This window comes from Myotis lucifugus, unplaced genomic scaffold (assembly GCF_000147115.1).
Source record: "Myotis lucifugus unplaced genomic scaffold, Myoluc2.0 scaffold_606, whole genome shotgun sequence".
Taxonomy (NCBI): Eukaryota; Metazoa; Chordata; class Mammalia; order Chiroptera; family Vespertilionidae; genus Myotis; species Myotis lucifugus.
Window position 1 is genome coordinate 92,424 of NW_005871654.1, and position 72,089 is coordinate 164,512.

The 72,089-nt window shown below is 40.9% G+C and overlaps 1 pseudogene; it reads right to left on the minus strand.

The window, feature by feature from the left end:
- Nucleotides 1–27,504: 27,504 nt before the first annotated feature.
- Nucleotides 27,505–29,121, minus strand: LOC106694747 (annotated as a pseudogene).
- Between the last annotated feature and the right edge of the window lie 42,968 nt (nucleotides 29,122–72,089).

Below are 72,089 nucleotides of genomic sequence, written 5' to 3' on the forward strand. Positions count from 1 at the left end.
ATGAGATATTTCAGAGACGTAAATGGTTAAGAGGGACAGTAATAGGAAATATCAGATGGAGAGATTAACCAAAGAACTTATGTGCATGTATGCATAACCCATGGACACAGACAATAGTGTGGTAAAGGCCTGGTGGGGTGGTGCAGGGTGAAGGGGGTCATGGGGGACCTATGTAATATTTTCCACATGAAAGATCAAGAAGAAAGAAAACATCAGATGACTTGTACTCAGCTTCATGAAACAGAATAACTAAAAAAAAATAGTGGTTTAAATAAGGAGAAAGTATATTTCTTTCATGTGATGAAAAGTTTGGAGATATTTAGGAAATACAACCCTGGTGAGGGGATCCAGAAAAACTGAGGGACCTGGGCTCCTTTTGTCTTTGTTCTTCACCAAGAATTCTTTGCAGATATCTTTGTAAAAATGGGCACAGGATGGCTTTTCTATGTCCAGGCATTGTGTGCTCTTTCTACTAGGGAGAAATGGAAGGGCAAGAATTGTGGAGTTTATTTCATTTTTGGAAGGATAATAATAGCTTTTGCAGAAGGCCTACCCAGTAGACGTCTACTTACATCTCATTGGCTAGACCTGGGTCACCTGCTCATTTCTAACTGCAAGGGAGTCTGGGAAAGATATTTGTCAGCCACCCTGGATAAAATATGGGTTCTGTTGGTAAAGAATAGTTGTTGTCTGTAAAGAGGAGCATAGCACACATTCCTAATGACCACAACTGAAGGGAACAAGGCCCTTGTTGTGGAACTGTCCTGCCTGGTCCTTCTAGTGAATTTGAATCAATGCGGAGGCCTCATTCCAGTCTGCATGACTTAGCTTGAAAGCAGGATGCAGAGAAGCATGGGGCTTCAGTAAAACATCATCTGCTGATCACCACCTGGGCACTGGGCTTTGGTCTCTGCTGAAGGTCACATGCTGGGAGCCTGTAAGTCTTCAGGAATCTGGGAGACATTAATGCCAAGTAAGAAAAAATCAATAGAGCTGTGACTGGGGCTGCTTTTTGTCACTGTGAGCCCAGTACTTGCTGTAGACATCACATATGGCCACAGGAAAATAAACCTGAGCACCATGCTGAGCCCAATGGAGCAATTCCAGACATGACTGAATTTTTTTACGTTCTAGAATGTAGCCGACCAAGTGAGAGAAATGGTTCGCATACACTAAGCGTTCAGTAATGGATAACTGTGGTTATTATTATTTAATGGGTATTATTGACCAAGAAGGAAATCGGATGCATTGTAGGATGGAATTGCATTAGGGGAACTAAGCAGGATATAAAATATGCATGGATAGGCAGTTGACTAAAGTATAATTATAAATTTGCATGCACGTGGAGAGACTAGAAGGAAAGAATGGGATTTGGAGATGATTTAGAATTCTTTTTCTAAGTGGGCAAGAAAACCATTGTGCCAAGGAGAGAAAGGGGTTGAGCAGGGGAGTCACATGATCAGATTTATATTTTAAAAATATCACTATGTCGTGTTGAGAATACACATTAGGGAGTAAGGGTGACAGCAGGGAGACAGGTTATGTTAGTAGTGCTGGTGAGAAATGATGGTGGATTGGATCACAGTACTTGTAGTGAAAGTAGTGAGGAGCAGTTACATTGGGGATACATTTTGAAGGTAGAACAGACAGGAATAGCTGATGTATTTTATGTGAGACTTGAGGGAAAGAGAAGAAAAATGACTCTTGAACAGCTAGAATGACAGGGTTGCCATGTAGTGAAGGGGGGCAACTGTAGGAGGAATAGGTTTGGGAGTAAGTGGCGAGATCAATAGTTTTTGGCTGTGTTAAAGTTGAGGTGCCTATTAGACACCCAAATAGAGACTGAGCTAGGTAATTGGGAATTTGATCCTGAAGTTCAGGATTGAAGTTAGGGCTGGAGGATCACATTTTAAAGACCTGATTGTGGACATGGGATTTAAAGCCTTGTTGCCAAATGGACTTGTTGTGGGAATAAGTATAAATAGAGAAAAGAAGAGATTCAAGGACTGGATCCTGGGATAGTGAGAAGGAGCATCCAGTGAGGAAGGGGGAAACCAGGTGTGGTTTCTAAGAATCAAAGTGGAGAAGAAATCAACAGGGAGAGCACCCACTGTGTAAAATGATCTTGAAACTTTGAGTCATGAGAACCGAGAGCTGATCTGGCACTGGCATGTGAATCACTGAAGAGTTAACAAGAGCAGTTCCATTGGTGTGCAGGAGATGAGAGCCTGATGGAAGAGAGTTCCAGTGACTTCTCTGAGGTTCTCTGGGAAATTTCATGACAAGACTTGTTTGCTGTGTAAAGGAGTTTGAACTTCATCATGAAGGCAATAGCATTTTAGCCAGAGAGTGACATGGCCAGATTTGCATCATAGAAAGATCTCCCTGGCTGAAGTATGGGAGCGGGGGCGTCAACTTGAAAACCGTTGTTATGAGGGTGGCCAGGGCCAGTCTAGTGGCAATGGAAATGGAGAGAATAACTTGATTTGAAAGAAATTAAGCAGATGGAACCCACAGAACGTGAGGATGGGTTGGAGATAGGAGGCGGGAGAGAAGGAGATGCGCTTCCACTTGGCAGCTCTGTGACTGAGGAAGTCTCTTAATGTCTCTGTGCCTCAGTTTTTTCACTGTAAAATGAGACTATTAACAGTACCTACTTCATAAGGCTGTTGTAGAATGAAATGAGATAATGTGTGGTGAGTGTTTAACACAGTGTTTGGCATAGGGTAGCTATTGAGAACCATGAACAGAACCTTCAAATATTTTAGATGTCAAGCACCCTCTTCTTGGGGACTGACACCTCCTTCTTCAGCAGTAAGAGCTGACCGATTCCCTCGGAGGGAGGCAGCATTAATCATTTGAAGAATCCATAGCTCACTAGTCTCTCACTTTTGCTAGGAAGATGACATGATTCTTATTTAATACTAGGTTCCATATAAACAATACAATCTTGCCCAGCCAGCATGGCTCAATGGTTGAACGTTGCCCTATGAACCAGGAGGTTACGGTTCTATTCTGGTCGAGGCACATGCCTGGGTTGCGGGCTCGATCCCCAGTGTGGGGTGTGCAGGAGACAGCCGGTCAAAGTCAATGATTCTCTCTCATCATCGATGCTTCTATCTCTCTCTTCCTCTCACTTCCTCTGTCTGAAATCAATAAAAATACATTTTTTTAAAAGAAAGAACAATACAATATTATTTTATATCATTAGTGAGACTCAAACATCAAGAATCACTTTAGCTAAAAGGATTCACTCAAAAAGAGGCAGATATGATTGACTGCCTCTGTGATTGGCATGCAGTGACAGTTAGCTTTAATGGGACAAAAATTGTGCGTGCAGGTTAATTTGCATATATCATACCTTCAATTTGCCCACACAAATTGGGCACTTAGGTACACAATTAGCCAATTAGTGGGAGTCATTTCCTAATTGCGAGGGCAAACGTGATAATTGAGCCTTCAAATGGCTAAACACAATTTGCCTTCTCTTCGGAAAGGTTGCACTTTTGAGTTTATTGGTGGAATTAAAAACCTCTGACAGTTAGGGTTAGTGGTGTCATTTCAGCACAGGCTGAGCATGGTGGTTAAGAAAATTAAGGTGGTATTAGATGTAGCATTTCCACATGGAGATGGCGACATTTTACTAGACATCATGTTGGAATTCCTTGTTCTAGGATGTACCCACTGGGCCATCAGGGACTTTTGTCTGTAGATGCTGAAGTCTCTGCCTATTTTGGAGTCACCTGTGCCATGGTGGGGTAATAACACATCCCTCCTGGCTGTGCTTCTTTATTAAGTGGGATGCTCTTGCCTCAAAGGGAGGGGTGTTTTCTTTATGCACCTGGCATGCCCTTGTGTATCACTCCACTGTTTCTGGCATTCAGGTAGACTTAAGTTCAGATAGAGAGGTTTTTAGTTCCATCCAGCATAATAAAAGGAGCTCCTTCATGGGACCAGGATATAATATTGCACCTGGAAGTTTGAATCTGGCCCATATCTCAGTTTATTTGGAAGCCATTAGAGATTCTTGTGGAGTTGCTTGATGAAATAATTAATTTCCCTCCTCCCCCTCCCTTCCCTTCCCATCCCATCTCCTCCCTCCCTCCCTTTCTTCCTCCCTCTATTCCTTCCTTCCTTCCTTCCTTCCTTCCTTCCTTTCCTTCCTCTTCTCTGTTGTGTGAAATAAACCCAACAAAATTGAGCACAACACTCAATAGATACTCCACAAAGGAAAGATACACAAATGGCCAACAAGCATAAGAAAAAAATCTGGTTAATCATTATGTAAATGCAAATCAAAACCATGATGAGATACCACTGTACCCTCTAGAACAGCGGTTCTCAACCTGTGGGTCGCGACCCCTTTGGTGGTCGAACGACCCTTTCACAGGGGTCGCCTAAGACCATCCTGCATATCAGATATTTACATTACGATTCATAACAATAGCAACATTACAGTTATGAAGTAGCAATGAAAATAATTTTAGGGTTGGGTCACAACATGAGGAACTGTATTTAAAGGGCCAGAAGGTTGAGAACCACTGCTCTAGAATGATCAACAACCCCAAATATTGGTGAGAATGTGACTCAACTGGAATTCTATTATATTGCTGGTATGGGTGTAATAAGGTACATCCACTTTAACAAATGGTTGGCTTTGGCAATTTCTTAAAAAGTTAACTATATACCTAACCAATAATCTGGCAGTTTCAGCTTTAGGTTTTAGCTAAGAGAAATGAAAACATATGTCAACAAAAAGGCATGTACAGAAATGTTTATAGAAGTTTTCTTAATAGACCCAAAATGGAAACAACCCAGATGTCCATTAAAGGTGAATAGATACCATGAAAGGTATATTTATCTGATGGAATACCACTCAGCAACACAAAGACTGATTCACACACAATAGAAAAATGCTGAATGAGTCTATTTCTATGAAGTTTTAAAACAGGGACAAAGAGCCACATATGAAAAATTGCTTCTAAGTGTGGGGATGGGATTGAAAGTGAGGGTGCACCAGGAAGCTTCATGAGGTGATAATGAAAATTCTGTATCTTGCTGGAGATATGGGTTACATGGGTGTATGCATTTGTTAAACTGATTAAAATGTTAAGACCTTTGCGTTTCATTGTATGAAAATTATACCCCAAGAAAAGCAAATACACAAAATAGTTTTATGGATCCTAAAAATGATAAATATGAATTGTTGAGAAATCAAACAGTATCAAGACTAGATTAAAAATATTTCTGCACATAGTCAGACACAAAGAGAGATCTTGACTCAGACAGATTTTGGTTCAAATTTCAATTCCACTAACTATAAACTGTGTGTCTTTAGGTATTGCATTTAAGTTTTCAGGATCTCAGTTTCTTTGTATATAAAGTGGGGGTGTTAATACTTACCTTTCAGGGTTTGAGGAGAGATTAAATGAGAAAATGCAAAGTACTTGGGATATAGTAAGCATTTCATCATTTTTAGTATGACTTATCCACTTGCTAGTATTTACTGAGTGCTAAATATACGTCAGACATTAGTAATAAAATGGTGAGCCAAACCTAGACACAGCTCTGCCTTATTTCAAGTCTAATTGGGGAGATGAGAATTAATCAAATAATCATACACATAAAAATAAAATTGTTTTTGTGATAAGTGCTAGCTAGGAAGACCCAGGTTATGAAAGATAATAATGATGGAATCTGACTTTTTCTGGGTGGTCAGGAAAGGGTTCCTGAAAGAAGTGATATTGAACTGAGAGCTAGAGGATAATTAGGATAACAATGTAGGTGAAGGATCACATAGTTCAGCTGGGATTTAGAAGGCACTAATGAAGATAGCAGATGATGAGGTGACAAGGACATGATTAGCTATAAAAAGAATATGTTAGAAATGATGAAACAGCTCCTGAGAACAGAAGGGTAAAGAAGATGGTGATTTGAAAAGTGAAAAAAAACACACAAAACATGCAGGTTTGTCCTGAATTACTATGGCCTAAGCAGGATCATTATCATGCTTTCCAGTTTTCACCTCCTTTCTACCGAAGTGCTTTGATTTGTGTGCTTTGATTAACTGCTATAATCAAAATTTCCTGACACCTCAATGAGTTTACCCACTAGAAATGTATTCCTTGCTCACGAAAAGACCTTTGTAAATGGACAGCATTCTGTGAAGCCACTCAAAGACCCAGGCTCCTTCTATCTTGTAGCTCTGCCTTCTTCTTTGGCCTCAGAGTCCTCTCTCTTCTGTTGGCTGATGGGACAAAAGAGGGTGGATAAGGCACACCTGCTTCTTATTTACTTTGTATTGGTGAAGATGCACATCACTTTTACTCACATTCAATTGGTGAGAAAAAGTCACATGACCCCACCCAGATGCAAGGGATGCTGGGATATGTAATCTTTGGATGGGTGGATACTTCCCAGCAGTAAATCTACACTGTGCAAGGGGAAAAAAAATCTTTGATGGTCAGCTAGACATTTGTGGCACAATTCACATCTTTCAGGGAGCATTACCCTTTCTGCCCTATTTTCCATCCAATTGGAGACCACTTCAATGTGCTTTATCCAGAGGCTTGCATGCCTTGAAGAAGTTTTGCCAATTGAAACAGAAGTGCTGAGTTCTCCAGCCAGCCAGGCTCGCCGTGGGAACTCTGAGGTTCATAAATCACAATGCAGAGTGAGTTCGTCATCTGAAAAATGAGGAGGAAGGGCTGGCAAAGCCTAACTCATAAAACAGATGTTCTTTTGGTGGAGAAGAGCGAAGGAAGCAAGACTCAGGAATGAAAACCCAGGCAACTAGCCATCCTATCTTAAATAGAAAAGCACATTATCTCTAAAATAATTCATTTCCCCCCCCCCTACCAGACCCTGCCCTCTAGCATAAATAAATAAATAAATAAATAAAATAAAAGTTACTTTTTTCCTGTTTAATTATGTTCAATTTTCAGCTGGGACAATAGCTGTTTTTCCTGTGTGTCAAAACCCAGAAAGTATGGGCACTAATTTTTCCCAGTGCATGGCAAATACAGTACTGCACTAACAACCGCAGGTGTAATATGTTTCACGACACTCACTGCTCGGCCGTCCTCATCATTAAATCCTACTCAGGATAAACAAGCCTCATTTGAGCTGTAGCCATTTGTTCTTGTTAGGGAGCTGCCAGGATGGCATGAAATATTAAACGGCAAGGGTTAATTCTATTCTCGGAGAAGAGCTCCTCTTTTCCCCTAAGATTGCACAGTAGGTGAGTGTGTGGGGCTTGGAATTATGGCCTCTGCTGGCTTCCCCAGGAAGGTTTTGCACCATGGCTGTGTAGATGATTCTAGATCTTTCCATGTGAAAATAAAGATGATTCCTGCTGCCACAGGAGGATATGGGGCGTGGTTGTCCCCGGGCTTTGAAAATTTGCCTCTCGGGACATCATCATTTTCTGCTGGCTCCCCTGTGACTAATGGGGATTTCCGAGGTCTCTGTATTTTGGACATATCATGCTTACTTCTTCCTGTTTCTTACCCAGAGATTGTTTGTGTAAAATGAAAGGGTTGTTGCTTTAAATAGTATTGATGCTTTATTAACATGGTGAACGATTATACTCAAGCTATATTCAATTATTACAGTGCATTATGCAATGCATTAGTAATGAATGGAAGCACTTAAAGATCTGCCTATAAATCATTTGAACATGGGGGAAAAGAGTCATTGTTTATTTATGAGGCCTGGGAAAGAAATTATAGAGAGCAAACCTTATATATCCTCCTATTCTGAAAACATTATGAAACATTGATTATATGTTTACCATTAAGTTTATGCTCCTGTTGCCTTTATGTTCCTGATATATTATTAATCTTTCTGAAGAAGTAAACCCCTGAAATCTGCTTCAGATATGAGAATAGAAAGCTTCTGAGTGAGGCAGTAAGGTTGGCTTGGGAAGAAACTGAGTGTGCTTTCTTTCATTGTGTTGGAGGTACATGGGAAGAGTCTTCAAAATGTTCTGTCCTCATGAGAGTGTTTTACCCCTGCCCAGGGCCCACTCAAGATCTGCTTCCTAATAAATGCAAATTAATAGACATTCACTTGTTTCCAGTCTTAGAACCAATGATGGGCCAAGATGCTGTTAGAACATATAAAATAAGAGGCATTATGGGGGGTAAGGGAAGAGATCAACTAAAAGACTTGTATGCATGCATATAAGCCACACCAATGGACACGGAAAACAGGGGGATGAGAGCATGAGTGAGGGGGGGAAGTTGGGGGTTAATGGGGGGATGAGGACACATTTGTAATATCTTAACCAATAAAGAAATTAAAGATTTAAAAAAAAAGAAAAACAAGAGGCATTATGGCTAGGCATTCTGGGAAACCCTTCCTCACACCAGGGACGCAGGATTTCTGGGGTGAAAGACTGTCATAAAATCAGAGCAAAGCGGGAACAAAGGCACCATTTCATTGTTTGGCTAAGATTCTGCTGAGAGATATTATTTTAAAATTTGCATATGTCACCTTATGTAAGAATCTGTTGGGACCTCTATTAATTTCTAAACCCCAAATCTCACTGTAGCAATCAGAGGAGGTAATGAGCATGCCCTAGGATGTGTCTGAGGATAAAAGGAGATAAGATGCTTTGGAGGAACTGAGACAGAAGGTGGAGGCCAGTCAAGTCAACAAGGGTGTGCACTAAGTAGCAGTGGTAATTTAGAGGCCGGAAGTCCAGGATCAAGGTGCCAGCAGAACTTGTGTCTGGTGAGAGCCCACTCCCTTAGTCATAGAAAACGTTCTCGCCGTGACCTCACAAGGTGGAAAAGCTCTGGGGTCTTCCTCTTCTTATAAGGCTGCAGATCCCAGCATGGGGGCTCTACCCTCATGACCTTATCTAAACCTCATCACTTCCCAAAGGCCTCCCCTCCTGATACCATGGCATTGAGGATTAGGCTTCATCATATGAATTTGGGGGGGACACAGCATTTAATCCATAGCAGATGGCTTCTTTGCCCTGTGTTTGTCATCTCTTTCACTGAACCTTCTACTGGAACAAGTACAAATTCTGATCTTGTACGCAGTGAACACATTCGACATGTGTTTTTATGTCACCTTTAGACAGGAGCTTTCACATGGGATAGTTCTTAGTCAGCTGCAAGATGGAGAGATTAGGGTGCAGCCCAAGAGGCCAGGACAAGAGCAGAATCACCGTAGCTCTGGTGCAAGAAGCGCTTGGGAAGAGAGAAAAACAGCATTGTTGTAACCTCAGGTGCTCCCAGTGATTATCTTGGCGAAGCACTTGCAAGATGTGTAATGAAATGAGTGCTGCAGATACTGTCAGATTCCCCAGGAGGAGGAGAGAGGACTATTCGAGCACAGAGATTTTCATTTATTTCCAGGTAAGGGGGAATGATATACGTTCACCTTGTGATTTTTTCCCCCTGACCTCATAGAGGGCAGTGCTTGGAATACAAATCGGGAAATCTGAACGATTCCAATTCTTTATGTAATTCCATGGGGAAGATGTTATAGCGACCTTCCATAAATGCTCTGAAAATTGAATGATAAACGACAGAGATGTGGAACCATGGTCTTCCTTTGGGCATCCTGTGGGTTGTGAGAAGCTGAACTGTTGAAACTGGAATGATAAATCCATGAGATAGTTCTTTTTAGTTGTGTTCTTTGACTGTAATGCTTATAATACTAATTCACCCCAGGAATTAAGGTTATCTTTTATTTTTAGTGGTGATAAAGGTCATTGTTTCTTCTCTATAGGTTTTCCATCGATTTCTACGTAATAGAACTCCCTGTTGGCTCCTGTTGTAACCCAAGGGGTTTAGGAAGGGGAAAAACAGTTTATTTCAAACATTTCTAACTTACTTGGGCTTTGGAGTCAGGCCAACTGGGTTCATATCTCAGCTTTATCACTTATTGGCCATGTAATCTTTGTAAATAAACTTATCTGAGCCCTAGTCTTCCTGCCTATAAAGTGGGGATAATATCTATCTCACAAAGACTACATAGGATAATGTAAATTGCTTAGTACAGTACTTGGCATATGGTGCATACTCAGTAAATGGTAGCCATTATTAATTTGACTTTGACACCAGGCTCTTTTAAAAGGAAAATAGGCATATGCGTTGGATAGAAGGTGAAAGAAGACGTAGGCAAAGAAGGATGCAGTGGCACCTACTTTACATTTCCACCTCAACCCTCACCCATGGTCCCAGGTCAAGGTACTGCAACGATCTGAGTATACTTCCTTGAGATGGATGAGGACTACTTTGGATCATGGCTTTGACTTCTACTAGTTTCCCATCTTCAGGTGTCTTCCTAAAAAGGGAAAACCAAGGCCTCAAGAGCCATTTGGGATCTCAGGGGGTTATCTGAACAAATAAGAGCATCTAAGACTGTGGTTCCGTCAAAGGCATCCCGCCCAGACTCTTCTCATCAGAATCTGTTTTTCATGATTCTTTTCATCAGAATCATGCCCCCCAAGGCCATTACAGAAGAGCTGGGGTTTATTTTGTAACAAGCCTCATCACTCTTAAGACCACTAATTGCAAGCTCAATGTCCAAATTTTCATTGACTCCATTTTTTTTCTTGTTTAAGGATAAATTTTATTAGCATCTGGAGCTAAAGGCATCCTGACCATGGCCAGTAGGACATTGCTACTTTTCCTTTTCTTTTATTGCCAGGGGGATGGTAATTAATAACAAGACTTGACTTTTGCTCTTCTAGCTCCATCTTCCATGGCAAAATAATTACCAACAGAACTTGTAGAAATTCCTTCTTTAGGAGATGTTCACACTTGACTTGTCCTTCTCTTAAATTCTCCTCCCATTTCCCTACAATTGTAATCCATAATGGCTGAACATTGGGGGGTTCAGGGGTGGGAGGTGGACTTTGAACATGAATGAAAATACAACTGCATTTGTTATTTTAAAATTTGATTTTAACTATTCACTAAACTATCATGCCATACCTATTTAAACAGTATTTGCCATCATGAGAATTCAATCCAGCAAATATTTATTGAGAACTACTCTGTGTGCGGCCCCGTAGAAGACACAACTGAGAAGAGAAAGCGGAGAGAGGCAGAGCCCCTCACCTCAAGTGTATTAGGATGTACTGGGAGGAGAGGTGTAATTAAGAAAGAGGCCCAAGACTAGGCTTTACGGAAATGAAATCCCAGGGACAGTGGGCACCTGACTCTAGTAGGCAGTGGAATCCTAAGGAAGCTTGTCCACTTGCTCTGAGTTCTAATGGGAAGCATGTTTCTGTTTCACCTACAGGAACGATCTGACAGATATTTTTGTATGGAGCCACAGACTTTCCACCCAGTTCTTTGTTTTCCAAGATGTGCAGTATGGCAGTACTTGACATTTTAAGAAACAACATGATAACATACTGAATTACACAGTGAAAATTTATTTCTATTCCAATTTTCTTTATATTAAATGAAGAGTCTCAGTGTGATGGTAGTCTGATTTAATGCCACTCCAGCACTTGCTAAGCTTCCTTTTTAGTAAAGAGAGAACAGGACACAGGCTCTTAGTCTTTAGCAGTCAACAGTATAGAGAGAGAAGTCAAAGTTGTTTTGTCTTCGTTATTTTTTCATTTTCATTGTTAGTAGGATTGATGGCAAGTGATACTAGCAGTATTTATAGCAGAGATTTAATAATTTAAGAAATTATTTCAATCGAAAAGTTTAGTTGTCTGCAAGAAAACAATTTTATAGGAGGAACTCGGTTGTGGCAAAAATAATGAAGACACATTATTTATTTTTTGTTGCTGTTGTTTTTATATGATGTAGGTTTAGAAAAAACTCCACTTCACCCATAGGAAAGATCTGACAGATGTTTTAAGCCCTACTTTACAAATGATAGAACTAAGTAAGGCACTTGTAGAGTGTGAATTGAACACTTACATATTCATTTTTTTATTTTTCAATTACGGACATACAATATTATATTGGTTGCAGGTGTACAACATAGTGAATAGACATTTATATAACTTATGAAGTAATGCCCCTGATAAGTCTTGCACCCATCTGACACCATACATAGTTATTATAACATTATTAACTATATTCCCTGTGCTGTACATTACATCCCTATGTTTTGTAAATGGCAATTTGTACTTCTTAACCTGTTCCTTTTTGCACCCATTCTCCCTCCTCCCTCCCATCTGGCAACCATTAATTTGTTCTCTGTATCTATGAGTTTTGAGCACTTACATATTAAGATCTGATACTGACATCTCTCTAAGTCAGTGATGGCGAACCTTTTGAGCTCGGCGTGTCAGCATTTTGAAAAACCCTAACTTAACTCTGGTGCCGTGTCACATATAGAAATTTTTTGATATCTGTAACCATAGTAAAACAAAGACTTATATTTTTGATATTTATTTTATATATTTAAATTCCATTTAACAAAGAAAAATCAACCAAAAAAAATGACTTCATAGGTTCACCATCAGTGCTCTAAGTTAATGAAGCAAGTCATACACTTAATTCAGAGATAGGATCAGTACTAGATTTCAGCCTTCTGACTTGTATTCTTTTCAAGATGTAATCCTGAAGATGACTGGATATCCTTCTCTTCCCTAATCACATACCCAATCTACGTGAATTGGTGAAACACACGCACACACATGCTGATAAAGAAAGAGAAAAGCATTCATCCCAAACCCACCACCAAGATTATGCTTGCTTGCATTTTGGCGTGTTCATTCATCCATATATCTGCACATCCATATATCCATTCATCCTTTCACTAATTTACTCCCTAAGAAATTATTCATTTCTTTAAAAAGTACTTATTAGCCATCTGATGTGTACCAGGCACTGTTTTAGGTGCTGGGGACACAGGTGTGCAAAACAGAAAAACATCCTTGCCCTTGAAGTGCTTTCATATTCTTCTTTTTCTAGGCATATATGTATGAAGTGACTTAAAAAATAATATTGCTACAACACAATATAATCGCATTACATACTTTTATAAGTAATATAAAGGTCTTTCTGGGTCAACATGCAGACTTACATCATTCATTTTAATATCCATAGACCATTTTACTGAAGTATAATTGCATAGAAGGAGGATTATTGACCAGTTTGCCATCTTTGGACTTCGGGTTATTTTTGTCTTTTCCAATGTGATGACCAATGCTGAGCAAATGTAAAGCTTTATGTCTCTCTGATGGCCCTGCGCCCAATTCCAGTTCCACCATTGACAGCGTGTGTGGCTCTGGTCAGGCTATTTTAACCACTTGGAGCCTTTGTGTCCTCATCTTTTAAATGGGGCCAATAAAATCATTTCTCTCATAGGGTTTCTGCAGGGAGTAAAGTTTGTTCTATCAAGAAGAGTATGTTAAACAGTTAGTTCTATTGACAAGAATAGGTATTATTTGGTGATATTAACTATGATGATGACGGCAGTAATTTTTTCTCCCTTGCATTTTTATTATTTATATCTTAATGGATAGACTTAATGGCTTCTGTTTGAGCTTTGTACTTACATCTATCACAGCTCCTATTGCATTGTGCATAGAAGTCAGCTAAACTAGTTGGTAAGCTTTTGAAGATGGTGACTGTGTCCCGCTGACCTCTAAATCTGGTGTACCCAGCACAATATAGGTGCTGATAAATACCAGTCAAGGGATACCCTGTGGCTTTATTAATTTTCTTAGTAGAATGTAAGGTCTTTGAAGGCAGGACCATGTCTGCTTGTTCAGTGTTGAATCTCTAGTGGTTCAGGTTGAATGAGTGAATGAATGAATGAGTGAATGAATGAAACAGTGAAACAGGGAGGAAGAGATGCTTTCACTATTCAGTGTTTGAGAACAGGCCATGAGCAAAGGAGGCGCTAGTCACTGGCCAGATCTGTTAGCAGCTTGTCTGATCTGCTCTTTTTTGGCAAACACACTGCAACAGGTCCCACTTGAGTACTTCTGCCTTGATTGATCATCTTCTTTGTGATAAAAGGAAGGAAAATCATTATGGCACAAGTGTCTTGTCATTCCACATGCCTGTGCTCGTGATAAATGTTTCCCACTCATGGAGCCGTAGGAGGAAGCCTGGAGGAAATGATTGCTATCCTGGCTTAACCCGGAGCAAGTTCATCAATAGACAACTCCCACAATTTCCACCGCTCAGCATTAATCTTTTTCTTGCAGGCTGAGGAAGAAAGGGCTTTTGACTTCAAGACAAAGAAAGCTTCTACCAAATTGCTTTTTCTGTCATTTGTACATTGTTGTGAAGAGATGGACAGGAGGGAACTCCATCAATGGAAAGGCGCTTGGTACTATGGGAACTTTCAAGTGCTTTTTGGTGGGAGTATTTGGCATGCCGCAGCCAAGTTCATAGCATACATTTCCAATAACCCAGCAATTAGATTCCTAAGTATTTACCTAGACAGGTGCATGCATTTGTGCACCAGGAAGGTTCAGGAAAGCATTGTTTATAATAGGCCAAACTATGAGCAAGATTAAATATTCTTGCCCTGGCTGGTGTGGCTCAGTTGGGCATTGTACTGAAAAGTTGCCAATTCGATTCCCAGTCAAGGCACAGGCCCAGTTGCAAGTTTGATCCTCTGAAGGGGGCTTGCAGGAGGCAGCAGATCTATGCTATGCTCTTACATCGATGTTTTCCTCTCTCTTTTCCTCTCTAAAAATTAATAAACTATTCTTTAAAAAATAAATAAAAATAAAAAGATTAAATATCCATCAACATAATGACATGCTTTTGCAATGTGGTATATTTATATTTTAGAATATTGTACAGAAATGAAAATGATTGAATCACAGCATGGGTGATTCTTGCATAATGTTGAGTAAAGTAACAATACTCAAGAGAGAGCACATAGAATGATGCCATTCATATAACATAAAAAAAAACAGGCAAATTGAATGTATTGTTTAGGTATGCATACAAAGGAAGAAAGTTTACAAAGGCAAGAAAATAGATGATCATTATGAAAGTTCAAATAGTGTCTACGTCTGAGCAAAGGAAGAGATGCTGTGGTAGAAGAGGGACCAGAGGTGGCTTTGGGAATATTGTCCATATTCTACTTCTTCACCTGGGTGGTTATTACAAGGAAATTCACTTTATAAGTATTTGCTAAACTGTACCTTTGTGCCATTGTTTTTGTATGCATGTTATATTTTACAATAAAATATATTTTAGCCCTGACCGGTTTGGCTCAGTGGAGAGCACATCGGCCTGTGGACTGAAGGTCCCAGGTTCGATTCCGGCCAAGGGCATGCACCTTGGTTGCGGGCACATCCCCAGTAGGTGTGCAGGAGGCAGCTGATTACTGTTTCTCTCTCATCGATGTTTCTAATTCTCTTTCCCTCTCCCTTCCGCTCTGTAAAAAATCAATAAAATATATATTTTTAAAAAGAACTAGTGCTTAAAAAAAAAAAGAAAAAATATACTTTAAAAATTCAGCTTCCTAAAGACCACCCATAGATTCTGAGCTATAATTTATCCTAGTGTTTAGGCCAGTGCTTCTCAAACTTGTGAAATCTTAAAAATAACCCAAGGCTTTTGTTACATATGCAGGTTCTTGATTCCCTGGTGATTCTGATATTGTAGGCGTGGAGCTGATGTGATTCTTTTGATAAAAAATATTTTTGAAAAATTGGTTAAGAGCAATTTGGGTGTGTGTGCCTGTGTGTGTGTGTTAGAATCTCCTGGGGAGCTTTAAAAATGACTAATGTCTAGTTTCTACCCCAGAGCATCTGTTTTAATGGGTCTGGGGTGTAGCCTGGGCATCCAGACATTTTAAAGCTTTCCTGGTAATTCAAATGTTAAGCCCAGTTGAGGTTAATGCTTCATAAACTGTGATGCATCCGGGTTCCCTGAGGATCCCATTAAAATGCAGATTCTGACCCAGTGGATTGGGGTGGGCTGAGAGTCTGCATTTCTCACAGGTTCCCAGGTGATGCAGCTGCTGCTGGCACATGGACCACACGTGGAGGAGCAAAGGGTTATAGCCTTTGAAGTCAGATTAGACACGGCACTGACATTAAATTGCTGTGTATGTAGGTACAAGACTGATCTGTGGTGAGTCTCAGTTTACTCGTCTATAAGATGGGGGTGATAACAATCCCCACCTTCTGGGGTGGCCGTGAGGATCAAGGGGATTAAGCCAGGCAATGCTCCAGCAGAGTGTCAGGCAGAGGAAACCAGGAAAGGCCTCCTGCTGCAGGAGAACACTTGGCATAGGCAGGGCATAGCAAATGGGGTGGCCGAGAGAGAAAGCAGTAGAGAGGGGAGCAGGAGATGAAGTCAGAGAGGTGCTGAGCAGCTGGCTTTTCTTCCAGTGAGATGGGGAGAGGTTGGAGGGTCTGAGCAGAAGTGTGGCGGGATCTGACATATGTTTTTCAACAGAATCCATCTGGTATGTTGAGAAATGGCTATGGGGCGGGGAAGGGCAGAATCAGGGAGACCAGTTAGGAAGGTACAGCAACCACTGCCGCTGGAAAAGGTGGTGGCTTGGCCCAGGATAGGAGCAGTGCGGTGACTCAGGGCCGCTGTGTACGGTTGAGTGAGTTGGGCTGTGCACATCTGGGGACCCTTGCCCATGGCTGTGATGGGAAAGGCACCCTTAGGGTTTTTAGTGCACAGCTGCAGGCAGTAGTTCTGTACGAAGACGGTGGATGGCATGGAGGCAGAGATTTTACTTTGCTCCAGGTTCTATCCCTAGTGCTTAGGCAGTGTCTGGCACAGGGCAGCTACTCAATAAAAGTGTGTTGCATGAATCTGTTTGCTTCCATCTCTGGTATTCTTGGCCACACAGTGGCTGCAGGTGATTCAGTGCAAACTGAGTCACCTGCACTGTTTGGGCAAATCTTGTCATCTTGTTCTTTGATGACCACTTTGAGTGCCTTGGTATGAAAGCTCCTTTGCACTTCAAAACGCTATTATTTTATGTCATTAGGGCACACCAGCTTTTAACAGCCTGTGTGCAGAGAAGAAGGAAAAAAGAAACTTCATTATACTTTGTCATCCCCCCTCCCGAAGCATCAGCCTGAGTCACCTCTCACTCGCTGATCTGTTCCGGCTGCAATTAAAGTTAAATGGCCGCTGGGACCAGAACAGTCTCATCTTTATTTACAGCACCTGCAAATCAAGCAGCGCCTCCTAATTTTAACTGTTCCTTCAGTGGCAAAAATCTCTTTCCCAAAGGAGCAAGTGGAGAAGTGGTGAAGAATGGTTACAGAACATTTTCCTCCCGGGAGAGGAGGGAGGCTGGGCCAGGAGAGGGGAGTCCGTTTGTGCTGTGGCCGCAGGTGCAGTTTGGGTTCAAGTGCGGCTGCTGCCTTTTTTTCAGCTGAATGACCTTAAACAAGTCATAGTAGCTTGCTGAGTCTCAGTCACCTTATCAACAAGGTGATGGGGGAGAACTGTGCTTGGTCATCCATTCCAATGGATGTAGGAACGTAAGGAGATCACATGTGAGAAAATTCATCTATGTTTAGTAGCAGTGAGAGGGAGTGAAGCCTCTGAAATCTATAATAAATCTATTATTTTAATGAAAACGTCGCATGTTTTGTTTGGAACCCTTCTCATTATATATTATATCTATGTGCTAAAATGCCTTTACTTCCACATCTGTCTCCCTATGCCTTTTTCTCCTCCCCCATTTCCGTCAAATTCATCCAGCAAGTGTTTATTAAATACCTGCCATGTGCTAGGCACTGAGTCTCCAGCAGGAAACAAGACAGATGTGGTTTCTACGTGTAAGTGACTTACCAGTTAATGGGAAAGATGCCTGGGGGGGAAATGCATGGCTACGTAATGTCCTCTGAGCTACAGTCTAGGAAGGGAAAGTGCTGAGAGTTGTGAGAACATATAATAGGGGGGAAGTGGTATTTATGCAGAGACAAGAAGAATGGCTGGGAGTTAGCCAGATGGGAGGAGGGAACAGTGTTCTAGGTGGGTGGAACAGTATGTGCAAAGATCTAGAGATGGGATGAAACAGAAGGCTAGTGTGGCTGGACTAAAGCAAGTGACAGGAGAGGTAAGTCATGAGCGTGGCAAGGTAGGCAAGGAAGAGATCCAGTGGGCAAATTCACATGTTAGATCAGTGGTGCATTAATTTAGCATTAATAAAACATAACATAACATAACATAACATAACATAACACAACATACCACATAGCACTAATATACAAAGGGAGGCTGATGTATGTAGTGTCCTTAATTACACAGAATCAAGCCAAATCAACAGAAAACAAGCAAGCAAACAAAAGAATAATAAACAACCCTGCTTCTGCTTCACCTCTATCATTTGCAACATTTTCTCTAAAAGGTGTAGGCTGATGCGTTTCTTAAATCATGAACTTAGAACTTAATGTACATCCAAGTAGTTCCTTCTTCGAGGTTAGAGAATGAAGCCTTTCCTTGCCATTCTGACTCCAGAAGGAAGGTTGGGGAAATGAAGGCAAAGACAGTTTCCAATTCAGTGCTGTGTTAAGCTCTTCTTGGCGGGTGGTGGGGGGGTGTAAATAGAACTCACAGACACAGAACACTGGTGCGATACTTCACCCTTTTAATAATAGGCTTTGGATGACAGTCCTCTTTGGAAGTTCCTATCAATCACTCCGTGACATGGTGACATTATGGTCTCCAGCAGACAGACAGCTTTGCCCCCAGTAGGCTGGTGGCCTCCCCATGTGACCATGAAAAGGTCATGATCAAGCCCAGGCAATCACATTTACATTGCTAATTGAAGAAGAAAGCCGCAGTAAGCACTACAGTGAGAATTATTGGGCAATATTAAGGACAAACTTCCTGAGCTCCCCTGGGGGTGTCAGTGTGAGCAACCACCACAGGCCACTGTGTCTGATGCTAATAAAAGAGAAGCTTAAAATGGGACTGAGGAAAGTCAGCAGACTCCAGAGCTTCTCAGTGGTTGCCTCTGATGTGGAATTTTGAGATATTTCAGTGCAAGGAGACTTAATTGATGTGAAGCAGGGTGGCAAACAGGACTGGTTTCTTGTGTGGGTTCTCCTAGGACCAACAGGCTTATGTAACCTGAACTGCTCTATTGTTATTCAAATGGATGTCTTGGCTCAGAAAAATACCCCTGTTTCCCAGTAGTAGCTCCTACACCTTCACCTTGGCCATTACTTGACCTGTGACCATACCATAAAGTCAAATTGTTGTTTTACTTCCTCATGAAGGATAACAGAGCAGAGGAACAATAGGTCCTCCCCTCCCCCATGAAAGGCACAAAAAGAGAAAAACCATCCCCAGCTCCCAAAATACTATGACAACAACCTCTAACTCCTATGTTGGATGTAGGAAATGCACATGTTTTTAAATTATTTTATATTTTTTATTTTTTATTACAGTTTTCATTCAATACTATTTTGTATTAGTTTCAGATGGGATGCATGTGTTTTGACAAATGCTCCTTGTACTCAAGGAAGGACCTGTTGCAAAGTCTCTATGTGGGTGTTTGAAAATATTGGTTGATGGTCAACAAGGAAATTTGGTCAAACAAAACCAGTCTTGCTGTCAGAATCAGGCTCTCGTGTTTTGAGCATGATAGGTTTTGATGACCTTTTCCTTGACTATTTAAATCAGGGGTCTTCAAACTTTTTAAACAGGGGGCCAGTTCATTGTCCCTCAGACCGTTGGAGGGCCGGACTATAGTTTAAAAAAAAACTATGAACAAATTCCTATGCACACTGCACAAATCTTATTTTGAAGTAAAAAACCAAAACGGGAACAAATACAATATTTGTATTTGCATGTGGCCCGCGGGCTGTAGTTTGAGGACCCCTGATTTAAATGAAGGTGTACCACAGAGGGCTAGAGGCCAGTTGGAGTTAGCTCAGATGGGACTACTGGAGAGAGGGGAACACGTGAGTACCCCTGTGCTTCTCAGCCCCATTTTAATTCAAGGAATTCCTTCTCATTCTCTTAAGAAAATGTTTTTAATTATGGAAAATGTTAAACACAAACAAAAAAAATTTCAAGAAAGTGTAATGAAAGAAAAGTATAATCTTTTACAAGATGGTGGAATCGGAGTTCTCTACAGTCATTCCCATCACGGGATATGGATTTTGACAATAACCTAATGATAAGAATACCTTTGTGGGAATTTTGGAGTCTATGAAGAAGTTCCAGCGCATCACTGGAAAGAAACAAAACAAAAAAACAAATCCAAGAATAGACACATTGAAGAGGATAAGCAGTTTCACTTCCTCCATGTCACCCTTGTTTCATGGCCACACACCTCAGTGCCAACAGAGATCCTTCAGTCCATGATTTCTCCAGTGGGGCAAATTGAGAGCTGTGAGCGAGGGCCTGGCTTCCCCAGACATGTGGGGTGGTGCCCAGAGGCCCACTTCTATCTCTGTCTTCCCTCTTCCATCCAGAATGCTGAGGGGAGCTGCATAACTGATTGATGGGCAAGGAATGGCAGGGAGAGCAGCAACCAGGACTCAAACCCATCAAAAGGGGCAGAGCCTACTAACTTCTTCTTGGGTGCCATGGGGACACCTAGCATGAATTGCTGGGGATGCCTCTGCTGTGAACTCCCAACTGGCCCATAGGCACCTGCAATGTTCCCCATGCCCCCTCTCCCTCTTACCTTGTGGCCAGTCCCTGCATGTGCTGCCAGGGGTGGAGGTGGGAGCCTTGGCAGACACATGCAGAGAGCCTGCCAACTGTGGGGTTGGGAAAAAGCACACAAACTTGACCATTTTGGGGCAGGACCCTGGGAAACAGAAAAGAGACACTGGATCTTAAGAATTCTCTCCGAGATTTCCAGAATGCTTTCTGACTCCCATGGCTACTTTCTCCCCTCTGGCTCTTCTGATTAGAAATCCAGTCCAGAGCTTTCATTGTCCCCTCCTCTATGTACTTCCCATGACTGTGTCTGACTGGAGGGCCAGGAGGTAGGAGAGCCCTAGTAAAAACAAAAACACAAAACAATGGAGGTGCTCTTTCCCTCTCTTGCCCAGTTGCTCTTGCCATCATCATTGCTACTGCTGTGGTGGGATTGCTTGTGGGCTGAGGCACGGAGGGTGGGAAAAGCATAAGTATGGGAAATTACCGCCCTCCCCGGACCCTTAGGGGCACCTTTTTTCATGAGATTAGAATGAAGGTTCCTTTGGAGCTTGTACTGTCTGCACTCAGTGGTTAAGTCTGGGTTTTGACATGCTGGGGAACTGGTGGAAAAACAAAATCCCAGAAATTCACCGCTGGATTGGTCTCGCTTTGAGTTCTGGTTTTTCTTTATTTTCCAATCTGCCCGCTGTAGTTTCCTTTTCAGGATTTTTCTATGCTTCCCATGCATTCTTTGAAGGGTTTTCAGTTGTGTTCCATGGGAGCAATAAGATGAGCTATGCTTCTTCCATCTTACCCAGAATTGGGACCCAAATGATTCATGTTTTAAAAATCTATTATATTTATTGGGTTTAAGTTCTGTGATTTAAAAAGTCAGTTTTACATACTATCAATGACACACATTTTCAGTATACTAGTACAGTCAATGGATTTTGACTAATCCATATACCTATGTAAACATCACCCCAATGAAGATATAGAGCATTCTCATCACCGTATAAAATTCCCTCATCCCTGATATGTAAAAAAAAGTTTGGAAACTTCTGGAGTTGAAGAGAGCAGTTGTTCTTGATTATTGAAGGATAGTAAAATCTCTTCCCATTTCCTAATTCCTCAACCCCACACAAGGGGCAAAGGGCCCAGTGGACTCCCACAGGAGGCAGTCGCAAGGATGATTCTGGATGTGGGCAGAGAAGATGAGAGGCCGAGAGAGTGGCCCATTGTGGGAGGAAATGTATTTCTCTTGGCTTGGGCAGGCAGGCCTCCCCGCAGGACCCTGCTGGCCAGTCATCCAGTCTGTAGCTCCCCAGCAGCCTTGGCATCCTGTGAGCCTGCCGACAACACCAGCGCAGTCAGAGACAGCAAGCATATTTCTTAAAAGTCAACTTGATCTACCACCTGGAGGGGAGTCTGCATGTCTGCGTGCCAGGCACATTAGAGGAGTCAATTTCCTGCCAGCAGCCAGTGGAGAATGAGACTCACGTGGACATCCTCCCCGCCAAAGTGACAAGGGAAAGGCACGCTGCCCTGTCTAAATGCACAGAGCGTGAATCTTCCTTGAAAACAACCCCTCTCTCACGTGCCCAGGATAATTGTGACTTTAGAAGAACATGCTGTTGGCTTAATTCATTTTTATACTTGTGGAACTTCGCCAGGTGTGATCAGGTTGGGAACACCTGTGTGTGGGCTGGTGGAGCTTTGAGATGCAAAGCTGGTCTCTTGGCCAGTTTAGAAGCAAATGGTTGCCCCTGGAAACAGCTATCAGATTGAAAATAGTAAATTATGAATAACAATTTTTCATGTTTGAGTTCATGGCAATTGCTACTTGCTTTTAATAATGGTAGATAATTCATTAGCTAGTCCTATTGGGTGTTAATAAAACCCCTTAACTACACCCTTAAGAGTGGAAGGGAGTGATGGAACAGTTCATTATTAGACAATATGATATTTACCAGTTACACATATATAGGCCAGAAGAATGTAAAACAACAACAACAAACCCATACCTTTTCAAGGTCAAGTCCTATTTCAAACCATACAGAGGCCACTGACAACTGGTGTGGGTGGGAGGTGGCTCCTTCTTTCTACTCAGTTTGTCCTCAGCATTTCAATAGGGACAAGTCCTCTAATATCAGTCCAGGTGCTCTCTGCTTTCTCTTCACGGTGATTGTAGAACTTAACTCGTCACTTTAAACTTTTCTTCCTCAGAATCTAAACACCCCTCCCTCCGCTCCCCTCATCATCCTGCCTCTTCTCTGTAGTATTTAAAAATTGGATGGGTCACTCAGCCACATCTGGTTCCACTGAGGACAAGTGCAGGGATGGAAGTCCAGCCTGAAGGAAGATGGTAGCTTTGAACCTGGTGGGACAGTGCTGTGTTGGGGTCCAACCCCAGCAGGTCCAGGTGTGGATGGAGTCGGCGAAGAATGAATGACATGGAGGCTGTGTTCAGTTGATCAGCATGGTTGGGTTCTCTTGCCTGGTTCTATCCAGGATCTCCAGCCAGGTTCTGTCTAGGTTCTCTAGCTAGGTTCTGTCCAGGTTCTCTTGCCATGTTCTCTCGCTAGGTTCTCCAGCCAGGTTCTGTCTAGGTTCTCCAGCCAGGTTCTGTGTTTTATTGTCTTGTTACATCTGTATTTATACCAGTTGATTTTAATCCTGTCAATTTCTATTCCAAAGGTTAGGGCATTTCTTATCTTCATTCCAGGGAGTAAAGATTATGTAGCTTAAGGGTGATTGTTCGTAGTTAAAGTGATTAACCACCCGCCTGGCATTTAGTTAAGGGGTTTTATTCCCTCCCTAACTTCAGGGAAAAATCCCTACCTGGGGAAACAACCTTTCTCGGAGAGGTGACCTTGGTTAAAACACATAGTGCCAAGAAGGTGAGCAAACATATTAAGAACAGTATGCCATATACGCCAGGTCCCTTGAAACATATGCTGTGCAGATGTTTCTTCCCTGCAGTGACTGTGTCAAGCAGCAAGGATGGACTGGCTTCCAGCAGTGCTGGACAATTAAACCGCTGCCATGGTCCTCCTCCTGACTTACTTGTTTGGCATTGTTAAAAGAATTTCTATCTTTTCCCCCCTTACCTTGAGTTACATTACTAAATGTGACCGGTTCCTTTTTTGTGAAACTAGCTTTGGCATGCCCAGGCCCCAGGCAAGGCAGAAGGAAAGAAAAACCATACCCATGCAAGCAATGGTAACCATTAGCCAAAAATAGAAAATAACATTTTTGACAGATGTGTCCCTTTTAAAATAAGAAAAACACAAGCACATTTAAATACAATAGTTTCTTTAACAACTTAGAGTCTTTAAAAATATATGGATTTGGGTCCCTTCCTCATTCCACAACATTGGGATTTCTGGAAGTGAGGCCCAGGGACTACATTTTTCTCGAGTTTGTCATGTGATTTTTATAGGATTCAGGAACCACAGTTTTAGAGAGATCACCTGCTTCCTTCTTGTTCTCTCTTGGATTATTCTCTCTGGGGGAAGCCAGTTGCCATGTAAGAACACTCAAGCTGCCCAACTTCATCCGAAGAATCTATAATAATGAAAGTGTAATATGCTAATTGGACCAGACATCCTTCTGGACAAAGTCAGGGCTGTGAGGGAAGCCAGGGTCCTGGGTGCCAGAGGGAAGCCGGTGCTGGCAGTCAGGGGAAGGAAGGCCTACTCTTGCATGAATTTTGTGCATTGGGCCTCTAGTGGATAAATAAGATGGCACAAGTCTCTTGAGCAATGGATGAGAATAATAGTATCTTCTCAACACTTGGTGGAGAGAGAGAAACTGATTACAATGGGTGAAATGAGGAATGTAACATTAGCTACAAAAATGTGGATAATTAATGAGTTATTTAAAGAAATTGGATTGTTTAATGTTGGAGTAAGAATTTTCAGAGGCAAGGAAAGTTATGTTGATTTACAAGATGAAAGGCTAAAGAAACAGTATTGACAGCATTAAGGATTCCCCAAGGGGACAAAAAATAATAAGAAGACATTTTCCTAGTGAGCTGAAGCAGGATATATGTTGTTTCTAGTACCAGGGACATGTTTCTGTTGATTTGGACTCTTAATTCTTTCTAACTTTAGGCTCTGTGCAGACTGAAATCTTGGTGATTATTGCAAGATGGATAAGAATCTCTAGTACTCCATGGACCACTAGAGAAGGAAAAACTCTTCCATTGTTCAAAAATGGAAGATGAGCAATCAATCAATCATTTATTTATTCCATAAACATTTACTGAATGTCTACCACACATTAGGTATAGTGCTATATGCCCTAGTTCCAGACTGATGGGTACTTCTAATTATTTGGCATCTGTGTTTGAAGACTAGCCCCCTGTATAAATTATCTACTTCTGTGTAGCATACTATGCCTGAATTTAGCTTAAAACACTGAGCATTTATTATCTCAGAGTTTCTGTGGGTCAGGAATTCAGGAACATCTTAGCTGGATGGTTCCTTCATGACATTGAGGTCAAGATGTTGACTGAGGAAGCTTCTGGAGGCTTCACCAGCATTGGATCCACTTTCAGGCTCCTCACATGGCTTTTGGTGGGGATGGTGGAGGGGGGTGGCTCAGTTCCTTGCCACATGGTTCTCTTCATAGGGCAGCTTGAGTGTTCTTACATAGCGACTGGCTTCCCAAGAGCGAATGATCCAAGAGAGAGCAAGGAGGAACCTGCAATGTCTTTAATGGCCTAATCTTGGAAGTTACAAACTGTGACTTTTGGCATATACTGTTCCTTAGAAATGATCCACAAAGTATATCCCACACCCAAGAGGAGGAAGAGGAATAAGACCCCATCTCTTTTGTGGAGAAGTTACCAAAAAATTTGTGGACATCTCTTTATACCACCCCTTTCTTTATAGGACTTTGTTACTTATGCTATGGCTAGGTTCAAATGTAGACTTAGAAGTAATGTATAAGCAGGTTGACCTAACTAACCATCTAACCACTTTCAGGGACTAAGTAATCAATCATTGTTGACCGTGGCCATACATCACAGTAACTGCTTTTCAAAAATATTGACACTTGGGTTCCACATCCAGAAACTCTGACTCAAATGGTCTGGCATGTGGTCTGGGTAGAGGTAATTTTAAAAAGCTCCCCAGGTGGTAACCAACTGTCCCAGTAAACTGAAAAATTATTGATTGATAAATCTTTACTAGTAAGCATCCATCTAACTGTTGAATGTCACCTTAGTCTTAATTTCACTGAATTATTTGATGAGCTCTAAGTGTTTGATAAATGGCCTTTGTCATTATTTTTGTTCATTTATATTCATTTTATAATGTCTGGTTTGGATTTCTTATTTATTTTGGATCATTTTCTTCAACTCTATTAGAGTTTGACATAATAATATCTTCTTACAGCTTTATCATGCATTCACACATCTAAAGGAAAAATCTTAACTGGCAAAGTTGGCTTGAAGCATGTGTGTGCTATGTAAAAATGTCAGGGATGCTATAATTATATTTTATCAGGTGAAGCTTAACATTTTAATAGGCAGTGTCTAAGACTGATCTGACAGGGTGTTTTGGATGGCGAAATGGATGCTCAAAATAAGGAAACACCACTCAGAAATGAAATGAATCACTTCTGCCAGACGAGTAGGATGGGAGTATATTCTGAAGTGCTCGTATAATTTTTCTGAAGTGCCATCCTCTTTTAATGTATGTTCATTAAATCTGATTTGGAAGGTTGGGGAAACAGCCCCTCTGTGACTTGTTAATCATTAAAGAAGTGTGAACGTTGGCAAAGTGCCAGGAGCAGCCCTTAGCTGGGTATTTATTTAATTTTACCATGGGTATAATTCACCAAAATACCAAGAGTTTAAACAGTTTAATCAGCTCCATCCATTCATGTGTCATGACGTAATGGCAACCAAATTCAACAAATGGGCTCATTATAGCTCCACTATTTATTATCATTATTCTCTCACGGGAGTGAGTTTAATTTAGTTAGATTATTCTGCTGATGTGTATGTTGCTTTTGTTTTGTTTATCAACAGGACAGTCATGAGTCCCTTGCCTTGAGTTAGGCCATTGAATGGAGGCATAATTTTGCACATTAGCTGAAAAATAGACGAGCTATGCACTTTCCATATAAGCAGAGCACTGCCAGCTCTTTCATCAAATGTTGATTTTTAGAAAGATTGCTCTTTTCTCTGGGGTGCTAAAAAGACCCCTCCCCCATTTGGATAGGCCAGTGATCCGTCTGCAATGGCTGTCTACCATCCCCGGAGTACCAGGTTTGACTCAGATGATCAGACTGCCAGCTTCCTTTCTGGAGAATATAGGTTAAGGTCTGGGATTAGAAGTTATACTGAATTTGAGTCCCATCTTGATAGCTCAAACTATATGACATTTGGCAAACTATTTCTCTTTCTTCCACAGAAAGTTGTCAGGACAATGAAATCAGTGCAGAGATAATTCTTGTGTCTGTTTGTCTTGCTCATTTCTCCTCAATGCCACCTACAGGCGACAGCCCCTGTTTCCTTTGAGGAACTTTTATTTCCTATTACCCAATCCTCCACAGGGCTGGGCATTTGGTCAAAGAAAGTCCAAACAGAATTTTATCAATGGAAATTTATTTATTTATTTATTTATTTTTTTGTGATTAATCACTATGCTTTAATTATGTTCAATTTGTAACAATGAAATTGGGGGTCACCACAACATGAGGAACTGTATTAGGAAGGGTCCCAGCATTAGGAAGGTTGAGACCACTGATCTAAGGTTTATTTCTACCTCAGTTGCTGGCTCCTATCCAGCCTGGCCCTGGTCCTGGCTTGGGCAGGAGGCAACCAACTGATGTGTTTCTCTCCCATCGATATTTCTGTCTTTCCCTTTTTCCCCCACTCTCTCTAAACATCAATGGGAAAATATCCTCGGGTGAGGATTAAAAAAACAAATAAAGGTGGGTAACCTGGTCAGAAGATCAAATCTTCAAAGTGCAAGCTGTTCCTCCCAGGAGGTTCGGGCTGAATGTTCTTGAGCATCTCCAGGAAGGCCTGCGGGGATGGTGCCTCCACATTCTGGAAGGTGTTCTGGACTCTGCTGAACAGGATGAAGTATTTTGGCTCCAGCCAGAGGAACCCGAAGTGGTTCTCATCGAACAGGATGAAGACTCCAGGGATGCGACTGGTGTAGGCGAAGCCATTTAAGGCAACAGTAAAAGTAAGTGTGTCCACGCCATAGAAACACATCCTGCAGGTTCGGGGGTAGTTCTGGTCTCTTGAGAGCACGCCCACAGGCAGAACAAAGGGAACAGGCTGCTCCTCTGAAGCTGCATCCCCGGACTCTCTGACGCTGGGCTGGGCATGGCTCTGCCAGCCATGGCCCTGACTTTCCTCAGTCCCATCTTCTTGCTGCTGCTGCTGCTCCCGGATCACCTGCTCATCAATCTCCTGGACCACGCGGGAGAGCTCGTTGAAGTTGGGGAAGATCTCGCCATCTGGCAGCTGGATGCGGCGCATGAGGTGGATCTCTAACCTCGGGTTGGAGTCTCCCGTGATCTTTGTGACCCTGGCATACTTCCCATGGAAGCTGAGCATGGCAATCGATAGGCCGTAGACATTGCAGTTGCATTGGAAGAGGCCTGGCCTGATGAGGTCATCCGGGTGGCGTGGTGGGAAGTAAAGGCGGCGGTAGGTCAGGCAGTCATACTGCTGTCTGTCCTCCTGCACCAGCACCCGCCCCCGTTCGTCCCTAAGCCGCGTTGGTATATCCATTTGGAGGTCTGCCTTGTTGCACTGGGTGGTGAACCTGTCCTTCTGAATCTGCATGTGGCAGTTGTGGGGCCTGCTGTGGCGGCCTTCCATGCACTCCACCGTGGCTGATTTCCTCTCCGTCAGGCGAATTCTGAACGCGGGCTTGAATTGCAGTGGGCCATCCACATGGGTGTTAAGGCAAGGCCCGAACGTCCAACCAGTAATGCATAAGCCGTCCACCACGACATTCAGCAGTGTTCTATAGCGCTCAGTATCTAGCTGCCACAACCCCAAAATGTGTCTGTATGGGTGGAGCAGCTTCGCATAGACTTCTCGATAAGACATACCTATCGTCTCCAGATTCTGCAAGTTTTCACAAAGGCCAAACTCCTCGCGGCAGCGCCGTCTCCAGATGCTGTCGATGTGCAGGATGTGGCGGAATTTGGTGCAGGCCTGGGCCAGGCTGGGCAGATGGGTGCCGGGGAGCGAGGCGAAGATCTCCACCAGTATCTCCATCGGCAGGTCCTGCAGCGAGCAGTGCGGGGATGGCATGGGACTCGCCATTCCTCCACTCCCCGCACAGCACCCCGCTGCCTTGTCAGCCTCGATGTGCTTTTCTGCAGGGGCCGGGCCCGGCTTGCCTTGAGCAGCTGCCCTCTCAGTTGGGCCCTGGCACTCCTGACGACACCGCTTGCCTTCAGCCACGGCCGTCTCAGCTGGCCGCTGGCGCTTCTGACGACACCGACACCGCTTGCCGTTGGCCGCTGCCTTCTCAGCTGGGCCCTGGCACTCCTGACAACACCAACATCCCTGTGAAGAGCAAGTGCACTCCTCCATGCCTCCAGGAGTAACAGCCACCACAGTGTGGGCTGCTGAGCCTCAGCCTGGCTTTAAGCTGGTTCGTCCCGCCCAGAGAGTCACGCCCCCCAGGGCCTAGCCACGCCCCCTCAGAGGAGCCAATTGTAGGACCTTAGCAACACTTCGAAAAGAAACCCATACCCAGGAACAGTGGCCTCCCTTTCCCAGTGCCCCCTCCCTGTCTTCCCGCCCTAGCCCCAGGCACTCACTAATCTGCATTCCGTATGGATATGCCTCCAGGGATATGCCTATGGGGAGGGGCGGGGGACATTTCACATAAATGCAGTCATAATATCTGGTCTTTTGTGACTGGCTTCTTTCACTTAGCATAACATTTAAAAGTTTTATGTATGCTATATTCTAGTCTATGGGTATACCGCATTTTGTTTACCCATTCATCAGTTGATGGATATTTGGGTTGTTTGCAGTTTGAGGCTCTTTTGAATAACGCCGCTGTGAACATTGTGTACAAGTTTTTTGTGTGACCTAGAAGTGGAACTTCTGGGTCATCTGGTAACTCTATGCTTAGCATGTAGAGGAACTGCCAAAAACGTTTTCCAACGTGGCCTCGCTATTTTACATTTCCACCAGCAATGTACGAGGGGTCCAATTTTTAAACATTCTCATGAATGCTTTTTTATTTATTTATTTTTTTCTTTAAAAGATTTATTTTTTTTTAAATGATAACAAGAATAAAATTTTATAAATTGGCCAACTCTGACAATGGGAGATATTGTGATAGATAAAACATTAGTGTTGGGGTCCAACCCCAGCAGGTCCAGGGGTCCCCAAAGGTGTGGACGGAGTCGGTGAAGTAGGAACGACACGGAGACAGCGTTCAGTTGATCAGCAGCCTAGCCAGGATCTCTAGCTACGATCTCCAGCCAAGTTCTGTGTAGGATCTCCAGCCAAGTTCTGTGTACAGGTTCTCTTGCCATGTTCTCTCGCTAGGTTCTCCAGGTTCTCCAGCCAGGTTCGGTCTAGGTCTAGGATCTCCAGCCAGGTTCTGTCTTTTATTGTCTTTTTTTTTTAATCAAAATATATTATAGCCATCCTATGGAGTGTTGAGCGGTATTTTATTATAGTTTAGAGCAGAGTTATTGACTGTAGGTTGACTTGACCTTGAACTCCATAAGGGAAATCTCTTCTATGCTCAGCCTTCACCCAGCCTCTGCCAAATCTCTCAGGCCCCTGGTAGGAATGGGCTCCTACATGTGAGCAAGGATGGACTCGAGTTCTTCACTTTCAGTTGACCTCAGTTCTTCACTTTCAAGTGACTAACCTTGCCAGTTCCTTGGGTGAATGGATGCCCTCCAAAAAAAAAAGTTCACAGGATCTGCCCACTATGAACATAATTTTCCTATGGGCTGAGACTGGCCCTGCCCATTCAGACAGGCTCCCATTCTCATGTTGAGAGCAGCTATATCCCTTCTCTCCACTTTTCTGGATTCCTATCAGAGAAACACTCTCACATTTGGAGGGTTCTCTTAGTGCCCTGGGAGGAATTTGAATAGACATTTAGGGTGGTTTATTTGATAGAGGGGTGTAAATTCCATCTGCCACAGACACTGACTTCGATCATTTAAACACTAAAATTTCCCAATCCCTCCTTTGAAGAATAGCCCTATATTATTATTTTTTTAAAAAAAATATATATTTTATTGATTTTTTACAGAGAGGAAGGGAGAGAGATAGTTAGAAACATCGATGAGAGAGAAAGATCGATCAGCTGCCTCCTGCACATCTCCCACTGGGGATGTGCCCGCAACCCAGGTACATGCCCTTGACCGGAATCGAACCCGGGACCCCTCAGTCCGCAGGCCGACGCTCTATCCACTGAGCCAAACCGGTTTCAGCAACCCTATATTATTATTGTTATTAACCAGGTAATGGGTGTAAAGACTCTTCTTTTAGGATCCTGTATTGATGGGGTTTTGAGGGATGGTCTCCAAGGGTACATGTGTGTCTGGTGGGTCAAGGAGAACTGGAAATTTATTTTTAACAATGTAAAAACATAATTCCAGTGTTTTCTGGCTTCCATTATTACTGCTGAGAAGTTATCCATAATTCTTATTATTGCTCTTTTGAAAAGTAATATTTATTTTTTCTCTGGCTGCTTTTAAAATGTTCTCATTGCCATTGGATTTTAGAAGTTTAATATGATGTGCCTAGGTTTTTAAATATATATATATTATATATATATATTATATATATATAATATATATATATATATATAATTATTATCTATATTTGGAGTTCAATTCATTTTTGGAAAATTCTCTTCAAAAATGCTTCTCCTATGTCCCACTAGTCTTTTTCTCCTTCCCTATTGGGCATCTATGAATGTTAGAGCTTTGCAAGAAGCCTCATATATCCTTATGCTTTGTTATGTACTTTCCATCGTTTTACAGATCTTTGATTCTTAATATGTTATACTTATATATCTCCAGATAGAGTAATTTTCTGTTATTTTGTGTCTAATCTAATGAGAAACTATCTATTGAATTTTAATTTTTGTATATTTTAGCTCTTCCATTTTAGAACTTCCATTGATTCTCTGAGTATAGATTGCTGATTAAAGTCTCCATCTTTACATCTATTTTCTTGAATGTATTGAAGTTGTTTTAAAATCCAATATCCAATAAATACCTAAGATCCCATGTTTTCCCTCTTGATGTACCCAGTAAAATATTATTAATGTCAAATAAATGTATGAAACATTGCAGAAACTCTGGATGATTCTCTACAAAGGGCATCCTTTTGATTTTGGAAAGCAGTTAAAGTAGAGGCAGATTACCTTTATCTAGTATGAGACTGATCTAATAGGAAGCTGGGTCTGCCTTTGTAAGGGATGGTTTATATTCAGTTTGCCCCAATCAAAACCTTGGGATGTTTGCCAGAGCCTCTTATTTTTGGCTAATCTTGAACTCTAATTTTCATCTCCCCACCATTCAGAGACAACTATAAATGACTTAGCTCTCCCAGATTTTAGTTTATGCTTTCTACTTGGCTTTCTACTTGGAATAATCTAATGATAAGCTTCTTAGCCCCTGGTTACAAATTTACAAATGCCTTGAAAGGAAATGCTGAAGCCAAATGTAAAGCTTATTTCCATCTTCTCTATGACTTTGGTTCCTCAAGTTATGGCTACTTTAGTAGCCATGAATTTTACTTTTGCCCAGAGCTGTATATATATATTATACTAGAGGCCCAGTGCACAAAATTCGTGCATGGGGGGGCAGGTCCCTCAGCCCGGCCTACACCCTCTCTCAATCCGGGACCCCTTGGGGGATGTCTGACTGATGGTTTAGGCCCAATCCCACAGGGATCCCTATGGGATCTGGCATAAACTGGCAGTCAGACATCCTTCTCACAATCCAGGACTGCTGGCTCCTAACCACTCACCTGCCTGCCTGCCTGATTGTCCCTAACCACTCTGCCTGCCTGCCTGATCACCCCGAACCCCTTTTGCCTGCCCGCCTGATTGCCCTTAACCACTCACCTGCCTGCCTGATTGCCCCTAGCCACTCTGCCTGCCTGCCTGATTGCCCCTAATTGCTTGCCTGACTGATCGTCCCTAACCACCTCTGCCTTGGCTCCCAATGCCACGGCTTTGTCAGGAAGGTTGTCCGGAAGGTCGTTTGGCTGTTTAGTTAGCATATTTAACTTTTATTATATATATATTTAATTTCAGAGAGGAAGGAGAGGAAGAGAGAGATAGAAACATCAATGATGAGAAAGAATCATTGATTGTCTCCCTGCTTCATGTTCTATACTGGGGATTGAGCCCACAACCCAGGCATGTGCCCTGACTGGGAATTGAACAGTGACCTCCTGGTTCATGGGTCTATGTTCAACCACTAAGCCATGCTGGCCGGGCCATCTTTTAACCTTTTAGTCACCACATTCTGCCTTGGCACAGTATATTGGGCTTTCATCACAACCTGGCCACCTGGTCACCTTAAATTACTTCAAACATATTTTTTAAAAATTCCAGCTATTTTAGTTATTGTTACAACTATTGGTTTGGATATAAACCATTATAGCTGGAAGCAGCACCTCTCCTGGAAGTTTTAATTTTTGTCTGATATGCAGACATGGAAAGGCCAGTGGTAATTTCTAGGGAATCAATTATGCGACCTCTACTGATGAGAAATCGCTATGTTATCTTCATTATGGAATTTCCCTGAAATTGATTTCTTCTCCCTTCCTTTAACTATATTACCCACCAAGTAAAACCCTCTTTTTCTTAATCTAGTCTGAGTTTCTGCAATTTCAAATAAACCATAAACATAAAACACATCTGTTTGCTAGCTACTCAGAATAAGAGGACCAATTTGTATTCATGAGAGCATAGTTGTATAATGTATTTTGGGAAGAATATGGTAGCCTGGTTTTAAAAACAACTTCATCACTGGGCTACTTGGTGACCTTGAAGAATTCATCCCTTGGGTCTCAGTTTTCTCATCTGTAAAATTTTCTGATTATACAAAATTACTAAAATTCTTTCAAGCTGAAAATTCTATCATTCTGATTTAGAGCTAATTGGCCCACACAGGAATTGAATCCACAAATTCGCCCTTTTAAACCCTTGGTATTACCAATGGATCAGGCTAATATTGTACATATAATGTTTCTTGTTAAAAGAAAAAATTACCTATATGACTTCCCTTTGAAGATCAAGAAGATATAAATCATGACCACAGAAGAAATATACAATTTTAACATAGATAATGAAAACATTGAATGTATTAAAGATTTTGCTGACCTTGGTGCAGTCAACAATTCAAATGGAGACTGCAGCCAAGAAATCAAGTAAAGGCTGAGACCCAGAAGTGCAGCTATGGAAGAATTAAGAAAGATCATCAAGGTCAAAAATGTTTCAATAGAGACCAAGGCTAAGACCATTCACATCCTGGTATTCCCAGTTACTATGTATAGATATGAAAGTTGGACAGTGAAGAAGACTGATAGGAAAAATGATTCATTTGAAATATGGTGTTGGAGGAGAGCTCTACAGATACCCTGGACCACCAGAAAGATGAACGAGTGGGTCTTAGAGCAAATTAAGCCTGAATCATTGCTGGAGGTAAATATGACGAAACTGAAGCTGTCCTACTGCAGGAACATCACGAGAGGGCAGGGAAATGCTGGGAAAAATAGAAGGTAGCAGGAGGAGGAAGACCAGATGTGAGATGGGTTCAGTATGGAGCTGTAGACTCATGCAGGGCTACTGAGGACAAAACACCCCGGACATCACTCATTCACAGAGTTGCCAGGGGTTGGAGCCCATTCAAGGGCACGTCAGACACACATAAAACTTCTTGCCCATGTAGAGTAAGGTGCACTGATCAGGAATAAACCCTGTTTGTGAAAGGGTTAGACTTTGTTGTAAAGGTCACTTTCATGGTGAATGCCAGCGTTTCTACCTGACTTAGATGTCTCTCTGTAACAATACCTCAGGATATTCTTTTAACTTGAGCACTTTCCAAAGGTAACACAAATTAATTGGGGAGGTCTATCCTCAAATTTTTAGAATAACAATATATAGTTTCTTATGATTAGTGGAGGCATATGCTTCCATGAGTATATAAATATATGCAATATATACAGACTTGCTTTACCCCTATGATACCCAACTATATCAAATATGCTTCCTTCTTTCCATGTTCCTATCACCACTGTAGGCAAGAATGCCACTATTTATTCTCTGGATTATTACAACACCTTACCTCAGCATTCCCCCTACCTCCCATTAGTCCTCTCTTATTCTCTGTGGGTCCATTTAATCTGTTCTCCCCTAGATAACAAGTGATCTTTTAAAAATGGAAGTCTAATTATGTCATTCACTTGCTAAAACCCTTCAGCAACTTCCCTTTGGTCTTAAGACATAGTGTTTTGTTATTTGACCCTTATCTACATCTTCCGCTTCTTCACTGGACTCCTTCCCTTCCTCTTGCACAGGGAAGTTTCATATGTTGTACCTTCTTCTTGGGACATCCTTCCATCCTCTGCTTGCCTCAGGGGAAGCCTACTCAAGCTTTAGATCTCAAGTCAATCAATCCTCAGTCTAGGTTACTAGTAAATAATCTACCACAGTCTTCCATGGCTCCATGCATTTGCATTTATTCCTATGCTTTCTTGACTTTTGTCAAAATCTCTCTTTAGAAACTGAGCTCCATGAGAGCAAGAATTTTATGTTTTTCTATTTACCATTGGTTTTGTTCCAGAGAATATAGTACAATGCCTAGAACATAGTAGGTGCTTGATAAATATGTTCTGAATAAATGAAGGAGACAACTAGCTTAAAGTCCCCTCTTCATTTACTGTGGGGATGGTTTTGAAGATGTTTCCATTAAAATCTTTCAGTGAGAACATATGTACAACATTATCTGTTTTTAGCATCAGAGATGAGCTGTCTCATGAATAATTGATTTGTTTTATTTTGTCTATAGATACTGAGAATTAAGTAACTGGTTGTTTTTCCCTTTTGGCTTTTAGGCAGGCCACAGTGAAATGTAGCATTGAATTCCAGCTGGCTATGCTCATTAGTCAAGATCTATTTATTCAGCAAACATTTATTGAGCACTTGCCGTGTGGAAAACTCTGTCCCAGGCACTAGAAATAGAGGAGCAAGCAAAACCCGATAAGATCTATTCTTAAAGGGGCTTATAATATTCAGGTAGATGTTAATGAAAGAATTATACAGGTAAGTCTTTCAATTACAGTTTTGAGACATGTTATCGAGAGCAAATCTGTGGGGCTATGAGAACTCGGAGTAGGAGGATTTGTTCTGGTCAAAGTAATGTTTGCGGGGATATCTGAAAAAGGAATAGAAGTTAACCAGGCCGAGAGCGGAGGGAAGAGTATTCCAGAAAAAAGCATGAACAAATGTCCTCTACCAGAAGACAGCGTGGTGAGTAGGAGAGATCAAAATTAGGCCAATGTGGATGGAGTGGAAAGAGTAAGGAGGAATGTGTGGAAGAAGAGGTTGGAGGAGTATGCAGAAGCCAGACTGTGCAGTGTCAAACTTGTTAAAGAATCTGTCTTGATATGGAGAACAATGGAAAATCATGAAAAGTTTTTAAGGTTGGGAGCATTTTCACTTTCAAAGAAAAAAAATCATTGTTGTCTATCATGTGAAGACAGTATATACTTTTATGATTTTAGTCTTAATGTTTTGTACAACCCAGCTTTTATTTCTATAATACTGTCTTTGGCCAGAATCTCTAGAAATAGAGCCTAAGGCAGGGATCTTGTGCATGTGATATAAGAGTGCTCTCAGGTAGTGAAAGTGTAGGGTAAAGACCACATCAAGGGTGGTGGAGACCAACTCCAGCATGACCCCAAGGGAAGCTGGGGAGCATGCCCTGCATGAGTCATCCCACCTTGAAACAAGGTAACCAGTAGGGGTCCACTGTGAGCCATTAGCCAGCCCTCCTAAGCAGCTATGGGTACACTGGCCTGTGAAAGGAGATTCGTGTGGGGCACACAAGTGTCTACTACCAGTGCTTTATATACTTTGTCTTGATTTGGAAGAGATTTAATTTTAAAATATTTATTTACTCCATTACTAATAAATAGGTACAATAAAAAACACTAAAAAGATGTATAAAATGTCTCCAGTTTTCTTTCTCAGAGGCAACCACTGTTAAGAATTTATTGTATATCCTTTCAAAAAATAGTGTATTTGTACTTACCTCTCTTTCTGTAAGCCAACTTATCATAGTTCTCCTGTTGTTCTGCACCTTGTTCCCTTAACAATGAAACTTACAGAGCATTCTGTGTCAAAACACAGAGTGCATCATCATTTTTAATGGCGGTAGAGTATTACTCTTATGGAACATAGGGTAGTCACCTTGATTTTTTTCACTTCATATTACCTATATGGCTGAACTGTGCCTATGTCTACAAGCCACCTGAAATATTGGAATGAAGTAGAAGGTAAATGAATAAAACGAACATATGGGATCTTATGTCCTATGAGAAGACCAATCATAGGACTTGGAAAGATCATAGATAGAGAGGGAACCATTTTCCCCCCTGTATGACCTTGTGAGGTCTAATCAATGATGGATATTCAATCAATTCATTATGGCTGGAGGCCCTTGGCTGAAACTCTTGTCATTTCATCTAAATGTGGCAGAAGTCCCAAGCCCATTTCAGGGCCTATTTCATAGGTTTCCAAGGAATCCATTATGACTACATGCAAAGCTCTCCAAACTTGGGTCCAGACTTTTTATATTTATTTAATGTAAAGCCTAATACAATTCTGTGGCTTTAAAATAAATTAGCCTGATCTAGATTTGGGCTCAAAGGCAACAGTAATGGTGCCTTTTTCTATATCCTTGTGTTTGGAGATTTAATTATCCAAGTTATGGTGTAATGGAGCTGAAGGTCTGAAACTGTTCCTGCCTGGTTGTGTTGCAAAGTGAACAGCTGACATTCTTGTAAGATGAAGAGTTGCTTCAAAAGCTAAAGACAGAACCTTGGCTTCTCCCCGGAGACAGCCTGGGTAGCCATGATTCACAGCCTGCAAGCACCAGTGTGGAGCTGGGTTGGGCTAGGAGTGCTGGTGTGTTCCCACGTGGAGCCTCCCTAGGATCCTTTTTTCAGCCTTTCCAAAGGACAGATGCTCCATGGCCAGATGGCATGTGTAAAACACTTGGCCCTTAATTTAATGCAGAGCTGTTATTCCTGTTTGATTCTTTATAAAATTATATGGGTAGGGCTTGGATGTCTGCTTTTTCCCTCGGATAAGTGTATTTCATCCGGAGACAGTTAACACCTACATTTACATTTAAAGGGCAACAATCAGACATAATATTTTATGTCTATTGTCCAACCTAAAATAAAGGTACTATTGTAATTCTTGAAATAAGCTCTTTGTTGTTTGAGGATCAATAGATTGAGTTCAGGTGTTTGGATCCTTACTGACAATGGTTTGTCAGGTTTGGTGCCTTTCACTCTCTCTTTAGAAGAGACAGAAATAATGAGCAAATGCCCACTACTTATCCAACACTTCCCAGGGAAGGTGTTCAATAAGATACTCATTACTAACAAAACTGAATTTTTAAGTTGGCACAATGTCACATTGATAGATAATCTATGTAGATGGTCACTTCTTCTTTGCAGTATATTATTGACAACCTGCTGGGTGCTGGAATCCATCTACGAAATAATGCTTCACAATACTCCACTCAGCCCCAGATTCCTCATATATAAAACAATGGTGACATTGTTGTAAGGATTTGGTGAGACAGTTCACGTAAAGCTCTTAGAACAATGCATGGGGCATAGTAATCTCTTATTCAGTATATTTTCAATAAATATTGCATCAGTGTCCTGCATGAGTCAGGCGACTGTTTGGAGCATCGAAGACATATGCACAGACAAGGACTATGATGCTTACATTCTAATTTGGGAAGATGAATAAACAAATCATCAAGATACGTTTAGATAGTAATGAGTGCTATGAAAATTGAGAAACAAGATAAGAAGATCAAAATTGAGTGGGAAAGGAGAGATGGTGAGTGAAATGGGGTGGTTCACTGGTCTTGGGCTTGCCCTCAGATCATCTTTTTCATTCCCCCTGTTGTGTTCTGGGAGCTGTAGGATGTATTTGTGAAACTCCTGAGTCAGCTAACTTCCAGGTGACTTCAGTCAGTGGAGGCCCTGGTGGGAGATTAAGGGGGTGGAGGAAGGGAGAAGAAGCCAGGTCGCTTCTCTTTTTTGCTGACCTGGTCCCTAGAAGTGTTTCTTCTGTGGCTCTAGCTTCTGCTGGGCAACTCTAAAGCTTCTTTCACCTTCTATCTGGTGACTCAGGCTCATGGGATCCAGTAATACCACTTTCATCCTTTGGCTTTCCAGGCTTGGGTGGACTTCATTATCCTGCTGTTGCAAAATTTTGGTTTGCTTCAAAATGTTTTTGGTTGGCTTCAAAACTTATCCGTCACATGTATAACTAATCATCTGTATTAAATCCACTCTGTTTTATATGCTTAGAAAGGTTTCTTCTTTTCCTGGTTGGATATTGACAAGCACAAGAAGTTAGAGAAAGGCTTTCTCAGGAGACACCATTTGAGATGAAACCTGAAAGACAGGAAGTTAATTGTGTAATCTAGAGGAAAAGCATTCTGGCAGAGAGAACAGCGAGGCCAAAAGCATTGTGATGGGGGTGAGCTTAGAGTATCTGAGAAACATAAAGAAAGCAATTGTGGTTGGAGCATATTGAATGGGCAGGACAGGTATAAGTATAGAGAGAAGGTTGAGGCTACTTGATGGAAGATCTTGTAGGCCAAAATATGGTTTTGGATTTTATTCTAATTACTAGAGGCCCGGTGCATGAAATTTGTGCATGGGTAGGGTCCCAAGGCCTGGCCGGGGCCTTCCTCCTGGCTGCCGGCAGGGGCCTTCCTTCATTCTTCGCCACCCCCTGGTGGTCAGCACATGTCATAGTGAGCAATCAAACTCCTGGTCTCCCGGTTGAACTCCCGAGGGGACAATTTGCATATTAGCCTTTTATTATAAAGGATGATTGAAAATCATTGGAATGTTTTAAGGTGAGAGGAAGAATATGAAAGTAATATGACTTATGTTTGAAATAGATTTTTCTGGCTTCTCTGTAAATAATATTATAGAGTCATAAGAGTAGGACAAAGGCAAGTTAAGTGCTTATTGCTAATGATCCAAGCAAAAAATGATGTCAACTTGGGCTTGGGCAGAAGCAAAGCAAATGAAGAGAAATGGGAAGATTCCAAATATATTTTGGAGGAAGAGACCACATAGCTTATTGATGAGGAGAATGAGGAAAAAGAGAAGTTGAGAGTGACTCCTAGAGTTTATTTTGAAGATTTTGTTGATGGGTAATTTGCCAAGATGAAGAATACTAAGGGAGCCACACATTTTTCAGGGGAAAAATATTTGATTTGGACTATGTTAAAGTAGAGATGCTTGTTTGACATCTAAATAGAGTAATATAGGGAACTATAGATCATGTCTGGAGCTCAAGGGAGAAGTCATGGTTACAAGTATAGATATGGAAGTCAACATCACAAATCCATGAGAATGGATAAATAACCAAAGGAAAGAATATAGATATATAGCAACCATTATTATTATTATTATTATTATTACTATTTTTATCTTAAAATTTTTATTGATTTCTGAGAGGAAAGGAGAGGGAGAGAGAGATAGAAATATCAATGATGAGAGAGAATCATTGATCAGCTGCCTCCTACACACCCCACACTGGGGATTGAGCCTGCAACCTCGGTATATGCTCTGATCCAAAATCTAAGCGTTTGACCTCCTGGTTCATAGGTTGATGCTCACCCACTGAGCCACACCAACCAGGCACTATAGTATTTTTATTTTATAACAAGGTTTCATATTTTCTCAAAATTCAAACTTTGACCAAAGCATGAGACTTGCTAAGTTGGTAGAAGGGAGTGGTAGAAATGAGCAGCCAAATGATTACTTTGCCTAGATGTTTTCTTGAACCTTCATATCCTTTTTTCTATAGACCAGATGGCCAGCTGGTTAAGAAGTAAGTGTGATGGATGATCTGGGCTGTGACATTCCCTCCATGTGCAAGTTTGCTGGAGAGTGGCCCAGGCCAGTTCATTATAAAGCAGTGAATAAATCTGCTTCATAGTCATATTTGGTATGAATGATTGAATCATCCATAACAAATTCCCTCATATGTGAACGTTTCATCAAGAATAAGACAAGTTCTGATAACTACATTTGGGTGTGTAAAGACTTACTTAGCCTATTTGGTTTTTAAAAAAGAAAATTGAAATAATTGTTTTAAAGATCAAACTAGCTTTCCATAAAATTTTCCAGAACAACCCTAAAGAAATGCTCATTTACTTCAAAGCAAGAGTTAAGCAATGCACAGTGAGCTCCTGTATGACCTCCTTATTCTGAGGTCACTGCCCCGAGTATCCATGAACTTATCTGCTGCTATTGTTATGCAGTGCCTCTTAGGCATGTCTGAGCAAGCTCTGATAAAAGAAAATGTTTTGAATATTCGTAGAAGATAGAATTAGGAATGACCTTGGTGTTACCATATGGAAGACAAATATACCCAAGAATAACACCAACAGCAGATCCTACAAGATGTTTTTTTTTTCACTCTTCCTGCAAGCCTTATTTTAATGCAACTTAGAAGTGAGTGTGCATGTTTAAAAATGTAACTTCTTTTGTTGTTCATTTCTTAAACTAATAGACCATCCTTGGCTCAGTTTATTAGGAGAAGGTCACATACTCTTGCTGGTGGATAACAACAAGAAGATGATCCAAGGTGATGTTTTATCTTCTCCAGTGCCAAATTCAGAGCATGCCAGCCTTGAGAGAGGTTTGGCAGACTCTATAATTATTGGGGATAAATTAATTTTTCCACATACCTAAATTAGGCTATTCAAACCTACCCAAATTCTGAACATTGAGATGTTAATGCTGTCAGGAATTCCCTCTTGCCTTGGACAGTGTCAGATTGAAGCCCTAATAGTAAATTAATTCTGTTATTCCACCCACAAATGCTGTTTATCTTCTGCTCTTTTATTTTCTCTCCTATTTTTACCTAGTGTACCTGGTACATGATTACTCCATGAATCCATAATAGTTGCCCATTTCATGCAGCAGGGGGTATGATGGTGGTAAAGATACAGAAAAAATACAAGGGAAACCAAATCTAACTATGGGGAACAAAAATCTACCAGTTTAGTGTTTGGGTTTATTTTTGGGTCACTGGAGGTTGCAAAGTGAATCCTCTAGCAAATTCTCAAGATAGCACTTCTTTTCAAGTTTTAAGTGCTGCTATCATATATCAAGACTTGTTATAAATCTACAGTAATTGAATCGGCGTGGTATTGGCATGGCTAAAGATGAGTGGAACAGCATGAACAGATTGTTATGATAGAGGTGATATTGCATATCAGTGGAGAAAAGGTGGATATTTCCATTAATGGTGCTGAAACATTTGTTATCTATTTGGAAAAAACATGGCATTAGACCCATACCTCACACTATATGCAAAAATAAATTCTAAATGTATTAAACACCTAAATGTACAAGGGAAAAGTATAAAGCTTTTTAGAAGAAAATATAGCTTTTTAGAAGAGAATATAGGATGTTTTCATGAACTTAAGATGTGGAAGGATTTTTTTAAACAAGAAACGAGCACAATCCATGAAGAACATGATTGATAAATTGAACTATGTGAAAACTGAGCACATGCATTTATCAAAAGACATATAAAGAATGAAAATGGAAAATCTGGTGCTGACTTTCATTGGTGCTATGTGGGAATGTTGGTATATCAAGACCATTCCAAGCTATAACAATGAGAAAGATGTCAGGGATGCTCAGATGTGACAACTTATGCTGACCTCATCTCTGTTATCCTGACCTTGTCCTTCCTATCAAAGTAATGGAGAGAATACATTTAGCATAATTGCTATTCTCTGTTTGTTCTGTAGGGTGTTAAAGTACTTTTGAACTACTCTAGTTAGAAATATATTCTGTGGCTCTTCTCACTTGTCAAACTATGCAATTTCTTTAAAAAATATATTTTTTTATTGATTTCAGAGAGGCCAGGAGAGAGAGAGAGAGATATAGAAACATCAGTGACGAGAGAGAATCATTGATCAGCTGCCTCTTGCATGCCCCACATTGGGGATCCAGCCTGCAACCCGGGCATGTGCCCTGACAGGGAATCGAACATGACCTCCTGGTTCCTAAGTCGACGCTCAACCACTGAGCCATGCCGACCAGGAAATATATAATTTCTTTAAAAACCTGGAGTTTATAACTCAAAAACATGTGCATGTGTGTGTGTACCTGTGCACGCATGTTTAGGAAGCTCAAGAAGCACTAAACGTGAGTTTCTCCCCTAGAATTGAAATGTAATAGGAGTGTTTTTTTTTAATAGATGGTCTTTACAGAAAAAAATTGCAGTATAGAAAAAGAAAAACTCACTCATAATCCTCCTACCATCCATAGTAAACTATTATTAATACCTTTGATTTTTGTTTTTTTCTATGTGCATTGCATTGTAGGTATAGTGTTGAATTCTGAACAGTTCACTTAAGGTAATAACATACGCTTCCTCTGTGTTGTTAGAATCTTGGTAGAAACATTATTTTCAATGGCAGCCCATGGGACAAACATGGAATTTGGATTGCAGGCCCAGGGCCATACTGCCTAGGTTTGAATCCTGAATTCACCATTTATTAGTACTGTGGTCATGGGCAAGCTACTGAACATCTCTTGCCTCAGTTTTCCTATCTTTAAAATGGGCTAATCAAAGTATCTGCTCATAGGAAAAGCTGTTTTGAAGGTAGAATTTGATATTTCCAAGTTGTGCTAGGCAGGTAGTAAATGATATTATTATCACATGTGTAAAGGGATTGGTATGTTTTACCACCCTCCAGGTCCTCTCAAGTATTAGTACTAAAGTTTTCCCTGGTATCATCTCATTGTTCTCTGTGCATAGAGGACCCTAGAGTTGAGGGGCTCATGAGAGTCCTAAAAAGCATCAGCTCACATGGGGGTGGTTTGGAGGTGTTCAAAGGCGCAGGGCATAGGTGGTTATCCTTTGGCTAGACCACTAGTGGAGACCTGCAGGTAGCCATTGCTGGAGACCCTCATGGACAGCAGTGAAGACTGCCTACCGGGGTTCTCAACATCTACCCCAAGATGAGCTTCCTCGAATGGGGATATTTGTCTACTGATGCTGACTTCCCTTCATGTGGTCCCCTGAGGTCCATTCCCCTTCCCTCAGTCTTAGGTAACATCTGCCCTCCAAAATCATGCACTATCTTTTCTACCAACCACGAACAGAGATGGGAGTTATTACTGCCAACCCTTTTTTCCCTCCCATCCATTTATCATTGCATAAACTTCATCAACCAGCTTTCTCCAAAGGCCATTCCTTGTGATTATCAAGGCTTATTTTGGAAGACAAAAAGACTAGATATGGACTATTTCTTTCCACTCTTACTAGAACAATCCCAGTTTCCTATGAATGCCTCTGATTAACTAGGAGAAGGGTCATGTATAATGGAGAACAGAAAAGAAAATCACAAAGATTAATATTTTAAGATATTATCTCATCATAAATGAATGTATCATAATTTACTTAATCACTCTCTTATTACTGTACATTTAGATTATTTTTACTTTTTAGCTATTAAAATGACACTGTGATTAACATTACTAAAAACTCTTTCATATTTTGGATGACTTAGGATGAATTACCAGAGAGGAAATTATGGGTCCAATAATACAAAAAAATAATAAATGCTTTAAGAGTTTTCTTTTTTGTGTTAGGGATAGATTGCATTGCTTTATCAGGTGGTAGAAAATTAAGCATAAAAACAGGGCCAGATTTTTAAAAATATTGTCATTTAACTTTCCAGATGTCTGCACATCCATTTATCCATTTATGTTGACTAAAAAGATCCTTAGCTTACTTATGTCTGCATTGCTTTGGCTAATGGCTTTGTTCTCCTGTCAAACTATTAGTACCTTTGGGAATAATAAACATTTAAAACTATGCACTTAAAGGTAGACTTTGTTTTACTGGATCCTTAACCAAGAATTGATTAGTGAAAGTTGCATTGCCAGTGGGACAAGGAGGGAGTCAGTGCCACTGGATGGTTCATGTGGCAGAGGGATGGGTTCCTAGAGGTACCAATAGCCAACCTACAATCTTCCCAGTCTTTAAAGGGAAATAAATAGCAAAGTGGACTGCTTGGGCCATAAAAATCACTATTATACCCCAATTTTGTTATAGCACTTTCAAATAAAAAATAGCAGATCAAAATACACACCAAGAAAAAAAATCTATCCCTGATGTGCTTTTGTGGAGGAAAGAGAGTGTTGTCCACTCTCACAGATGGACTAAGCTTTGTTCCACTACAAACTCTGCAAAGGATGCCGTGAACCTGAGCCTATCTTAGATGCCAGAATCTTGAATGAGACAGGGTTTTATCCATCTATAACACAAGACTCTATAAAGGCAAAACAGTATTTCTTGAGAATAAGTAAATGATCTTATGGAATATTACAGACCATTTTATCATACGCTAGACACAGTATAATTATATCTAGCAAATTAAAAATGATGAACAATAGGACTTGTAGTTAATATCCAATTGATCCTCACTAGGAATTGCTGAAAGCTTTAGTCAGTGACTCTGTTCTCATTTGATTGGGTTTTTTCTTTCTTCTATAAAACCTCTAAGATCTGTGAATTATTTCCTGCATATCTATGTTCTTCTTGCCTTATGTGGACCTCTGCTGGAATGTTTGCTTCCCTGAATGAGAGGACTTATTACCAAGGAATGATAGGCAATCCTCAGTCTCTGAAAGTGTAAGGGCTCAACATTTAGTTTAAATATGAAGCTATCATCAACTGTGTTGCTATGGAGATCCTTCCTCCCATGTGCTCTGCAACATGTCTGCTGCCAATTATCCAGAAATAACTCCTCTATTTCTATGGAATCGTCTGTGTATCACCTACTGCTGCTTCTGTATTCTGTTTGAGCTTTGGTGGAAGGAGGAGGGCTTTTCATTTCTATTTCTTGCAGGCAGGAAAGGTAATTTGCAATGTGTCCAAGCTGAACAGGATCCCCCACTGTGTCACTTCCTGTGTAACACTGTTAAACATCCTCCCTTAGCTGCAGTGAATAAAGGTTAATTTTTTTATCCATTTCATATCACAATAGAATAGACTACCATCTTGGTGGGGGTGGTGGGAAAGGTGATTATGGCTCAATTTTATGTTATAGACTCTCAGAGTTTTTCCCTCCCAGTAGTTGGATGAGTTATATTATTTTCCCGTACGAGTTGCCACCCAGTATCACTCCAATGAACAGTTAGGTGCTGAAGATGGGATTTGTCTATCTCTGTTTTTTTGTTTTGTTTTGTTTTGTTAACCCTCACCTGAAGATATTTTTCCAATTGAATTTCAGAGAGAGTGGAAGGGAGAGGGAGAAACACAGAGAGAGAAACATCAATGTGACTCTGAGAGACATATCAATTGGTTGCCTCCTGCACATTCCCGACTGGAACAGGGGATTGAGCCCTCAACCAACATATGTGCCCTTGACTGGAATTGAACCTGTGACCTTTTAGTCTGCAGGCTTATGCTCTAACCACTGAGCCAAACCAGTGAGGGCTACCCCTCTATCTTGATTGGGGTCATTCAAGCCTGAACTAAAGAGTCTTCCTTGAACTGATTCAGCATCATGTGGGCAGATTTGAAAGCATTCAGTCCCACTGAGCTTCACCCAAGTGGTGGATTTACACTGCAGCAGGATTTCAACTGTGCGAATCTTTGTCCTGATTCCGTCTGTAGGTCAGCAGCCTCAGATGCTATAGGAGCCTGCTCTATCTGCTATTTCATGCTGAAAGCTGGTCACATTTTTTGTGGTTTATTATTCCTTCTCATAGGCTCAACCAGGCGTTGTCCCAAGAACATCCCAGCTTCACAGAAGACCTCCATTGTATAGGTTCACTTTTAGAGAGTATGCAGTTTAATAAGCACAGATCTGTTTTGATGTGCTAAGTTTCTGCATTTGCAACAGGTTGGAGAAATTGGGAAAGTTCTTTGAGCACATTGCCTAACTTGGAGGCCTATGTATGGAAGGAAATGAAAGGGCATTCTTACTTCTCACTGGTTGTCTATAAGGAGCATATAATAGAATACCATTGAACAGGTTCCAAAGTATCACTTTGGATAAAGATGATGGATAGTGGAGGAGGGGCAATGAGAGATTGCCCAGTCTTATACCATTTAGAGGTCAATTTCTGACTCTCATGCAAGCAGGTTCCCTAAATCAGAATCCTTGGTTATGACACAATATAAGTCACCATGCCTCTTTTTTTTTAAGTATATTTTTATTGATTTCAGAGAGAGGAAAGAAGAGGGAGAGAAAGATAGAAACATCAATGATGAGAGAGAATCATTGATCGGCTACCTCCTGCATGCCCCCTACTAGGGATCGAGCCCACAATCTGGGCATGTGTCCTGACTGGGAATTGAACTGTGACTTCCTGGTTCATGGGTTGCCGGCCAACCGCTGAGCGACACCAGCCAGGCAACCATGCCTCTTAATAGTATCACCTAAACTTTGTTTCTTCTTCTTTGTCTCCAAAGCTCGGTACCTAAAGGTATTGCAGAAGGGATGGTAAGGAGAGAGCACTGCATAGTACTGAGGAGATGAAAATTTGTTAAAGAGTAACTGAAAAGTCACATTACAGGTTTCAAAGGGAGAAACATTTCAAATGTTGGTATTGCCAAAAAACATTTTAAGGAACTTGTGCTCCCAAAACAGTCACAGTAGTGCACAAACCTTTGTGCATAAGAAAGTTCATTGCAGCATTGTTTTTATTAATAAGAAATGGAAACAACCTGAATGTCCAGCAAAAGGGGTTGGCTAAATAAATGACAGTGCATCCAATCAGTGGAATACTATCTGCCTTATATAGACTAGGGTAGAGCTTTAAAGTGTGACTCCCTGTTGGGATACAACAATGAACATATGGGCATAGAAAAAATCTGGACGGCCATGAACAAACCTGTTAACAATGGTTAGTTATGGACAGTCAGTTTAGACTCACAGTGGTTCTCAACCTTCCTAATGCCGCGACCCTTTAATACAGTTCCTCATGTTGTGGTGACCCCCAACCATAAAATTATTTTCGTTGCTACTTCATAACTGTAATTTGGCTACTGTTATGAATCATAATGTAAATATCTGATATGCAGGATGTATTTTCAGGGGTCGCGACCCACAGGTTGAGAACCACTGGTTTAGAGGGAGGAGATTTTTACTCTGTCTCTCTTTTTCTCTCTCTCTCCCAATCATAGGTAAGGATGATGGCTATGGAAATCTCTCACGGATATTCTCAGGTCACAAATAGTTACTAGTTTCTAAGTGGGAGCTTCATTTCTTCTTCTCCCATTCAAGAAAGCACTTGCAGTGACTTGAGTCAGGGAACTGATTATAGGGGTAACCTTAAATTTGCTTTAACTTACTTTTAAAAGTAAAGTTATCCATAAACTGCATATGTGTGAAGCACTGAGGTTGAGAACCATTCATAATGATGGGAAATCATTGTGTTTGGGTGAGATGTCATGCAAAGTGTTGTGTGTAACACCAAGATCAACATGCCATCTTCACGTTAGAGGTGCTTGAAATAGAGAAGGAAAGTATATATACCACAAAGCAGCTCACAATGAGTTCCTGACTCAAATTGAGTGCTTAGATATTCTCTTTTGTTGTTGTTAATCCTCATCCCAGGACATTTTTTCCATTGATTATCAGAGAGAGTGGAAAGGAGTGAGGGAGAAGGAGAGAGAGAGAGAGAAACATCAATGTAAGAGAGACACATCAATTGATTGCCTTCTGCATGCACCCGATCGGGGCCATGGATCTAACCTGCAACCCAGTTATGTGCCCTTCACTGGGAATAGAACCTGCTACCCTTGAGTGTGTGGGTGGACAACCTAGCCACTTAGCAACCGCTGGCCATGGTGAGTGCCTAGATATTCTAAGGTCACCTTTCAGCTGGAGGACTGAGGGAATTCTTTATGAAGGAGGTGTCTCAGCAAAGTGGTATGATGAAAAGATTCGGAGGAATGTGGAGGTGGGTTGAAGTTGGGGAGGGGTATGGTAGGCAAAGTTTGTCTTTAGAGGACACTGTGACTTCCATGAAGATGAGGGATTGTGTCATTTGCCGCCCTGTACCTAATGTCTACAGCCTGTCATAGAAGGTGTTGAATAATATTCATTGTGCAAATAAGTCAAAGTTGGAAGCAGCGATATATATTAATCCAGTTCTGGAAAACAGCCTCTAGATCCCAGTGCCCTGATGGGAAAACCATAACTGTTGTGCGTTTTCCTGGTGTGATAGGTCCCAGGAGGGCTGACAGAGTAAGTCCTTCAACGATAGCCTTGGAAGATTATGTCTTGGGTCCGGAGCCCTTTGCTGATTGCTGAGCAGAAGACAAAGAAGGAAGATAATATCTCTGCCAGTAAACAGCTTACGGATTCCTCTGTGAGACCAGCTTTTAATAGGTTGCACATTTGTAACTAATTTCTGCATTTATGTGAGCCTCACCCTGATTCCCGAGTGATGATGATAGCTTGAATTATTATTCCCCTTTCGCAACTGCTGGGATCTAGAAGTGAAGGGACTTGTCCCTGGTCTTCCAGCCCAGGAGATGGAGCGCCAGAGAGAAAATCTTGTTGTAGTTTTCTTTCTACTCACCCTATGAGAACTCCATGAGCAGCTTGGTAAGTCTTAGGAGACACTGCTCGCTGCCGTAACTAAGTTGTGGATAATAGGTTTCCACTCTTATAGGAAAGAGGAAAAAACAAAAGAAAAGAGAGCAAACTAACAAAAAAAAATCTCTGAGGCTCTTCTGCGTTGTGCATTGATGAGCGTGCTAAGGCTTGCAGGAGTTAAGGTCTCTGCTTTGTCTGAGTTCCTGGAAATACCGGGAATGCAATTTGCTTTTTTTTCCATCCTTGATTGGAATTCTTGTTGAATTTGTTCTGTCTAGATCTTCTAAATACAACCCTTTTAAATTTACCATGAGTAAAAATCATTTTCCCATGTCTACATCCCCAATATTTTCTTCTCCACACAAACCCAGCCTTTTGGGGAATTAAGTCATGGGTTTTATATGCTGAGATATAAGGGCAGGGCTCACCCTTGGAATAATCATGAAGTATCCTATATAATAAAAGGCTAATATGCAAATTGAACTGAGGAACGACTGGTCTCTATGATGCACACTGACCACCAGGGGGCAGACGCTCAACACAGGAGCTGCCCCCTGGTAGTCAGTGCGCTCCCAAAGGGGGAGTGCCGCTCAGCCAGAAGCAAGGCTCACAGCTGGTGAGCGCAGCGGCAGTGGCAGGAGCCTCTCCCACCTCCTCGGCAGCGCTAAGGCAGGCTTAGGCCTGGACATCCCCCCGAGGGCTCCCAGACTGTGAGAGGGCACAGGCCAGGCTGAGGGCGCAGACCAACATACGAATTTCACGCACCAGTCCTCTAGTTTGTCTATATTCCATCCAAGGGTGCTGAGGATGGAATGTAGCACCTAGAAGAGGCATTTTAATTTCTTCCTTTCCTTTTTCATCCTTCCCATTAAATGCTCACTTTCTTCATGTTTTTTTTTTTTTCTTTTTTCCTTCTCCATACCTAAATATATCCTCTAACTCCAGGAAGGCACTTAAAAACAAATTAGATATTCATTCATTCAACAGTATTTACCGCAGTCCTGCTATGAGCCAGGCACTTGGCTATTTGTATCAGCTTTGTATTGCTGTGTAACAAATGATCACAAACTTAGTGGCTTAAGCAATCGCACTTGTTATTTCACACTTCCTGTGGGTCAGGGATCCAGGCAGGGCTTAGCTGTGCCCTCTGCTCAAGGTCTCAGTAGGCTGAAATCTAGGTGTCAGAGGGGGCTACAACCTCATCTGATGCTGGGTTTGCTCTTCCAAGCTCCCTGGTTGGTGGCAGAATTCATTTCGTTGTGGTTGTATGACTGAGGTCCCCTTTGTTTGCTAGCTGTTAGCTAGGAATCAGGCTCAGCTCCCAGAGGCCACGTCCTTGACATGTGGCCTCTGCCCCTCAGGTCGTAGGAGCTAACTTCTTTAAGACAATGCATAAGCATCTGCTGTTGCTGCTTATCTCCCAGACTTCATTGAGAATGCATCTGATGAGGTCAGTCCACCCAGGGTGTCGATTTACTGAGTGTCTTCTCTGCTGGGCATTCTGTACCATCATCTCATTTCATTCTAACTTGGGGAAACAGAGGCCCAGAGATACCCACAGAGAACCCTAGGAGCCTGGCCCCTTCAGTCTGAGCCAGACCTTTGAAGCTGACCCCAGACTTGGCCCATTGCCCCTTTTGATCAACTCAAAGCCTACTGATTAAGGACCTTAATTACATCAGCAAAATGTTTCCATCTTTCCCATACAATGTAACTTTATCCTGGGAGCGATGTCCCGTAATATAAGTCCTGCTTACACGCAAAGGGTAGGGATGAAACATCCCAGAGGCAAGCATCTAGGGCAGCGGTTCTCAACCTGTGGGTCGCCTAAGACCATCGGAAAACACATATATAGTTACATATTGTTTTTGTGATTAATCACTATGCTTTAATTATGTTCAATTTGTGACAATGAAAATACATCCTGCATATCAGATATTTACATTACGATTCATAACAGTAGCAAAATTACAGTTATGAAGTAGCAATGAAAATAATTTTATGGTTGGGGGTCACCACAACATGAGGAACTGTATTAAAGGGTCGCGGCATTAGGAAGGTTGAGAACTACTGATCTAGGGGCTATCTTAGAATTCTGCCTGCTGAAGTTATGTAAGGGAAATTTAACTGAGTAAAACATGCCTGATCCCTGCCTTGATAACCCTTACATTTTAGTGGGAGAGCCAGAAAATAATAAGTAGATATTTTTAACTTGTGGTAAGTGTAATGAAAGAAATAAACATGTGAAAAATACTATGCCTGAGTGACATTTGGATAGGATAACATTTACACAGAGCAATATGAAGGATGGAAAGGGGTAGTTACATAGAGATCTGGATGGAGGGAGAGCACTCTGTGCAGACTGACCAAGTTCAAAAGCATGGAGGTCAGAAAGACCTGTTCTGCTTTTGTAGAACAGGAAGGAGTCTGGTGTGGTGGGAGCAGAAGAAGGAGGAAGTGAGTCTGCGAGGTAGGGAGGGGCTAGATGAAGCAGGGACTCAGGAGTCATGGGAAGAAGTTTTGGGGATGGGAAGCTAAAGAGTAATTTTAATCAGGGAAGAAACATGTCTGCTTTGTATTAAGATTTGTGATATTATGATTTATAATAAGAAATATATATTTGGTCTCCATCCCATTTTTGGCACAGAGCTCCTAAAGCCCTTGGAATTTCTTAAGTGCTGGGAGAGATAGTGTCTTTTGTTATGTTCCTGAGGTTGCCTTTGGAAAGCACCTAAGGATGCGGGCTGGTTGCCAGGACAACAAGCCATGTGATTAGAGGGTGGGAACTTTCAGTCACACCTCCACCCCCCCCCCCCCATCTCCTCCCCCAACCTCACACACAGACACACACAGACCTGTGGGGACAGGTGAGGGTTTTGAAGATTGAGTTTAATCACCAATGGCCAAAGATTTCATAAATCATGCCTATGGAACAAGCCTCCATAAAAAACCCAATAGGACACGATTTGGAGAGGTTCCAGGTTGATGAACATGTGGAGATGTGGGGAGAGTAGTGCACCTGGAGAGGGCATGGGAGCCCCATGCTCATTCCCACGTAACTTGCCCTATGCATCTGGCTGTTCCTGAGTTCTATCCTCTTATAATAAACTGATCTAGTAAGTGACATGTTTTTCTGAGTTCTGTGAGTTCCTCTAGCAAATTAAATCCAAGCGGGGGGAGGGGGTGGTCATGGGCATCTCCAGTCTATTGCTAATAGGTTATAAGCCCAGGTGACAACCTGGACTTGCTATTGGCATCAGAGGAGGGGGTCAGTCTTGTAGAACTGAATCCTTAGCCTGTGGAATCTGATGCTATTTTCAGGTAGATAGTGCCAGAATTGAGTTAAAATGTCGGGCACTCAGCTAGTATCAGAGAATCGCTTGTTGGTGTGGGGAACACCCTCACATGTTGGAATTGGATATGGAATTATAAGATCAACTCTGTGTGGAAATTGGATCAAGAGAGGAAGTAGGGAGACCAGATTGGACACTAAGACAGTCCAGTGAGGAGATGATGGCTAGTGTGGTGCCGTGGAGATGGAAAGTAGGAGATGGAGTTGAGACATATTGTGGAGATAGAAAGGACAGCAGTTGCTGAGGATGGAATGTGGCACCTAGAAGGGGCATTTTAATTTTAAAAGGTTCATCACTTTGCGAAGGTCACCACAGTTTGTTTACCCACCTCCTGGAAGTTTGTGTAAGCAGGTAGCCTAGCTCCAAATCTGTTCTCTCTCCATGCCTCTAATTCTTTAGTGAAATAACGATGTGAACCAGGCAGTAGATATCATTAATTGAGATTGCTGAAAATTGCTGCAAATCCACATTTTTTTTTCTCTTAAGAAAATGCAGGTAGAGATAGTGGGGTGGAGGTGTTGCTCAGTAAAGTCGGCATGCTCACATCTTTATTGCAAACTACAGTAGGACACTGCTGGAAGCCAGTGTCTGCCAGAGTGGACTTGTCGGCGGGTGACAGGCTGCAATGGAGACCAACTTTTCCTGGAAGTTTTCCCAAGGAACCGTCCTGGGGTCTGGATACTGATTGTTCATCATCATGTTGTAAACACACCTTTGTATCATGAGCCAGGGAAGACTGTAAAGAGAAATGAGTGCACCAGATTTGAGGAGATTTATGATTTTGATTTTTTAATTTGTAAATCAGGTTGGAGGGCTAAGATGACCTATGGAGTCACTTGAATTATCATGAAAGCAAATGCTCACTCACTGCCGCCCTCCTGACCACCCTGTCCAGAGGAAGACACAATTATTTGCATAAGCGCCAGACTAAATGATTGGGTGCCTATTAATCTCCATGCTGGAGATATAGTTTTGTCTTTAAAATGGCCATAAATTGTATTAACACAGACAGGGCTGGTGAGAAATTAAGGGTCTTAAAATGCTGGAGCTAAATCAACAAATTTAAAGGACTGCTTGAACCACAGTTTTTATCTCAGGATCTCCTTAAAGCTTCTTGATTTTCAATGGAAAGATGTCTAAAGATGAGGTGCATTGGGAGAAGTACGGCTCTTTCCTGAGCGATAGTTGGGAAAAGGCCATGCAGTATGAGTGTCACTGAGAATGCATTTTGAAGTCCTCCAGCTTCCTAGAGGGGCCTACAGCTAGACTGTAGCAATAATGTTTTAGAGCTTATGTTACGAATCTGTCAAGTTAACACTTGTTAAGGGGAGCACAGGGTGCCTATGGTGAGCTGCAGTTCAGCAACTGACCACAAGAAAAATCAATATAGAGAACTATACCCAGCACATCTCCGGGGGCCACATGGGCAGAGGAGAGAGAGAGAGAGAGAGAGAGAGAGAGAGAGAGAGAGAGAGAGAGAACGAGAACCTGGGGCTCATGCCTTTATTAGGGTCCATGGGTGGAGTGCTTTGGGCTTCTTGAGCTAAGGCTGATGGTCAAGTCAAACCAAAAGAACAGGGTTTGGGAAAGCTTCATGGGGGTCTGATCTACAGGGGATGCTGTTGATCATAAGGACTATTGGCAAGTCTCATCAGGACTTACATTTGCTTGTGACTCTGCAGCTTGTTATCTAGGGCATGTGCTTGCATGAGGTGGCTAGTGTCAGTTTAAGATCCCTTCAGACTTCGTGGACAAACAAAATGGATGTCAAGGCAGCAATACTATAGAGTAACTTAGCTAAACTCTCAACAACTTATTACTACCTTTATTACTTTTACAATTCTTCTTCATCATCGTTGTCATCATCATCATCATCATCATCATCATCATCATTGTCATCATGCAGTATATAAGAGCTAACAATTATTGAAGGCTAGTGAGCTAGGCATTATGTTAATTGTTTTTCATGAATTATCTCATTTAATACTTATAAGAATCTCATCTTACAGATAATAGTATTATTTCATTTAAAGGAAATAGAGGCTTTGAGAGATTAAGAAAGTTTTCTAAGGATTCAATGATAGTGAATGACCGAGCTAGTATTTGAATCCAAATGTATCTCATTCTGCTTGTAAATTTAAATATAAAATAAGTGCCTTAGATGCTGGACCTTAGAAACTGTCATTTATCCAGTTCCTCTCTTCTCTTCCTTCCCCCCCTTTTATGGATGAAGAAACTGTATCTCAGACAGGTAGATTGCTTTGTGTAAATGTTTAATGAGCCAAAAGGCCAGGAGAGATTTAGTTGGTTAGAAAGAATTCCAAACTTCACTGGCATTCTATAGGTGTTATTGATAAGAAAGTTAAAGCCCACGGCAGAAGAAAGAGTTTTGAGATGCCTGAAAAAGATGTAGAAAGAGAGTAACTATATTTGTGAGGTGATTTTAGTCTCGATGTGCAGAAACTCTGGCTTAGTTGGAGAAAATGTCCTATTGAAATCTGAGAAAAATAGGATTAAATGAAGCAGTTATTTAGAATCAATAGGAAATGATATGTTAAAAAATTGCTTAGTTACTTATATCTAGGAGTTCCTCATTCCATAAAATTTAAAATATAATTACAATAGAGCCATGTTGTTTTATTCCAGGAAATATTATCTAAGATACTAATTTATAAATGAACCAGATTTGCAAATTATACCATGTCAAGTTTTACCCCCATAAAACTTCTAAGTTCTGACTAAACATTATATTTCCTAAGTCTTCTTCACATCGTTTACTTCTAGACCAGCAGCTGGATATCTTGGGAAAAGGCATGTTTCCCCAAAGTAACGTTTTTTTCACAATTCACAGGAATTCTTGCATCTTTGGATCATGTTCAAATCAGAGAAGTTTGGGACCATCCATAAATTGTTAGAATCAAAAAAGATAAATGTTAGTGGTCTGCTGTACCAGCAAAAGTAATTGGCGTTTGTTCTTTAATTACACAGATTTTAATATTAAAACCATTGTTGAGAAGAGAAATGTTCTTTTTAGCTTACATAGACATGGGAAGCCTATATTCTAGAATATGTGGTTATAGCCTAGTATTTATCCCTCTTTTTTTGTTAGGAAATCTTAGTTGCAGGCATAGTTTTATGAAAGAAATAGTTTTAGAGATGTTTGGCCTTGTAAATCCATATAGTTTCTCAAGCTTCCATGAGAATGGGATACTTATTAAGAATAGAGATTGCCCAATTCCCTTCCCCCACCCTCCCTCCCACACACCAGAAATTTGGATTCAGTAGGACTAGATGGAGCATAGGAATTTGTGTTTTTAGCAAATGCTCCAAGCTATTCTTATCATTGAAGAAGTTTGAGAAATGCAATGACATGAGAGGACCACTGCTCTTTGCCCAAGGTGTGATGGTTTCAACAGGAGGTCCTAGCAGAAGTCTGAAAGATATTTAAGCAACTTCCTTTTTGAAGGTGCTGTATGTCCTTCTTCCTCATTGGGCAATTTGAAGATGGCTATTGGTTTACCCCTGTTGTAGGTAACACAGTACCATCATCCTCCCTCTTATTTATTAGAGATATTGAAAGATATATTTTTTAAATTTTATTTATTGATTTTTTTTCTAGGGAGGGAGAGAAAGAGATAGATAATAGATAGGTAGATAGATAGTGAGAGAGAAACATTGACTTGTTTTTCCACTTATTTATGCATTCATTGGTTGATTTTTGAATGTTCTCTGACTGGGGAGCAAACCCAAAACCTTGATGTATCAGCATGATGCTCTAACCAACTGAACTACCAGCCAGAGCTTTGGAAGACATATTTTTTTTAAAAAAACACACAAATTGAATTTGTAGAAATGAATACTATAATGTCAGATGTTTTTTAAAAAATACACTCAAATAGTGTTATAACAGATTAGATGTTGCAAAAGAAAATATTAGTGAACTTGAAGGTGTAGTAATAGAAACTACCTAAAATGAAAAGCACATAGGAAAAACACTGGAAAAAAATAGCACGAGTGAGTTATGGGAAAACTGTAAGGGGCTCAATATATTTGTAATTGCAGTTTACAAGAATGGGTGGGCAGAGAAAAACATTTTGAGGAAATAATGGCTGAGTTTAAATTGATGGAAAGTATAAACTGAAAGATCTAAGAAGCTCAGCAAACTACAGACACAAGAAAGATGAAGAAAGTTTATCCAAGACATATTATATCAAATTGCCTAAAATCAATGATGAAAAGAAAATCTTAAAACAGCCAGAGGAAAAAACACCATCATGTTCAGAGGAGCAATGTTAAGAATGACAGCTGATATCTTAGACACAATACAAGAAGATGGTGGAATAACTTCAAAACAAAAAACCTGTCAACCTTGAATGTTATCCCTAGTGAAAATATCTGTCAAAAAAGGAAGGTGAAATAAAGACTTTCATGACATTTGTAATGGCTGACTTTCTTTTTACAAGGAGAACATACTGATTTTTTTATGGAATCAATTTATAAAATGGAGAAACCAGTCTTTCCTTTAGGAAATTTTTTATTTTTCCTTTTTGGATAGTGCATCCTATTTTTATAAGTGAGAGGGAGAAAACACATTTTGGTAAAGTTAAAAAGAAAATTTTGGCATCAATACCTGTGTCAACCAAAAACAAAATACATTTTTCATATCTTTCTCAGATCTCTGATGAAAACACGGATTCTAGGATAAGTAATCAAAAAGCCACCTTGATGCCCTGGCCAGTGTGCTCAGTTGGTTGAGTGTCCTCCCATGCACCTAAAGGTCACCAGTTCAGTTTCCGGTCAGGGCACATGTTGGGGGTTGTGAGTTTGTTCCCCACTAAGGAACGCACAGAAGGCATTTCATCAATGTTTCTCATATCTAGTCTCTCTCTCTCTCTCTCTCTCTCTCTCTCTCTCTCTCTCTCTTTCAGCTAATTAAGTGATAGACCTAGAAAACAATTATAACACAGTGGGATAAATATTATTAGAATTAATCAAAGAGTTATCACATTAATTTAGCTGTAACTATATACTAGGAAGTCTGATAGGCAGACTGGTGTATAGTTAGTGCTTAAGACAAAACTCAGTAAGTCTTACAACATAACTTATGGGTTGCTACAATAATAGAGATAAAGGAGTTTATCTTTTTTTCCTTGGGCATTTTGAGCTATCACAATTTATTTGATGGGTATGACTTCTAATATTTCTTAAATAAAAAAGTACGTACTGCTCTGGATTTCTTTTCTTATTTGAGAAGGAACACTTTCAATAGCATCGAAGAGTCATGATACATGTAATTAGATAGGCATGACTTATTTGATACTTAATTTACTACTGTAATGGCAACTAATTTATTTAAGTGGTAGAAGCACACATACTTGTGCTGGGAGAAATCTTAGAAGTTATTTAACCCATCCCTTACCCCCATTAAGGAGGAGAAGAGAGAGAACCAAAAACCTCTCCAATGTTGTTTAGTTAACAGCAGAGTTGGGAGTAGGGTTCCTTGTCTCTTCCTGCAACTCCTTCCAATCCCCTGCAGCATGAAGAAGCAAAGGGAATGAGAAATAAGTATAGAAGGCATCAGAACCACAGGTTTATTTAAAAAGTCTGAGTTGAATAAGTGTAGAAATTAAAAGAGCAGACGTTCAGAAATAGATTCTACAGAAGGGTGGTTGCCAAGGGTTAGAGAGAGGGGGAGGTTAAGGGGTTCAAACTTTTCAGTTATACAAATAAACAAGTTCTGGAGACCCACTATACAGCATGGTGCCTATAGCTAACCGTACTGTATTGTATATTTAAAATTTGCTAAGAAGGTAGATCTTATGTTAAGTCTTCTTACCACAAATAACAACAATAATAATGGCGCAAGAGGAAACTCTGAAAAGTAATAGATATGTTTGTGGCCTTGATGGAGGTAATGGTTTCACAGTGGTGTTCCTATTCCCTAAAACATCAGGTTGTACAGATTAAATAGGTGTAGCTTTCTATATGGCATTGTACTTCAATTCAAAAATATATGGAATATGGAATTCAGAAAACAGGCTCCAATATAGCAGACACCAAAAGAAAGTTCTGGGATACTGAAGACCTGTGCAGCAGGTCTTGACAACCCCAGATTATAATAGAAGAAAGAAGGACCCCTAGAGGGTTGTCTTCAATAAAAATAATAAAATGAGAGATCTCTCTCAATGTTTCTAATTTACATCCTTGCCCATCCTTTCCCCTTTCCCACCGGAGATGATTAAATTTATGTAGTCCGGAAATTCTGAATTTGGCTGAATATTTTCCCTCATATTATAGATTAGGAAACCCCAAGACAAAAAAAAAGTTTCTATTATTTCAGGCATCTAGGTCCATGAACTCCAGGTGAACTGCCCACATCTGAGATCTACAATTAAAACATGATATTAAAGTAACTCTTCATTGCTAAATGCATGGGGGATTGGAAACAGCCCATATTCATTTAAAGGTATTATAGAACATTAAGAAGTCATACTGTTGAGAATAAAATGAGTAGATTTTGGATTATCCTGCATTTAAATCTGAAGATGCAATTCTAACATTTAAAAACAAACAAACAAGCCTAACAAATAGCACTAATATTGAGGAATGGAAGAGACGAAAATGGAAAGATATTAGTCACCTACTATGTGCCAAGTCTTGTGCTTCGCATGTGAACTCTATACAACTGTATGAGGATGTTTTGTAGAAGTGATGAAAAAAATTTAGAACTCCTCCTCCTCCTCCTCCTCCTCCTCCTCCTCCTCCTCCTCCTCCTCCTCCTCCTCCTTCTTCTTCTTCTTCTTCTTCTTCTTCTTCTTCTTCTTCTTCACAGCTAAGAAAATAGACACAGAAAAGTTTGCTTACTTGCCCAAGTTCATATATATAGTAATTTTGGGGGCCAACATTTCATCCTGACTGAAGGGCCTGTGCTTTGCATACTGTAGTAGGTAATTATATTGCACTTACAACTTATAAAAGTACTAGCCTCTCCACAATTTCTCTGTTTCTTGGCTCTGTTTTCTTATAAAGCAGAACCACCATATCAACCTTGAATTGCCAATCTATAGATATTTATATGACAGATAAATAAATATGATTTAGTTTCAGGCATTTATATTTTGAATTTCTGTTGCAGTCAAACCTAATTTAAGTCAAAACTAATTTTAGTCTCTATTTTCACAGAACATTCTATTTTCTCTTAATAAATACAGGTTGAGAGCCTACAGGATGCCTGGTACTATTCTAGTTTCTGGGGATAGAATAATGAAGAATAATACAAATTCAGTGGAATGCCAATTGGGAAATATCAAGGAAAGTGATTTGTTATTCAAGGCATTAAAGTCAATTATTAATTAACTAGTATATAAAGGTGGAGTTAAAAATCATATTAGCAAAATGAAATCTGGGGCACTGTGGGAGTGAGATAAAGGGCAACTAAAGGAGATTTCAATGTTGGGGAGCCCTAGGCATTTGGGGGAAATCAATAAAGGTTGGAGCTATAAAGCAAGGTAGAATAGCTTAGTTGAGAAAGATAAATTGCTTCTTTTCTAATTTTGCCTCAGTCTTTGGGGCCAGTGACATGGGCTTTCAATGCCAAGTGTGAACTGAGTTTCCCCATTGCACCTGGACACTGTCACCATTTCTATTTTAGCTTATCTGACATGTTTTGGGAAGGAAGAGAAGGTTCATTATCTAGTGCTCCTTGAATAGCCAGCCTTTTATATGGTTCTAAGAGGGCCTGTAGAACTCATTCTTTCTTTTATTTTATTACTGCAACATAGATGAGATATCACAGGCTTAAAATAACTTAGTGCCACCAGGGTCACGTCTAAAGATGTTCTCGGCCAAGAGCTGTCATTCATCCTATAGGGGAAAAATTCTCAAAGCTCTTAGTAGCACAGGGATAAAGGCAGATGGAGAGAATGAGAAAGAGCTCAATACCCGGCATCTTCATCCAAAAATATCTACTGTCAGGATATTGTTCCGATGGCTGGAACCTCAGGAAGAGAAGGAAATGGAGTCAGGAGGAGGTGGGAAGACAGGACAGATGGAAACGCAGGGCTCCTCACGTTCTTTAGGAAGCTGATGCTTCTCCAATTATCCACTTATTTCATAGAGGTTTATTGAATACCTATTATGTGCCATACAATGGTCAAAAAACAGACATGTTCTCTGCCCCTATGGATCTCACCAACCAGCAGAATGTGAAATAATCAAGAGCAAGAGAACCTGGGAGATTGCAGGAAAAGGCAAAGAAAAAGCTTTTTTTTTTTTTTTGAGTGCCTATAATCCTCTTAGTTAATTCCTACACAGACTAGGAAAGATATTATTATTATCACTGTTCTCATTGTAGAGGAGACAAGAGCTCAGAAAATTTAGGCAATCGCCCCAAATTATTGCTAAGTAAGAAACAGAAACTGAATTCTAACCTGGGTCAGTCTGAGTCCATTACTTAAGTAAGTCGAGGTTAAATGAATGTCATGTGTCATTTTTTGGTTTATCACAAGTAAGGGTCTATCCTGGGCTGAATATCACACTTAAAAATTAAAGTCATATGTAGTGACATTAGAGATGTTTGGGTTATGCTCTTGGTAATTTCATTTGGCTGCATTTTATTGCCAGGGCGTTGGAATCGACAAATGGCTACTAAGAATTTTTACTATAGTCACAGTTCATGGTTCAGATCTTTGGACTGTTCTCCTGATCACAAAGTAATGGGACAGATTTTAGTAATTCAATCAAATCAGAGATATCTATACTAATAGGTAAAACTACTGTTATTACTTAAGTAATGGAGTCAGACTGACCTAGGTTAGAACTCTGTTTGTTTCTTACTTAGCAACAATCTGGGACAGTTACCTAAACTTTCTGAGTCCTGGTCTCCTGATAAAGCTCCTTAAGTGCTAGCCACTGTTCTAAGTGCTTTACTTTGATCACCTCATTTAATCCCTTTGAAATAGGTCTTATTAGCTTCATTCCCATCTTCCAGATGGAGACATTTGAGTCAGACCACACGGCTGGCAAATGACAGAGGCAGGATTTGAACCTAAGAATTTTTTGCACCAGAGCTCAGTGTATAGTCTTCCACCTTCTCCCAATGGAAAGGGGAAGTCCTCTGCCTTTATCTGATTATGCTAATCAGGATTTAAATTATATTTGTAGAAGACTGTTCTGGGGAGTATTTTTTTAAAAATCAATTTCTGTTTGGTTCCATTATTTATATCCTCATATTTGAGCATCTAGGTGGGGATTGAGATCACAGTTTGGTCCGGCTTGGGAAACCTCCGGTCCAGGTTATTAGAGGGTTCCTCTCGGGGTGTCAGTTGATTAGATATTAGCCCTGAGGGTCAGCAGAGCTTGTGACTTCCTGAGAAGGACATCTTGGCTCTACCCTGTGTCACTGACTGCTATCCATGCACCTGCTGGGAACCTGGCTGATTAATTGCTCCTCACCCAAGCTGGTAGAATCCATTGGTTTTTCTGTTCCTCTTTTTATTTTTATTTATTTTTTATTTTTTTAAAATATATTTTATTGATTTTTTACAGAGAGGAAGGGAAAGAGATAGAGAGTTAGAAACATTGATGAGAGAGAAACATCGATCAGCCGCCTCCTGCACATCTCCCACTGGGGATGTGCCTGCAACCCAGGTACATGCCCTTGACCGGAATCGAACCTGGGACCCTTCAGTCCGCAGGCCGACGCTCTATCCACTGAGCCAAACTGGTTTCTGCTCTGTTCCTCTTTTTAAAGCCTAGAAATGACTGTCCCAATATGCCCTGAACAGGTCGAAGCAAAGCTATGGCATTTCCATTTAACTTGCGCCTTCCCCAGCATACTTCCCTTGTTGATTCCACGATACACCCCAGATCAAGGAACCCCCCGGAGGAATGTTTGATAGACCAGGAGCCAGGTTTGACAGGCTTTACACACAGGATACATGCTAAGTGGTTCAGATTTGCTTCAACCAGGGCCTGGCTGCTCTCAAATGTTTTCAGCAGAAGATGAAAAAGTGGATCTGGACCAAGTGAAGAATGAGGGGCGTCCCCACTGGAAAGGAGAAGCTTGTATTCCGAACAAGGAGAGGTGTCACTGAGAGAAAGAAAAATCGGATTCTTTTCAGGAATTGAATACGAATTCTGAGTTTCCTGCAGACAAAATAAAAGCTGTGTTTGTAGTTGGCTGGTGTGAAAGGATTTCAATATAAAATGGAACCAGAGGACAGAAAATGGAAAAATCTCGGTTTTGTGCCCTCAGGAAAACAGAACAAGGAGAGACTGACATCCTGTCAATGCCCGATTTGCAGAAAACTGATAATATCGGAATTTTCTCAAATGAGAGGGAATTCGTCAGGGGTTGTCTCATCTCAGATTTTGCTAATGGTTTCCAGAGACTTGAACCAGAAATATCCCCGCTTGGGTTGATCTTGCAAAATCATCTAAATTGAGCTTTTTTTTGGATATGACTGGACTGGTTTTGTCTGCCTGGGGAATTTTCAAAGATGGTCTGCTTTTGTTTTGATTTAATTGACCCTCACTGACCTCTTCCCTCTTTACATACCTGCCCATAAATACAGCCCACCCCAAACCCTCAATGGACTCACTTATAGCTTGCTACAGTTTTTGTTTCCAGAATTGCAATTCCTCTGCTATTCCCAAGTAAACTCATCTTTTCGACAATTTTGAATTGGCCTCAGTTTGCCTCTTTATTTAGGTTGACACTGGGACTTTACCTAAAAAGGAAACAGAGAGAACAAAGAAGAGAAAGAAAGAAAAAGCTGGAAGATTAAAGTGGAGGAGAAAGAAAGAGATAGAGACTATAAATATGAATAAAAAGGAAAAAACCAAAACCAGGTCCTACAAAACATACCAGGAGCAATCTTTTATTTTTCCCTTTTTCCACCTCTCTTGTTTCCTCCTGGGTTGCTCAGGGCCATTGACACAAGTGTTGCATCTAAACTTATCCTGGTTAGATATCTCCTAGTGTTCTCAATTGCTTTTACTACGCTGCTATAAAAAAGAAGGCACTTTTACCATTTGCAACAGCATGGATGGAACTGGAGAGCATTATGCTAAGCGAAATAAGCCAGTTGGAGAAAGATAAATATCACATGATCTCACTCATATGTGGGATATAATGATCAACATAATTTGATGAACAAGAATAGATCCAGAGACAAATAGCGGAGGGGGGGGGGAGGATAGAGAGCAACCAAAGGACTTGTATGCATGCATATTAGCATAACCAATGGACACAGACACTGGGGTGGTGGGGGCTTGCCCGGGGTGGGAATGGCTGGGGGAGCGGGGTCAATTGGGGAAAAGGGAGACATATGTCAATTGCTTTTAACTCTGTGCCTCTCACCCTAACCAATACTTGCTGGTCCTGAAGATGTTAGAAGAGAGGAAAGTGCCTTGGGAATCAGAAAAATGTTGACTCAAACTCCAAATCTGCCATCCCCTTGGCCGTGTGAATCCCTTCCCTGTGCCAGGACTCAGTGTCCTGCTCAGGGAAATGAAGGGATGGATAAAATAAGGTACACCATCCTTTCTTGCTGCAAGAGTCTCTGACGCTATTTGAATGGCCATATACTTCCCACGGGTCCCTTCTCCCTGTTGGCTCTGGTGAACATGCCAGTGTCTTAGCTTCCCTGAGTTTCAGAATTATCTGAAGTGGTTGCTGAAATTCAAAATTCCCAGCCACTATCCCATCTACTGCTTTAGAATCTCCAGGGCAGGATCCTGGGAAGTGGGGAGAAACATCAAGTGTCATGAGTGATTTTTGTCTTCAAGGAAGTTTGGAAAACAAGATGCTAAGCTAATTGGATTTCATGCCTGATATGGTTTCATGTGCTCTTTGTCCTAGTTAAAATATTTACATTTTAAAAGGGCCTCAATGGCCTAAACTCCAAGTTTATTAGCGTTAGTGAGAGTAGTTTATTGGTGCTAGTGAGAATAACGCAGGGTGAGAAGGAAGCGTTTATTGAAAGCCTCCTGGGTGCCTGGAAACAGCTCAATGTCACACACTCTATCTCAGTGATTCCCAAAGTGGGCGCTACCGCCCCCCCGCTGGGCGCTGCAGCAATCCAGGGGGGCGGTGATGGCCACAGGTGCATTTGGGGGCGATGAGTAACTGATATTAAAATTTAAAAAAAATTAATTTCCAGGGGCTAAGTAATATTTTTTCTGGAAAGGGGGCAGTAGGCCAAATAAGTTTGGGAACCACTGCTCTATCTTGTTCACCTCTCACTAACTGTGTGAACTTGGCCAGGCAAGCTACTTAACTTCTCCATGACTCAGTTTCCTTGTCTGTAACATGGGGTAAAAATTGTACCTGCTTCACTCATTGTTGGGAAGGTTATAGAAGTTTAGCACAGCACCCGGCACATAGTAAGCACTCAACACATATTCTTTCCAATGGGCCCTAGGAGAAATATATTATCATCTCCATCTTACAGATCTGGAAAGTAGACTCATGCAGTCAAATTCATTGCCAAAATGGATTTTATAGGTAATGTGTAAGTGATGCAAGTGGGATTTGAACCCAGGCCTATGCTGGTCCTAAAGCAGCCGTGGGCAAACTACGGCCCGCCGGGCCGGATCCGGCCCGTTTGAAATGAATAAAACTAAAAAAAAAAGACCGTACCCTTTTATGTAATGATGTTTACTTTGAATTTATATTAGTTCACACAGACACTCCATCCATGCTTTTGTTCCGGTCCTCCGGTCCAGTTTAAGAACCCATTGTGGCCCTCGAGTCAAAAAGTTTGCCCACCCCTGTCCTAAAGCTTCTGTTCCTCTTTCTATACCATGTGGTCACCTACTGTAGCTGAATGGCAAGGCAGTCCTGACTCAATTCCAAAATTGATTGGGTCAAGGTTGTTGTTGGGCGATCCCTTCCTGTTGGTGGAATAACCTCTGGGTAGCACCCTTTTAAGGCTCTCAGATGGCGTTCATGGTTTAGCTCAAGGCAGTTGTTCAGACTTTCTCTTCTCTTGGAGGACTGGTATTTCATCACATTCCTTCCTGGCTGGCTCACCTCAGGCTGCATCAGGCGTGATATGCATGTGTAGTTTGAGCTCTTGTTTATGACAGGCAGTTTCCACAAACCCATGGAGAAGCAGAGATTTCTATCCCAGATGCAACTGTTTCAGTTACTTCCTGGGCCCGAGACTGGGGCCATGGTTTGGCTTCTCTGTGTTCATATCTGTGTCCAGGTGCAGCATTTGCATACTGTGTGGCTGTCTCACTCTTCCCAGTATTTAACATCGATGGCAGTGGGTTTGCATACCTGCCAGGCTCAGCTGTGATAACTCACATTTATAGAGCACTTAATGTCTGCGTCCTGGCCAGATTCATACGGTAAAGCCCTAATCCCCAGGGTGATGGTATTTGCAGGTGGGGCCTGTAAAGAAGTGATTAAGGTTAAGTGTGGCCCTGGTCCCCTTATAAGGAGTGTCCTTATAAGAAAAAGAAGAGCCCTAACCGGTTTGGCTCAGTGGATAGAGCGTCGGCCTGCAGACTGAAGGGTTCCAGGTTCAATTCTGGTCAAGGGCATGTACGTTGGTTGCGGGCACATCCCCAGTAGGAGGTGTGCAGGAGGCAGCTGATCGATGTTTCTCTCTCATCGATGTTTCTAACTCTCTATCCCTCTCCCTTCCTCTCTGTAAAAAATCAATAAAATATATTTTTTTTAAAAAAGAAGAGAGACCAGAGTCCCTCAGCCTTTTCACATGTGAAGACACAGCAAGAGGACAGCCATCTGCAAGACAGGCAAAGGAAGGGCCTTCACCAGAGCCCCATCTTGCTGGCACCCTGACCTTAGACTTCTAGGCTCCAGAACTGTGTGACCTAAGTTTCTATTGTTTAAGCCACCCAATAGATGTATTTTGTTATGGTAGCCTGACCCGACTAAGACAGAGCTACGCTAGTCTTTGCCTACATAAGCCAATCCAGATGTGTCGATTCATTCCAACTTTGCTCGGGTAGGCACACAGCTATTGACTTGAACAAAGCATAAGAAGTGCCCTAGCTGGCTTGGCTCAGTGGATAGAGCATCAGCATGCAGACTGAAAGGTCCCAGGTTCGATTCCGGCCAAGGGCACATGCCTGGGTTGCGGGCTCAATTCCCAGTATGGGCTGTGCAGGAGGCAGCCAATCAATGGTTCTCTCTCATCATTGATGTTTCTGTCTCTCTCCCCCTTCCTCTCTGAAATCAATAAAGAAATATATTTTTGAAAAAAGCATACTAAGTGAAGCAGTGGATGACTCAACGTGGCTGGGGAGGTTGGAGAGATATCTTTGAAGTATAGGAAAGTCAGGGACATTGGTGTCCCCACCTGTCCTTGTATGCTCATTGTATTTCAGGTCAGAGTATCTCAATTTGTTTTGAAATTAGTCCTCTTTAAAATGGTACACTTTAAATTGTAAATTTTTATATCATGTGAAATTTACCTCAAAGGAATGTTTAAAATGCTTTGTTACATCAAAGTAGGGGCATGGATAAGTAAAATGTGATTTTTATACAGTAGAATACTTTATAGCATTGATGACAGATGTATAAATATGAATAGATCTTCAAAAAATAATGTCAAGGAAAAGGTGAAGGTTGCAGAGAGATACCACTATAAGTAGATAAAAACACACAAAACAAAATATATGGCTATATACACACTACTTTAGTGATAGGTAGAATAAAATCATGCATTAGAACAGCGGTTCTCAACCTGTGGGTCGCAACCCCTTTGGGGGTCCAACGACCCTTTCACAGGGGTCACCTAAGACCATCAGAAAACACATATATAATTACATATTGTTTCTGTGATTAATCACTATGCTTTAATTATATTCAATTTGTACCAATGAAAATACATCCTGCATATCAGATATTTACATTACGATTCATAACAGTAGCAAAATTACAGTTATGAAGTAGCAGCGAAAATAATTTTATGGTTGGGGGTCACCACAACATGAGGAACTGTATTAAAGGGTTGAGGCATTAGGAAGGTTGAGAACCACTGCATTAGAAAGATAAAATACATGGAATTGGGAAGGGGTTAAAAGGGATATTTTAATGGTTTTGATTATTTTTGATTTAAATATAATCGGACTCAAAATAATCAAACATTCACTTTTGTTAATTTTAAATTGTGAGTTCCTAGGCATTGGTTATGTTACCCTCTATTATGTCTATATATAAAAGGCTACCTGACTGTCCGACCATCAGACCGGCCAGTACATATGACACGCACTGACCACCAGGGGGCAGATGCTCAACGCAGGAGCTGCCAAGCTGTGGTGAGAGGAGGAAGCCCAATTCCTCACGGGACCATGCAATTCCACTTTTGGCCATGGGTTATGTTGCTGCTGGGGCACTGTCTGCCCAAATCTGGTTTACTGCACACTTGCATTTGCGTTCCACACCCTGTACGATAGCAACTTTGTGAGTGCCCTCTCACACTCCAGGACCTCTATCTATCTATCTATCTATCTAAAAGGCTCTGTTGTTGTTATATCCTGTTGTTATGGTTTATTTATTAATTAATTTATATATTATTTTCATGTATAGTTTACTAATTTTCTTTCATCTCTGACACTTCTATTATAGAGAAAGGGTGAATAATGATATTAAAATATTTCTTCTAATTAATTTCCTTTCAATGTGCATGAATCCATGCACTGGGCAACTCGTTTTTATATATTTAATTCTTTCACTCAAAATAATGCTTGTATATCCATAGAAAATTTCTAGAAAGTTCAAAGAAATTGGCTGCAGTGCTGGATTTGGAGAGAGGAACTGGTAGACTGGGGGATCAGAGGTAGGAATGAAACTCATTTCAGCTACTTGAACTTGGGGAAGTTACTTAAAATTTCTGTGCTTCTTTACATCTCATAAAAGGTAATAGTAGAACCTACTAGTAATTATAGGGATATAGTGAGAGTGAAATGAATTAATGCATGAAAAGTACTCAGAACAATCCAGGGCATAAAATTTGTGCTTAGTAATTAGTAGCTGCTATCTGTATTATTCTTACACTAGCAGCCCGGTGCATGAAATTCGTGCACATTAAAAGGGAATTAATTGCCCTAACCAGTTTGGCTCAGTGGATAGAGCATCGGCCTGCGGACTCAAGGGTCCCAGGTTCAATTCCAGTCAAGGGCATGCACCTTGGTTGCGGGCACATCCCCAGTGGGGAGTGTGCAGGAGGCAGCTGATTGATGTTTCTCTCTCATCGATGTTTCTAACTCTCTATCCCTCTCCCTTCCTCTCTGTAAAAAATCAATAAAATATATTTTTTTTAAAAGGGAATTAATTAGCAGAGATATTTTAATATTGCTATTTGCCCTTTCTCTATAATAGAAGTATGAGAGATGAAAGGAAATTAGTAAAATGTATATGAAAATAATATATAAATTTATTAATAAATAAACAGTAACAAAAGGATATAACAACAACAGAGGCATGATATAAAAACAACAAAAACATGATATGAAAACAACAAAAACATGATATAAAACAACAGTGATGCAAACAATGACTGATAAAGTGATTAAACTTATTCTAATATCTCCCTGTACACCACATTAAGAGTGAAAACACTTTCAGAGTGCTTGACTAATTTCCCTTGTGATGAAGTACTTAGAACTTTAACCGTAACCTCACATGCTCTTCAAACTCAAGAGAAAGCGACATATAACTGACCATGTGCAAAAACGGGTTCAGGTAGGAATATGCCTACTTTGTCTAGAGTTTGTCCTTGTGATTTATTAATAGTCATCACAAATGCTGGCATCACGGGAAACCGTCGTCGAATCAATTTAAATGGGAGGCCAGTGTTAGATGGGGACAAATTAATTCTTGGAATCAGAACAGCCTCTCCCTCTGCAGATCCTGTTAATACGTCAGCTTCGATAATGTTAGGTCGTAATCTTTTGATAATAAATCTGGTACCATTACAAAGACCCCATTTACTATTGAGATTTCTCAATAGCATGATGATTGCACCCACTTTCAATTTTAATTTATGACAGGGCATTCCCGAAGGAGTAATACTATTACGAAATTCGATGGGAAATTTTTCCTTTTCAGCATCATCTGTGGAATCAATGGAATCATCACTCAAATATGTGTGAACATCTCCATCGAGTATATCCAAATTTTCTTCATTTAATTTTTGAACATGCTCATTTTTTGGACAAAGAATTGCACATTTAGATATATTTTTAATATTATTGATAGCAGTGGTTCTCAACCTTGGCTGCACATTAGAATCACCTGGGAATCTTTTTAAAATCCTGATTCCTGGGCCTCATCCTCCGGAAATTGTTTCTTTGTTATGGAGTGGGGCCACAACATTAGTAACAAAGAAACAGAATTAAAACTTTATTGTGGGGAGCTGCTACAATGTTTTGGACAGGTTCAAGCCATGGACTGATGAGAGGGCACAGTCCTCTCATTGCCACATGCAAGTCCCAGCTTGGAGGGCAGGGCCCTCCCAGCACAATTATAGCCAACAGTTGTAGTTGTAAGCTTGAACCTATGGTCCGAACATGTGGCCCTATGTGCCTGAGTGATGTAGGCTTGATAGAGTTCAGATGCATGTAGTTTCTTTACTTTAAGTAGAGATAATAAAAGACTTATCATGGTGCCTAAATGGCATAAAAAAAATACCAAGCATGGTGCCTAGCACATAGGAGAGTTTGTTTTTGTTTTTAAAAGATGGTTATTATTGTGTTGTTGTCATCATCATGACCATCATGATTATCATAAATGGCACCTCCATTTTTCAGCTGAGTCACCTGGAGCAAATTAATCAACATCTCTCAGCTTCAGTTTGCTTGCATAAAATGGTGGGATAAAACAATATATTCTATATAGAGTTGCTATGGAGATTAAGTGAGGTTATATTTTTTATTGTGGGTTTTTTTTGTGTGTGTGTGTGGACTAACACAGTTGTTTGTTTCTGTCTACCTGTCTCTGTCCTCGATCCATCCACCCATCCATCTATCCTCCCATCCACCTATCCATTCATCTTATCCTTCCATCCACCTATCCATCCATCTATCTATCCCTCCACCTATCCATCCACCCATCCACCTATTCATCCATCCATCCATCCATCCATCCATCCATCCATCCATCTATCTGTGCTTATATCCATCCATCTATCTTTAACATTTAATGAATAGAGTTCATATTCTTCTATACTTGATTAACAAAACAGTGCTGGAAAATTTCCTGTACAGGTAATTGTTTTTAATAGAGTAAAAAGGAATGAGTTTTGAAGAAGTTCAAAGGCCTTCTTTGATATTCATGTATTCCAGAAAAAATTCTCAAATAATGCATATAAATGAAGGAAGCTTTAACCTGCAATAATTAAAGGAAAATTATTGGTTTTGAGTTATATTGAAACTGTGGGTTTATTACATTTCCTGTGCCTTGAAGTTAGAATATAAAATAAAGGCAAGGTCAGGGAGATTGCCTCTACTTAAAGGTTACTCCTAATTAATAATTTTTTGAATTAAAAAATTGTTGGTGTTTTCTTGCCAGTGGCACTGAGGCTAGCTGAGAAATCATTAATAATTCTGGAAGCTTTGAAGCCTGAAGCCAGGAATACTTCTTATTTTTCAATGCAGTTGCCCTTCTCACAGCATCCTTGCAAGCAGTCCGTCAATAAATATTCAAAACTTCATGGTTGCATTGCGATAAGCCACAGAAATATCCTTTGGTTTAATATTCTTTGTTATTCTGGTCACTGGCATCTGCCTGAGACCACACACTGATTTCTCCCTCCGGTGACACAGAGACCCAGTTTTCCCTCATATTCCAGCCCGTAAACAGGCAGACATAATGGTTCAAGTGCTTGGTTGAGTCCAATACTAAAATCTTTTGGATTAACTGGGAATTGAGTGTGAAATTGAGTGTGAAAATGAAAGAACAGGAAGTGGACCTAGAATTGAATCCTGAGAAACCGATCTTTGGAGTCAAGTAGAGGAGGAAGAGCAACAATAGGTGTAAAGGCATGGTGATGAAGGAGAGAGGAGGAGAACAATGTTCTAGAAGCCAGCAGAGCCCAGCACTTCAAGCAGAGTCTGAATAAAAACCATCAGAATATGGGCATTGATTTGACAACATGGAAGTCATTGGTAATATTGGCAAGAGAAATTTCCATGGGGGCGGGGGGAGAAGGGAAGGGTGCTAAAGTGGAAAGGTGAATGGAGAGTGAGGATGTGGGCAAAATACATGCTTTTTTTGGTATTTCATAATTAAATAAAAGAAATAATTTTTAAA